Source organism: Callorhinus ursinus, unplaced genomic scaffold (genome assembly GCF_003265705.2).
Source record: "Callorhinus ursinus isolate GAN/ISIS: 27379988/994484 unplaced genomic scaffold, GSC_fseal_2.0 scaffold14, whole genome shotgun sequence".
In the NCBI taxonomy this organism is placed as follows: Eukaryota; Metazoa; Chordata; class Mammalia; order Carnivora; family Otariidae; genus Callorhinus; species Callorhinus ursinus.
The window spans coordinates 18,254,713-18,326,801 of NW_027397076.1; the positions used below are offsets into that span (position 1 = coordinate 18,254,713).

Sequence of the window (72,089 nt, forward strand, 5' to 3'; positions counted from 1 at the left end):
GGTATTTGGATGACTTATGTGCGTGTACAATGCAGGGTTTATGGACTCCCTTGAAAAAGGGTCTGGGAAAACCCGTGGTGGAGTGTTGATGGTGCCATCCTCATTACCCAGCTCCTTGCCATCTGAATGTCTGGCTTTTCCAAACCATTATGTTGTGCCTACCAGCCCTCCCACCTGAATTGTCTGCATGTTAAACTGGAGAGAGTGCCATGTGTCAGTTCGCCCCTCAGCATGCTTCCCAAAAGCCCTTTCAAGGCCCTCTTACTGGCAGGGCAGAACACGTGTATTATTGCTCCAGGCATGTGAACTTGCACTACATGCATCCAGATGGTACCCAACTGAAATCAATTTAGATATGGCTTGATTATATTTCGGTGATGCAAGAACTTTCTTTCCAAGAATCTACAGAACTTGGTAGGTATTCTAGGGAAATAATTATCATAATAATTAAGTGAGGCTCATTTGGAGCTGAGAGAACCAGCTTCAGTTCTCAAAATGATTTACAGACTTGCCCTATGACATTAGGAAAGTTATTTGTCCCTATCTGAGTCTCATGTCCTCATCTGTGAAATCTGTGTGTGCAGGGCAGTGTGGGAAGAGGGAGCAAAGAAAGCCAAGTGTCAGTTACTAGGCACCTAAAATGTGCCAAGTACTAAGTTAGGAGCTTTTTGGTCCTCACTGCAATTAATCATCAAACAAGCTTTTGTGGGAGAATCACTTATTCCTGTATACATTCCTTCAACAAATTTTTATTATGGGCCTCCTTTGTACTAGCCGTTGTATTAGGTGGAGGGTATAAGATAGTAAATGCACAAAACTGTTCCCCTTACCATACATGATCACCATTTCAGAGATGAAGACACCTGAAGCTTAGGGAGATGAGCTACACTGGCATTTTGTGGGTAGAGACTCCAGAAATGTCCTTCTGGCTTCAAAACACAGGGCCCTTTCCTCTACAGCCAACCTATGTTTCTCAACCTTTTTTTTTTATATGATAATGAGAACCTCCTTTCCCCCACAGAAGCTTTCTAGACCTTTTTTCCTAATTGTTTCCCCCACTGCCACGAAATTTTATACTAGATTTGTCTGATTGGTTTGAGCCTTGGAAAACTTAGACTGTAATGTCTAAGAAATGTTCTCCCCGTTGAGCATGATATTCCCCCTGTTGAGAATAAATGTGGTATAGAGCATTCACCACATTCTTTGTATCTTTATAGGCAACAACTCTTTTCCAGGCCCTATGACTGTTGGAGTTAAAAAAAGGAAGTATGAGATGAAACGTGGTCCCTACTCTAAAAGAAAGGATGATTATAATCTGGCTCACACCATCAGGTTTACAAGGCTCCTAGCCACAAGATCCCATGATTCCAATTCTTGACATGGTTCTAGGATCACTAGACAGAAATTACAAAGAGAAAATGAACTACCCCAATCTAGCAAATAAGAAAAGCTTCCCTCGTTATAAGTTACTGAACAACTGTGTGGTGACCACTGGGTGCCACATCTCACAAAGCAGGGTAGATTCCTTTTTATCTTGGAAATCTAAGGGAAGGGATCTGTTAGCAACCACTTCAAATGGGTTTCCATTGCCTCCTCTCTGTATCTTTTATATCCTCACTACCACCTAGAAGGCCTTGTTGAAATTCATTTGGCTCACAAATGGGCTCATCATAAATAATATAAACCCCTCTCATATCACTCACCTACTCCACATTAATGCCACTGAATGGGCACCATTAGGGGCTCTTCTTTTATTCAGAAGAAAGGATTTTGATGAATCCATTGCTTACAGACAGAAGGAAAAAAAAGCAATTCAAAACCACAATTTGAAATTAAACCATCTGTGGTCTGAACAAGCATGAGTGTCAGTTCTTTTATGCGTTTCCAACGTTGCCACAATTAATATTTTAAAAGGAGCTTCACCAGTGAAATATTTAACAACAGAAATCTTAATATTCTTTTCCCGGTAGCCACATTCCATTGCTCAGCAAAGCAGAGGGAGCCCCTTCAGAGTGGCAATGGCCCTGCCAGAGGGAAATGGGTATATGACTTCAGGGGCTTATACTTGAGCCTCTGCAAAGCCCTTCTGCCTTCACCTCTCAGGATGATGCCCAGGATGCTGAGGAAACAGCTCTCTTTTCTGCCCCTCTACCAGGCTTATGCCTAGCACCCTAGGGGATAACCACAGTTATTTATAGATAATCCCCTCTTGGAAAGGTTAGATTTTATGATGTGTTTATGACCCTCTCTGACCAAATAAGTTCACTTGGATCAAATTCTCTGGGGGGTAGTTTTAAACAGATTCAATTCGTTTCTGAAGCTCTATGCCTCGTGAAGGCAGGAAAGGCTGGGCTGTGTGGCCAGAACCAAAAGCCGAAGAGAAGTTGACATTTTAAGGTCCATGTTTGTTCTTCCTGGCTCCTCTTTCCCTGGTTAAAGAGCTTTACCTATCTCCAGCTACAGCTTTTCATTCATGCGGAAAGATCGTGAGACAGGATTTCTTAGACACTGGTCACCTACCACATCTTTACTGGCCAGAGAGAAAGTTCAGTGTCACAAATCAGCTTATGAACATGTACTGGGGATGGGTGTGGGGTCCTGGCTGGCCAGTCCCAGGCTAAGTCAAAAAGCAGCCTTTGGCACTGACTGACCCCATGCTTTGTTCAGAAATGTCACACCCATGACTTCACCCCTCACTTCCGAGTTTCTCTCTCCCGTCCTACCTTTCACGCAAGCTCCAGGGCCACATTTTCAGCTCATGGCTCAACATTTTGGAAGCAACAGACTCTTTATATCTAACACTAAACCCTCAAATTCTTACCCCACAAAACAAATCTGCACATTTCTATTCCTACAAATGGCAACATCATCTCTCCAGTCACCTCAGCTCAAGAACTTGGAGTGCTCTTTGATTCCCTTTTCCAGCCTTCCTACCTCCTGCTCAGCTAACAGTTTTGCTTCTCTCCCTTTCCCTTTACACTCACTGGCCATAGTATCTCCTCTGCATTGTATCAGGAAAGCAGTCGAAGACCTTCACCTATGCCTTTGATGCAGTCCCTGTTGCATCTCCTCCAGGGCTGAGGCCATCCGCTACTCTCATCTCTCTAGATTAATAGGGTTTAGTAATAAGTCTCTACAGCACCCTGACCTTGTCATTTACTGTCAGAGCTCTTTCATCTTCCTGAAAATTAGAAATAATATCTTCCTCACTAGGGTGTGGTGAGAATAGTTCAAAATAACCAATCCAAAGTGTCTGATTCATTGAAAGCACTTAAATTCATGCATTCAACAAAATCCTTATGAGTTTCCAAACACTCAGCTAGGCACTAGGAATAATATCAATAACATGTATTCACCCTTACTACAAGCCAGCCACTGTTCTAAGTGCTTTTTACACATTAACTCATTTAATAATTACAACAAATAGTTACAATCATTGTTGATTATACAAGCAGTGACAATTATTATTTCCAGATGAGGATACCAAGGTATGGAGAGAGTAAGGTCAAATAAAAGACAAACCCAGACAGGTCTTAACCACTGCACAGACTTTCTCTAAGAATGTCTCAATATCTAGCGTCTCATGCTCTATAGACAAGAAAATAACTACAGCACAGTATAATAAGTGCTTAGGGACACCTGGATGGCTCAGTTGGTTGAACTTCTGACTCTTGATTTTGGCTCAGGTCATGATCTCAGTGTCGTGGGATCAAGCCCCACATTGGTCTCCAGGCTCCACACTCAGCAGGGAGTCTGCTTCTCTCCTTCTCTCTCTCTCTCCCTTCCCCCCCCAACCCTGCTCATGCTCTCTCTGTCTCTAAAATAAATAAATATATCTTAAAAAAAGAAAAGTGCTTAGACTCAGGGAGTCCTGGGGTATGATAGGAACATAAAGGAAGGACAAATATTTATGGAGAGGGTCAGCAAAGCTAAGCTTTGAAAGACAAATGTTCGTTTCCTTTCCTTTCTTGGTCTCTTCCCTCTTCAATGATTCTAATCTCATTGCCAGAGTAATCAAAGTACAGCTCTGGTATTATCATTCTACTGCTTAAAGTGCTCAGATTTTCATTGCCTGTCCAATAAAGTCCAAGCCCCTGAACTTGGCATTCCTATCTTTTCCCCACCTGGTGTCCAGATCCCTATTGTACTCCTGCATCTTCTTTCTCCAGAAGGCCCTTCATCCTATCCATCCCTGTGTCTAACACCTCTCTATTCTTCAAAACTATTGCTGTTAATTTAAACTTCCACTAAATTTTCCTCTAAACATCATCCCTCTCTCCCTTGAAATTCCAAGACTTCATTACATTCAACCTTGTATTAAAGATTTTAATATACATATATAAATACACATTAATATAAAATATACATATATATTTATATACATATACATGTCTCTTCTACTGGATATGAAGTTCCTTGGGAACAATGCTTCTTTTGTATCTTTATGCAGGACACGATGCTAAAACTGTGCTAAATGGAGATCCAGAAAGTAGGAATCTTCAGAGTCCTCTATCACTGACATCTCTACCCTTCCCTCCATCCCAGTCACCCCAAATCCTATCCTTACTTCCTGCTAAACATCTCTGGCTTCACCCACTCCTCTTCATTCCCACCACCCCAGCTTTAAGTCAAGCCATCATCTTCTATTACCTGAACTCTTGCACTACTTAAACTGACAACTTTAACAAATCAAAATCACATTGAGATACCACCTTACACCAATTAGAATGGCAAAAGTTGACAAGGCAAGAAACAACAAATGTTGGAGAGGTTGTGGAGAAAGGGGAACCCTCTCACACTGTTGGTGGGAATGCAAGTTGGTACAGCTACTTTGGAAAACAGTGTGGAGCTTCCTCAAAAAGTTAAAAATAGAGCTACCCTATGACCCAGCAATTGCACTACTGGGTATTTACCCCAAAGACACAGATGTAGTGAAAAGAAGGGCCATATGCACCCCAGTGTTCATAGCAGCAATGTCCGCAATAGCCAAACTGTGGAAAGAGCCGACATGCCCTTCAACAGATGAATGGATAAAGAAGATGTGGTCCATATATACAGTGGAATATTACTCAGCCATCAGAAAGGATGAATACCCAACTTTTGCATCCACATGGATGGGACTGGAGGAGATTATGCTCAGTGAAATAAGTCAAGCAGAGAAAGTCAATTATCATATGGTTTCACTTATTTGTGGAACATAAGTAACAGCATGGAGGACATTAAGAGAAGGAAGGGGAAAATGAAGGAGGGGAAATCAGAGGGAAAGATGAACCATGAGAGACTATGGACTCTGAGAAACAAACTGAGGGTTTTAGAAGGGAGAAGGGTAGGGGGATGGATTAGCCCAGTGATGGGTATTAAGGAGGGCATGTATTGCATGGAGCATTGGGTGTTATTCGAAAACAATGAATCATGGAATGCTACATCGAAAACTAATGATGTACTGTACGGGGACTAACATAACATAATAAAATTAAATTAAATTTTTAAAAAAACGGCCCGATAGTAGATTTTTCTGGCTTTGTGGGCCATACAGTCTGTATTGCTACTACTCACCTCTGCCCAGGTAGCATGAAACCATAGACAACACACAACCAAATAGGTGTGGCTATGTTCCAATAAAATTTTATAAAAACAGATAGCTGCTAGGCCAAATTTAACTCCTGGTTGAAATAGATACCTAATTTTTTCCAGCACTTACATTCAAATCCATCATCTAGGTAGAGTTAAAATGATGTTTCTAACTATAAATCTGTCATGTTCCCCAAAGACCCATAATGAACTGACCTTTGCCTTTATTACAAACCTCATTTCCTTCTGTGTCCTTCCCTATTATTTATCTGACAATCCCTACTCATCTTCCAAAACCTAACTCAGCTCAATTCTTCTAGATGGTCTTCCCTATCCACCACCACCAAAGCTAGGTATAGACTCTTCTCTATCTCTGTACTTAGCATGAGCTCCCTCAGATGTGAAAGTATCACAAACTGAAATTACCAAATTTGTTTGGTAACATGGTAGACTCACCTACTTGACAGGGAGCTCAAAGAGCAGGATTGTCTCACCTTTATATCCTCCCTTTTCTGGTACATATAAGCACCCAACAAACATTCTCTGCTTGTACAATGAATTTTCAACTGAGAGATGCAGCCACTTCCCAAGACCCAAAGATATGTTTGTCTCAGTGTTAGATAACATCAGGCCAAGAAGTCAGGGAGTGGCAGAGTATAAAAGGCAGACACCAATGCTTCTGTTCAGGAAGTAGAGAGCAGTTCTTTGTGGAATACTCAGAACAGTGTGAGGCAATAATTGCTTTTTCATTAACTTTCAAAAAGATCAGAAAATCTCATGTCTTGCCAAGTGGCCTTGTAGATATTTCCTCATCCAGATTACCCAGCAAAACCAAGTTGTGAGTAGGCACGAAGAAAGATGAACTCGAATGGGGTGGCAAGTCAGTCACGTTTGTTGGTGCTGAGTTTATAAGAAAAAGAGAAGAGGGAAGTCAAGGAAAGGACAATGAGTTAATCCGAGATAAAATAGAATGGAGGAAAGTACTGTGTTCCTATCTAAAGGCTGTGACTTTTGTGGCACACGTCCATAAAAGGGCAAGATAAAGGCAATGAGAATTACAAGAGGCCCTAGCAGTTCTTCTCTTCTATGCACGGTATACACAGTAATTGCATTCAGTCTCTCTCTGTCTCTCTCTCTCTCTCTTTGTTTCTCTCTCTTTCTCATGTGTATGTGTGTGTTTATGATGGACCAGGTGCATAGGTGAATAAGAGCATGATAGCATGACCTTGGGAGAGAGAGCAAATCTCTTTCTGTATAAGATGGATCCATCGCAAACTGGTCATAGATATTCCTTTTTCCTTTGAGCAGTGCCTCTAAAGAGAAAAAATTATATACAACGCAGGGGAAGAACACCCACAGTGAAAACCATCAGAAACAACTTGCAAACCACCAGTATATCCACGGAGATAGGTTCATTAGAAGGCTCCTATTCATAGAAGTTATATCCTTGAACTCTTTTCTAAGTTATGAATTCTATGTTATCTCCAGGCATCTAAATGTCAAGACTTAAAATCTAACTCCAACACTGCTCTTAAATTTCAGAAGAAAAAAAAGAGAAATAAAAAGTCATGTCTATCTTTGGGTATGAATTTTTTTCTCTACAAGTTGTTTGCTTTGTAGAGTATGAGATGTCCATGTTTTGCAGCGCCTTCTCTCCACACAGTGAAGGGAAGCTCAGCAGCTTTCTCATCAATTGACTAGGACAGGGAACTATATGGAGAATTCAAGCACAAAAACAAAAACAAAAAACTTACTCAACAGGCCTGAAATACCCAGACTAACTTTCTATAGCGGTGAAATTACTTCGATGACTCTTTAATCTCTCATCTAAATGCTACGAAAATAGAACCATGTCACCATTTTATCCAGCTATAAAGGGGAGCTCACTCAATTTAAATAAGCAACACGTGTTTCTTAATCTTCACTGCATGTCTGGGAATATGGTCCAAACGCCAGGTAACTGACATGGGAAGAACCATTGCTCATGAGCCATCTTTACAGTGAGATTCAGCCAGAAGAAATGTAAATCTAGAATGCACTCTGTGAGGATTATTGCAGAGTTGAAGAAACAAGCTTTATATGAAAAAAGTGAAGAGAAGATACCAGTACGCAGATCATATAATCATCCACTAATGGTACTGTGACTAGGAGAAGATCAGGAATTAGAGCTGATTGTTTTCTTCTGGCCTCATTAATCTATTTTTAGGAAACCTCAGGTTAATTTACATTAGCTTCACTATGCCTCTGTTTGCTCGTCTATAAAGTGAAACAATTTCTCTACCTAATTCATGGGTTTGAGGAGATAATCAAATCATAAATATGTGTGAAAGTGCTTTGAAACCTATGAGATATCATACAGGTGATGCAAATATATGAATCACTGTTGTTTTCACTTATACATTATGGAGAAGAAATGAACATAAATGAGAAAATTCAGGTGTCGTACAGGCCTTTAACTAAACTCAGTGATCTCAGGAATAAGCCTCCTGTATATTTAGATGGGCAAGTGTCAGTATAAGGATGCAACTCATTTATCCATTACATAAGATAGAGAATAGGTGACTTCTTTTTTTTTTAAGATTTTATTTATTTATTTGATATAGAGGGAGAGTGCAGGAGCAGGGGAGCATAGGCAGAGGGAGAAGCAGGCTCCCCACTGAGCAGGGAGTCCAACACGGGGCTCTATCCCGGGACCCTAGAATCATGACCTGAGCTGAAGGCATACCCTTAATCAACTGAGCCACCCAGGCGCCCCGAGAATAGGTGACTTCTGGGTTCTTTTTCCAACTTTGAGATTGTGGTAGGATTCCAAATATCAAATATCAATCTTATTCCCATTGGGTGGCTCCTCTTGTAAGAGTGATTTTATGAATGTGAGAAGTTGCCTTATAATTATACCCTTCACTTCCTAGATTAGCAGGAATAGGGATGGGGGAACCAACATTATTGAAGTTTAATTGACCATTACATTCTCTGTAATATTCTATACTCTTAACTACCACCTCTAGGTTGAAATTCTGAGCTCCGTTGGCTTCCATCTCACCACCTTTTCCTGGTTTTCTTCCTAATTTGGAGGCACTCCTTTTCAGTCTCCTTTTCTGGCTCTTTTTCCATAAATCCTCCTTAGATATTGGCATTCCCCAAAACTCTGTTTGGCCTTCTTCCTTCACACCCTAAAGTTGTCATTGAGTGATTTTGACTATGCATATGTGATGAATATAACCAATAGGGTGATAACTGATGAATTTTTAACCACCAGGTAAATCATCTCAGCCTTGTTCTTCTACCTGCCTATAAAACACTTCCATACTGTCTAAGTCTCCTCATATCTGTCATTCCCTAAATTTGTACTTTTTTTAAGATTCTTATTTTAAGCAATCTCTTAAATCTTACCCAACATCAGGCTTAAACCTACAACCCTGAGATCAAGAATCGCATGCTCTACCCACTGAGCTAGCCAGGCACCCCTGGCATTCCCTAAATTTGAAAGCTTTACCTCCCACTGTGGCCTCCATGTACCCTAAGATTCAGATAGACATCACATGTTAGTGAGAAAGGCCTGAATATTAGCTCCAGACTAACCCAGATTTAAATCCTAGCTCCACTGTTCCCTGGCTCTGTAAAAACAGCAAACTCACCCAGCCTATATGAGCTTCCTGTTCCTAACCTATGAAATATTTGTTGTGAGAATCAACTTAGGCCATATATATTAACCTTACTCAGCATCTAACACAACTTAGTTACTTAATAAATACCAGTTCCTTTCTTTTTCTCTTCAGAAATGTTCCATTACTTAAATTTTCTTAAAGATGCCAGGATTTTTTTCCACATAGCTGTGTTGTTGCACATACTTGTTCCTTTTGCCTCGAATGCCCTCTCTTTACCACCCAGTCTTCATGCCTGCCAGGCAAACGATTACACAATTCTTAAGAATGTAGTTTTCTGGACATATTTCCTTGATAAGACCACATTATAGTCAGAGCCAGGTACTTCTACTTCCAGGCCCTGGAAGCATTTTATTTCTATGTCTATTACTTTATATCATAAATGGTTATTTATATCTGTCTCCCCCACGAAGATGTGAGCTCATTGAGAGTTCCAAGTACTCAAAATCAAGCAATTGTATATCATAATTCCAAAGAGTGGTTTGCATAACTGTAAACCGCAGAGATAATACAGGCTATATAAATAAATATTGCATTAGTCAAGCCACATTTGGTAGACATAGCATTTAGATGGTACCATACATTTATTCGGTTTTCATATTAGGTACTGGAAACACAAAGATAGCCTAGGTCGTCTGCCCACCCTCTGGTGTGTCGAGAGTAAAATCTTATATGTGCAAAGCTTTACATTTTAAATTAAAATGGACTTTTTCTTTTTTATTTGTTTTTTGCAAAATGTTGTGTAAATGTTGTACAAATTTTAAGTTTCTCTTTAGATCAACTATGTTCATCACCAGGAAGAAAGACTTGTACTATCCATACATGTCAGAACATTTTTAGCAACAAGTGCTTGAAAGTCAGTAAGAAAACTTACTGGCTTGAGTAAATGGATGTCCAGTAAAGAGTAGACTTTACAGTAGGTTAATCAAACAAGCCATCATGTCATCAAGGACCTAGATTCTTTTCTTCTCCCCAGGCTCCTGATTGCAAGAAAATTGCTAATGATAAACAAGACTACATGCTCTCTTTTTTCACATGAAGAGGAAAATAAAGCGTCAGTCCTGGAACAAAAGTCCTTCCTCAATCTGATTGTTCAAAGGAGCTCACAAGCTCAACACTGAACCAATAACTGGCTCCAGAGGAAAGTCGCGAAATGATTGGCTTAGCTCTGGGTTCTTAAAGCAGTCATTAGCAGAGGGAGTGGGATTCCACGCTTGCATGGAGAGAGAAAATCAGAGTCCACCTTGGAGCTGAATTTTAATGGCACTAATGCTACTTAATGGGAGAGGGTGGAAAATTGGAAAATCAAAGGCAATATCCATGTACTATACTATATAATTAAGTTAGGAGAGAAGGGAAGAGAAAGTGATGGTGAATCTTTAGCATACACAGAGGCCCAGGAAAGACTACTCTGTTTAATAGCTTATTGCTAGTTATTTATTACAGAGGAAATGGAAATATATTTATAAGTTCACTTGATTAATTTTTTTAAATTTTTATTTATTTATTTGCAGAGAGAAAGAGACAGAAGCTGGCAGAGGGAGAGGAAGAAGCAGGCTCCCCACTGGAGCAGAGAGCCCAATGCAAGGCTTGATCCCAGAACCCTAGGATCATGACCCGAGCAGAAGGCAGACACTTAACCATCTGAGCCACCCAGGCACCCCTCACTTGATTAATTTGCTCAGTGTTTCTTCCTTCCAATAAAATACATTTTCAGAGTATGTGGAGTTTTTCCTTTTTCTTTTTTTAACTAAAATCTACTTTGAGTGTGCCTCGGTGGTTCAGTCGGTTAAGCATCTGCCTTCAGCTCACCTCATGATCCCAGAGTCCCGGGATCAAGTCCCTCATTGGGCTCCCTGCTCTGCAGGGAGCCTGTTTCTCCCTCTGCCTCTCTCTCTCTCTCTCTCTCTCTCATGAATAAATAAATAAAATCTTTACAGAATAAAAGATAAAAATAAATAAAATCTACTTTGAGTGTCCAACATCATTTTGGCTCCAGAGTTATCTCTTTATTAGTTATGTCAAATGTCTGGATTAGTAATCTTAAGTTTAAAAGTAAATATCACAATGTCCCACCCAGCTGTGATAGCTTATTCACTGGCAGCACTTTTTCAAAAACTTTAAAAAGAGTTTGTCTATTTAGTGAGAGAAGTGTTCTCTTTCTTTCTCATCCTTCTCCAATATCAATAAATTTGAAAATTTTTTGAATGTGATTAATTGATTGCCTTATTTTCCAAGAACATGGCTAGTGAGAAGGAAAACTGTACCCTTGGAGAAATTAAATAAATTAAATTAAAGAATCAAGAAAATGAAAATTTACCCCTGATGTGGATAACTAGCCTTTCCCCTACCCAAACCCAAACCCAACCACCACCAATAAAGCACACATGTGTGCCTACACACACACACACACACACACACATATTCACACCCATGAATCCTCTAGGAATGAGGAGAGAATAAGGTATTGATTCTCCAATGTCAAATCATGGCATTTTGCTGGGTGTATGAGTATGCGATTGTTCATTGGCAGAAGAAGAGGCGTGAATCATCAAGGTCAGTTTGAACCACCCAATTGGAGGTGTGCGTTCCACGGCTGAAGTTCTAAGTTACAGGGTTGGGGAGTTAGAATAAGAAAGGGATCAAATATCTCCATAGTTCCTCATTTCTATTAAGTGCCTTTGGAAAATCATTGCTATGAAATACAGGCTGTGACCCCCACAAAGCCCTCGTGTAAATGACCTAGAGTTTATTTTTTAACTTTCATTCTCCCTACGACTGCTTAATTGTTATCAATTATCAGTTCTCACTGTTCCTCTGGAACAATCCTTTTGTTTCTAAAAAAGAACATTTACCAATAACAAGATCAAGGGGTGCCAGGTTTCAGGTTCCCAGCTGGGTGTTATCACTCACTCATTCCATTTTCTGCTATTTATGTTCTAGCCGTGACCCAGGCTAGTAGAGCAGGGCAGGGGGTCATCTTAGCTTTCTCACATCATGCCTGTGAAAGAGGCAGCCTAGACTTAGTCATGAGATTCGTCCTGTAGGAATCTAGACAGGCTGCTACTGCTATAGAAGGAGCACAGAGCTGTGGGTTTCAGAAGAGGATTCCAGCCTGGAGACGGTGCGAAGCTTTCTGCTCCGTTAGAGAGAAGCAACATTTTCTCCCGCTGTAACTATCAGACCAGCTCAGAGAGACTTTGCTGCTCATCTCCAGTGTGCAGACTCCTTAATCATAGAATTGAATGTCCCCACAGAGGCAATACCAGGCTAAGGAAATCTACCAATATGTGTCAGAAGACATCACCTTACCTTAGTGCACAGCCTGGTATCTCACAGAAGCCATATAGGATATATCCTGCAGGGGTCTTTTGTGATGTGTTGAATGAGCTAATCTAGGTGAAGCCCTAGAACAAAGTGCCCCATACAGTGATTATTATATATAATTATAATTATTATGACATGAGGCAGCCTGGTGTTGTAGTAGTGTGTTCTGGACAGCAAGAGATCTAGGTTTGTGTCCTGACCCGAATACATTCTACTCATGCAATATTGGAGAATTAACTAAGCTCTCTGAACCTCAACCTCCTGACCTAGAAAACAGGAATAATTTAACCTCTCCTGCAGGTTTTTCAAGGGATGACAGGATCAAAGAAACAGAGGTTTTAGGAGCCTTTAATGAGCCATGAAGTGTGGTATAAATCTTAATGATTGTAGACTGCAAGTACATGAGGGCAGTGACCTTGTTTAGAATCCACTTAAGTGCCCTTTGTCAGAATAGGCAACTTCACAATATCTGCTATGTGGGTCGTAGTTTCTTTAGCAGCATCACCATCATGGCCACCATTGTCCCCTCTCCCTGAAATTCGCTCTTCCTTCTCTAATTTTGTTTTCATTCATTTAATCAAGGCTGGTACTTGGCTGATAATGTCAGTAAGGGTTATGCTCATTGGTATATAATAACTACTCATGCTTTTATTTACTTGAATACTTGTTTTATATTTACTACTAGAATGTTCTATCAGTAATGCCACAGTGACACAGTATAACTTTTCAAAACAACATCCCATATATTATCTTACTTAATCCTCACTACAACTCTGTGAAGTAGGTATTTTTATTATTACCCTTACTTTAGAGGTGAGGAACTGATGTAATAAAACTAAGAGCAAAATGGGTCCTGTTTGCCTGAAAAAGAAAAAAAAGCAGAAATCAATTCACAGGATAGCATCGTGCTTAAAAGCACACACTGTAAAACCAGACTGCCTAAATTCAAATTCTAGCGCTGCCACGCACCTCTGTGTGACCACAGGCAACTTATTTCAACTCTCTGGCGGCTCAGTTTCCTAATCTATAAAATGGATGGAATAAAAGTTGGTTAATAAGATTAATTAAGTGAAAATATGCAAAATATTTAGAAGAGCTATGATTTTCTAAATGAATATTAGCTATTATCATAATTTAATTTGACAGCGCCCTGGGCAGCATAAACCCAGTCTACTTTTCCAGAACGCCGTCCTCTTTGCCTTTGCACACATCCTACCCAGCAGCCACCGTCATCCACAGCCGACCTAACACGATGCATAACGTGTTGTAGATGCTTGACAAATACCTGTTGAAAAATAAATAAAGGAAAAAAGGGAGGCTGGCAGGAAGGGAGAAAGGAAAGAAAGGAGGAAGGGTGGGAAGTAGGAAAGGGTGGGGAGGGAGGGAGAAAGAAGACTTAAGCCATTCCATCTTTCTCCATTTAAATGCCTCACCCCCTTCATCAAAGCCATTACTGAATTTTCATTTTCCTCAAGGAGTATAAAGTATAATGAACTTTTGTAGAGTCATAAAACCACATCCTTTTTTTTTTTTTTTTTGTACCTGGTTTGGTGTGCCTTTTCCAAATTACTTCTGTTTATCTCTATATTGTCACTATAAAGACTTTTTACCCCCATCATAAACCCCCTTTGAGTATTTTACAAGATATTTTGATACATATTGCAACATGGTTGAGATGCCACTGAATTAGCTTAATTTCCATTTTTCGTATATATGCATAAACAGAATTGGTATCACTCAAAGCATTTTCAGAAGTCTCCAAGCCTTGAAAAGAATGGTATTCCTGTTTCCCTGCATGAGGTTAGGGTCCTTATGCTGTCCAGTGCTGAAAAACAAGGAAGAAAGGATAAAAAATCTCAAACACTGTAATTTACCTACTCTTTCCTATGTTTTTAGAATTTGTATCTCTTGAAAAACTAATTTTAATTAGATCCTTTAAGAAAACATTTCTAAATTTTTAATCATTATTTAGCCTTCCTTAGTATAACCTTTGCTCTTTATATAATATTTGATACATAGAATGTCAATAACTTATAAGCAAAAAATTCTATTAGATCTTTTAAAATGAGTGAATCTTCAATATTTTTGAAGTTCTTTTAACAGCATGTTTATATTTTTAATTTGTGTTGTTTCTGAATAAACTACCTAAAAGAAAAATTTTAATAACTATTTGAATTTTTAAATATTTGGATTAGGTATTTCAATGAAAACTTGTGTTACCATACTATTTCCATAGGATCTCAGACCCAAACCCTGATTTGGTGTTTGTCTCTTTTTAAGTCGGATATTACATGTTCTCGGGAAGAAAATGTCTCCACGGGTGAAATAAAGGGAGGCATTCCAATGTTTTATTCATTTCTTCTCCTGTAAGTGAGATGACATTTGTTTCTAGTTTCATACCTGAAACAGATACAAATTAAAGGAATTTGTACACAATACTCAAAAGGACATCACAGAAATTAGTTGAAAGAAATCAGAATCATGTTTTTTTTTAAATATCTTCTTTGCCCAGTATGCCTTTTACTGTCACTCAGAAAAGTAAGCATTCTTTGCCGATTTATATTTAAGGTTTACATTATAGTCAGTATGCTTCCATTATTCCTAATTCTAATATATCTTATTTTATCATTGCTACTTTTCATATCTCTAATAAACCAAAACACAGAACTGAGGTCTAACTACCACATCACAAACATGAGATTTATGTCTCTAGTAGAATTTATTAAAGAAAAAAAAAAGCTTTTCTTTTTCTCTACTGTCTATGATTTTCTTCATTCCTAAACGAACATTTCAATATTAGAGCCTCCCAACATTTTGTGTGTAGCTATTTTCTAAAAGGTGAGATATATAATCTTATAAAGAGATGTTCTACTTATTCAAAGTGCTTATTTTAAATGTCCTCTAGGTTGAGGTGGCCTTTTTCTCAGGTATCCTACAGAGAAATAAAATAAAATGTAACAGTGTTCCTATGGCAGAAGAGAAAACTCTTCATTTTTGCTAGAGTTAAAACTGTGAGTATAAAATAATGACTGTATGCTGACTGGACATTCCATTGCTCTCTCAGTAAGGTTGTGGATTAACTCTTTTTCATAGTTACTTGGTTTATTGGCTAGTAACACAGTCATAAAATCCCTTGGCAAGGAACTGATTTTCTTCTTTTAAAATTTAGTCAAGAATCTATGGTTTAAAGCGGAAGAAGAAGAAGGAGAAGAAGACGGAGAAGAAAAGGAAGAAAGTCACTTCCTGGAGGCCTGCCTGGTTAAACAGGTTAAGCAGTATATTTTTTGCAAGGTTAACCAGAGTGTGAAGGTAACGAAGTATCATGGCTCACATGACATGGTGAATAGAGGAAAGCTCTTCTTGCTCAGACTTCCTCCCCCAAGTTTTAGGCATTATCTGCAGGACAAATCATCTCAGCTCAACCAGTTCGGAGCCTAAGGGTTGGTCAGAGCCATATATGAGGTGAGAGGTTTAAGTGAGATTTGTCTAAAAAGTCAAATAGATTAAAATTCAACATAGTTTTTGTTTTAAAGACTCTTTCTCCTTCCTAGAAATATATCAACCCCCTAAATAATATAGTGAAAGGATTACTGTAAGAGACTCACAAAGATCATGCCACACATGAAAATCAATTGAAGACTAGAGAGTTTCAGTTAATTACCAACTTTACAGACAAAGTAAGTGGCTTCTGGAAGACAAGAGAGCTGAAATTTCAGCTCTTCATGACTAGGTTCCAGTCTCCCATATACTACTAACATAGACAATCTGTGTAAAGGCTCATTTGTCTCATTCTTGTGAGTTTTACATCTATAAAAGAGGAAGCCATGCTCCCTCTTCCAGGACTCTCTCAAGATACATGATAGTGCTCCTTTTGTGTCCCCAGTTTACAGGTAAACAAGCACCTTCTATAGCCCTTTGGGTGTCTAATTGTCATGAAGTGCTCTCTCTGGGGTGTTGCTAGAGTTTGTCTTCATGAAGTAGCAAAATGATTCATAGGAACCTTCTAGAAACAGGTCAGCCAAGGTGTCTCGTGTTATGTTGGGGCAACTGGACCCTCTAGTAGGTCTCCAAGATAGGGCACTGGGATGGTTTTTTTAAATCTGATTGCTCTAGGGCATTCATGAGAGGATCCTCAATGCAGCCCTATTCCTGGGTCAGTGGCCCTAACACTTCTGGAACCACGGCAATTTCAGAATTAACTTAGGGATGGGTCTCAAGTATAAGAATTGTCCCAGTTCCTCAGCTTTGCTCATTTGTATTCCTTTCTCTCCCCAACTCTCCCACCCTCAAAACAAACAAACAAACAAAAACCCACTTTCATTTCCCCTCAGCATCTGGCTCTTTCTTTCTTTCTTTCTTTCTTTCTTTCTTTCTTTCTTTCTTTCTTTCTTTCTTTCTTTCTTTCTTTCTTTCTTTCTTTCTTATTTCTTTTTACTCTAATACAAAAGAGCTCATGTTATTTATTTTCCCCAATATTAGAACTTAAAGGTCCTACAGGATGCACCCAGGGACTAGAAAATCAGAACCATACATTCCTTAGAAAAGCAAAGAGGCATATCTGTCATTCCTTCCTGGCCAATAACTCCCTTTTCATCTACCTCCTATGCTGCCAGATATTTAGGAAGACTTCTTGCTACATCAATAAAAACAAAACTCTAGTTATGTTCTCAGCAGTTCATTTCAAGTTAAGTCTTTGATAAGAAGCACATGAGAGTGAATGAGTCCTGCATCTGAAGAGAATCAAAATCCCCTGTTCTGTCAAAGAGGATGGGCAGGAAACAATTAAAAAAGAAAGAGGAAGAATGGAGTAAGGAGGGAAAGGGAAGCAAAAGAGAGAAGAGAGGGGTAGAAAATAAGATGCGAGGAAAAGAAAAGAGAAGGGAAAGGGGGAAATTTGGAATGAGAAGGAGTCTCAAGGGAGAGAAGAAAGAGAAAGGAAGTAAGAAAAATAAAATTTTAATCATATGGGATAGAATACCTTAAAAGGCAATGCTTCAAGTTTCCAGACAGCTTTACAGTGGTGATATGATAGACAAGCCTTGTCATAAAACAGTAAAATAACACCGGAAGGTCAAAATAATAAAAGAGTGCCCTTGGTGAAGCACATGACAAGCCCCAAGCACTATGAGCTGTAAATGGGTACATTAAACTTGGCAACCCTAATGATGTAGTATGTTATTGCACACCCAAGACTGTTCTAGCAGTGATGTTTTGTTGAAACCCTGCCAGGTGACTTTTGAACTCAGAACCTCTTTAACCCAGTTCCTTATTCATTAAATAATATGCCCTCTTGCAAGTAGTCTGTGTGTACCTGGTACCAGGACATTGCCTCTGCCTCTTGGGCTTTGTAAAAGTCTTGGATGCCTGCATAGGTTCCTACCAGATAAGAAAACAAAATGGACTCACTGAACTTACAGTTTGAATAAGGCAACAAATCAAGCTCACTTAAGTAAAATCTTGCCCACAGGAAATTAAACCATCATTTTTAGGGTGATGATCATAAACGTTGATTTTCCTAGTAGGATTGACTACGGACTCACTAGTTCCCTAATGGGAAATCATGAATGCTCCAAACCAGCAGAAACCTATGTGACCAGCCACTTCAGTTTGCCCAGGACTGAGACATTTCCTGAAATTGGGACCTTCAGAACTAAAAGAGGGAAAGTCTTAGGCAAACCAAGAGGAGTGGGTTACTCTTAAAGACCTCCCACCACTCATCATCCCCCTACTCACCTTCCTCAGACTCAGCTTGAAGATTTCCTTGGCAGTTCTCTAGAATTGAGCTTCTACTTTGTTTTATATACATCTGTTTCTGTAACCTGCCCCTCCACTGAGTCCATGAGCTGAAACTGTGTCTCATTCATTTTTTTAAGTCCCTGAAGCCTGCTACATTGTATGGCCCTTAGAGGAGCTTGCTGAACTGAGCCATCTGAGCAATAGTTGATTTCTCTGCTGAATATCAACCCCATAGGGACTGTTCTATCTTCAGGGAAGAACTGTATTTTCTACATTGTGTATGCACCACCCGGCTACCTAAGTGGAACTTACCTTGAACAGGAATAGAAGCCCTTTAAAAGCTTTACCTCCCACTGTAAACTGTGTGGTTTTCTGAACGTATTCACAGTGGCTAAAAGCACAGGTCAAGAATCAGACTGCTCTGATTCAAGCCCAGACTCCACAATTTACTAGCTCTGGAGCCATAAACAAACTTCTTTATGCATCACTTTCCTCACCTATATCTCTCATAAGTGGGAAGACTAAATAAGACACATGTATGTGGCAGGCCTAGCTCTTAGCTGCCTGGTAAGAACCTAACACATGGTAGTTCACACTACTCTACTTGAGATTTTCTTCCTAAGCACCAAGAGAGCAAAGATGAGAATAATTAGAAAACCGTATGTATCATAATAACTCCTTAGCTCTTTTTAAACCCCAAAGCCCTCCGATCATGGATTTTTTAATTTTTTTATACCAAAAGTGCATCCTTATAATTACGATATTCTGCTGGTGCCTATAATGAACATAAGACTATAATCTACAGCAACAATCACCAAAAACTGTACTACGTCCATGGTGGGAGAATATCTTCATCTCTCCATCTCTCCCTTTTTATTACTTAAACTTCCCATTACGTGAGCCATTTACTCAATTTTCGCTGAACTTTTCACAAACCAGAAAGTCACTGGACTTGGACCAACTCCTGTAAAATTTTACTGCTCTCTGAGTTATTGCATAATGATTCCTAAGATTTAACGTTTTACTTTTCTTCTAAAATAAGGGATTTGCTTAAAGGAAGAAATCTCATTATAAGTACTAACGATCCTAAAGCCACTGCTTTATTACTCTTCTGAGAACTGATAAATTTATCTGAACAAAGTTTAAAGTCATCAGTAAAGCACAGGTTATTGGTATAATACCACCTTTTCTCTTCCTCTTCTTCCTCTTTCTTCTTTTATCTAATTACATATTTAATGTTTACATACCCGAAGAATGAATGGGTTTTTTTTTCAGCTTTATTGAGGTATAATTGATACATATAACCATAAGGTTTTTAAAATGATTTGATATATATACATTGTGAAAGAATTCCCCCCATTGAGTTGATTAACACATCGATCACCTCACATATTTGATTCCCTTACTAGTGATTGCTCTGTTCAGATTTTTCTGTTTATTCAAGATTCAGTCTTGGTAGGTTGTATGTTTCCAGGAATTTACCCATTTCTTCTAGGTTGTCCAATTTGTTGGCATATACTCATAGTAGTATCATATGATCCTTTGTGTCTGTGTGCTATCAGTCTCCTCTTGGTGTCTCCTCTTTCATTTATAATTTCATTTATTTGAGTGTTCTCTTTTTTTTTTTCTTGGTAAATCTAGCTAAAGTTTTGTTGATTTTGTTTATCTTTTAAAAAAACAGCTCTTAGATTCATTGGTTCTTCCATTGTCTTTTGAGTTTCTATTTCATTTCTTTCCACTCTGATCTTTGTTATTTCTTTTCTTCTATTAACTTTCAACTTAGTTTCTCCATCTTAGATTCTTCTTAGATTCTCAGAATTCTTCTTAGATTCTCGGAAGAATCTGAGAGTTCCATGAGGTGTAAAACTGGGTAATTTATTTGTGATCTTTTTCCTTTCTTAATGTAGGAGGTTAATGCTACAAACTTCCCTCTAAGAACTGCTTTTGCTGTATCCCATAAATTTTGTATGTTGTGCTTTCATTTTCGTTCATGTCAAGATTTTGTATTTCTCTTTTGGTTTCTTCTTTGGCCCATTGGTTGTTCAGGAACATGTTGTTTAATTTCCACATATTTGTGAATTTTCCAGTTTTGTTTTTGTAATTGATTTCTAGGTTCATGCCACTGTCATCAGAAAAGATGCTTGATATGATTTCAGTTTTCTTAAATTTATGAAGACTTGTTTTGTGGTCTGACATATGATCTACATTGCAAAATGTTTCATGAGCACTTGGGAAGAATGCTTATTCAAATGCTATTGGATAGAATGTTCTGTATGTGTCTGTTAGTTAGGTTCATCTGGTCTAACATATAGTTTAAGCTCAGTGTTTTTTATTGTGGTGAGAGTGTTGTCTCAGCCTTTCCTACCCATTTCAATGTGGGTGTGTTCTCATTTACCTAATGTGTAGTAGACATTCAGCTCGTTTTTGGATTTCTTTTAGAGGTAATTGTTTCATCTATAGCTGTACCTTTGGTGTGTTGATGGAGGATAAGAGCTTCATATATTGCCATCTTGGTTGACTATTGGCATTTTTCTAACTGTTCATATAAAGGCAAATATTAGAATAAAAAGATAAGTCTTCCTAAATGCCAAAAAATACACTTAAAAATAGAAGAAGCAAATAAAGTAGCTCACATAGGGAAAGACATATTCTTATATGAAAAAGGTAAGGTGGGAAAAATTGTATAGTGCATACAACTATTTGTTTTAAAAGAAGGAAAATACAAAAGGGAGGAATGTGAATATATGTATATATATATATATGTATATATATTATCTTATATCAAAAAAGAAACAGAAGAATGGGGAAGGTTCAGGAACAGAAAGTAAACTTCTTTAAAACCTTCTTGTTTAGGATATTTGACTTGGAACCATGTGAATAGTTTTTATTAATTACAAAACAATTTTCTAAGCCATTTCAAAAATGAAACATAAAGTAAATGTAATTCTTTATCCAGTTATTGGCAAAACCACACAGAGAATACTATTTTGAGTGACTTTAAAACATAATCATTTGGCTGATATCCCTAGTGAGATATACCTTAGGACAAAAAAAATTTGCAAAACGAAATGTTTAATAGTTTCAGGTGATCATATTACGGTGGTAGTATTGGTATCACTAATCTAAGACAGTTATATCAATATTGTGGAATAAAACAAATGAAAAAATATGTAGTATTTCTAATTCAATCATTCCTGATGACCTTGAGCACCAGGATTCTCAGCATAAAAGAAAGAAATTACAGATATAAGAGAATGAATTCAATTTTTAAAAAAAAAACCAGTGTTCCTAAATTTGAACTGGGAGAATCAGTGGAACTCACAATGTATTTTTCCTTTTCAAAAATATATATTTCTTAGAATATATATAATGTGTGTATACACATGTACACACACACACAGACACACATATTAGTATTCCTAGATCCAGATTATGGTCTCTAAGTACCATTCTCAAAGGACTCAAAGGACTGGAGCAGGAAACAAGTTTCCTTGCTATATACTAAATAACAAGGAAACTATCACAGACTACAAGGGTCATATCAGCAGGCCTCGAGAGCCAACATGAAGAGGCTTCTGCTTCTCTTCACAAAAAAAGGGGGGATAATTTGAGCATTAATAATTATACAAACTGCAAGAACTTTAATAACAAATATTTTAAATCCATGAAGATTTAATAATTCTAATAAAAAATTTTAACTTGGTCACCATTGGTAAATTAAGGCAAAAATTCAAGCTTTTCCTATGTGAACTGAACTATCAGTGTGGTAAATAAAAAGAAGTTTTGCTTTATGAAAATACTTCAGCAAATATGTAAAGAAGAAATCATAAAATTAGAATACCACAATTTTGCAAGTTGTAATGAATTAACGGTTCATTAATTGAGCATCAGTGGCTCCTGACATCACAAAAAGAGAGTTAACTCAATATTTTGTGCCTCCTGATGAAAAAGCACAACATTGCTTATGAAGTAGTCATGTCAAAAAAGTAAGATCTAACCTGAATTGGATCAAGCCTGTGTGTGCAACTAGCAACTTGCAAAACTACGAAAGATGGAGAAATCCATTAGTTGACACTGTCAGGATGCAATCAGCACAACCCATAGTGTGAGAAACCTTACAGGACAAAAAGGCCAGTTTCTTCTACAAATAAACCAGAAGGGGAAAAGAAATGGAAAGACATGTCAACCAATTACATTGTGAAGACCTGACTTGGATCCTGATTAAAAAAAAAAAAAAATGAACAGTCAAAAATTATGACAGATAAGACAATGGAAATTTAAATACTTTTTGGATATGGATATTTTATGATATTAAAGAATTACTGCTAATTCTTTAACAATGGTATTATAGTTATAATAAAAACAAAAAGATTCCTTATCTTTTAGAAATACATACTTAATATTTATTAATGAAATCACGTGATCTTCAGGACTTGCTTCAAAATAAATGGAATGGGGAAATAGGAGTATAGATAAAAATTTACTGTTCATGAGTAGTTAATTATTGACTCTAGATGATTGGTACATGGGAGTTTATTATACAATTCTCCCAACTTTTATAGAAGTTTGAAATTTTCCACAATAAAAAGTTATTTTAAATAGCAGTACACATGCGCGCGCGCACGCACACACACACACACACACACACACACACACACACATAACCTAGGCACATATCTCAACTTCTCATGTCTAAATGGTAGAAAAAGCCTGAAAATATGACCTAGCATAAAATTACATCTAGAACATTATCCACTCTTCCTAAAAACATAGATATTTGCAGTGATCTCTGTCAAATGGTGAAATATTATCAGTCCACAAAAGAAAGGGCAATAGAAAAGAATGCTTTTATAGTTAGTCTCTGTGAATTCCAGAAAAATTACTGTGTACACTATTATCTGTGCCAAAGGAGCCCATCTCATCTTTTTGGGAACAATATGGTAGTGGAAAGACAATTTAGCAAAGAACTCAAGAATTTACATGGTGGGTCCTTCCTACTTGTATCTTCTTAAAGGATGTGGATTATTCTCCTGCCTCCTTTAGCCTGGAGCTTCCATGACTTAAATTTTCTTGAGAAAACTCTAGCAGTTTATTTTTTCACAGCTGTGGAGGGCTCCTTCAATAATGGAGCTGGTATCAGCATGTTTTCCATGCCATATGAATGAAGGGAACTTAAGGGCAGTGGGTGGTGTTCAAGCCAGGCCAGATGGGTACTCTCAGGAAGCCTTAGTGTTTCCCCTGCCAGTTTGCCACAAACTGGAGGACAGTGATGCACAAAATGCCCCAAGATGGAGCCGCAAGCAGGAAGTCCAGCAGTGTCACCCAGTCTGCCCCTATCAGACAAGTATGCTGAGAGCCTAGAAGTCCTTTCCTAAGGTCCCAAAATGCATGTGTTCATCCTTATAAAGTATTTATATGAGAACAATACATTTTCTTAATATTGGTTCTATTTCCAAAGTTTCATTTAAATGCCAACAATAATACTTTTGAGGAAGCATAAAACCCTGTTTTGTGTAGGGTTTACAGACCAGAAGAACACAGAACATTTGGAATGTCCTGTAATTGACTTTTATAACATACAGTCTCAATAAAACACTGCCAGGATTTCATTGTTAGTAGTAGTATTTCAAGGCTTTCTTTCTTTCTTTTTTTCTTCCTTCCTTCCTTCCTTTCCTTCTTTTTCTTTCTTTCTCTTTCTTTCTTTCTTTCTTTCTTTCTTTCTTTCTTTCTTTCTTTCTTTCTTTCTTTCTTTTCTTTTTCTTTTTCTTCCTTCCTTCCTTCCTTTCCTTTTTCTTTCTTCCTTCCTTTCTTTCTTTCTTCCTCTTCTTCATCATCATAATTACTGTTCACTTAGCACTAATTATGTTAGGTCAGCATATGGTGTTCCTGGGGAAATATATTCTTGCATATTATTTCCATGTCCACTTCCTTTGAGGAGAAAAAAAAGCACAATGGACTATAAATAAATGAGAATAAAATTATAAGTATTACCTTCAATCTTCCCAAAGTAAATTTTTCTCAAGCTCCAGTACCCTACTGCTTACAAATTACTTGGAACCTAGTACATCTCACTGTCTTGTGATTACTGTTCCCCTGTTTGTCACTTATTTCCATAATTCTATAACTCAGTAAGGGCAGGGACAAGGTCTATATAACCTACCTTTGTAGATTCAGCACCCAGCACATAGCAGGGGCTCAATTCATATTTGTCAAATGAATGAGTAAAAAATGAATGAGTCAATGAGCAAATATAACTCACACTGAGGACATGGTGCCAAGATATGGTATCAAATCATTCCACCAGAAATAGTTCATACATTGTCTCATTTAATTCTCACAAAATTCCTGCAAGAAAGATATTATTCCCATTTGATATATAAGGAAATTGGGGCTCAATTGGGACTGACTCAAGGTCACATGGTGAGGAAATGGAGGTAGAGTTAGGAGTCCAATCTAGACCTGATGGATTCCAGAACTGTTAATCTTTCTGATTCCCCAGCCTCCTGCTTCTGAGTGTTATACAATCTCCTAACAGGCAGGAAAAAAGAACCTGGTGGAAAGATCCTGCCTTTACCTATAGGGAAAGGTGACCTCAGGATCACATATAAGAGTAAGGGCACTGCCCCACTCAAGCAGAGCAGCTGACTCTCAGCCATCTCTAGTCTAATATAAGGAAAAAGTTAAAATATGCTCACATTCACACACATTTGCCTTTGTATGGCTTTGGGCTGCGTTTTTTGTTTTGTTTTAAACATATCTTTTTCTCTCTCTTTTTAGTCATATTTCTGAAATAACAGAACGTTGTGTTCTGTATCAAATCTCACAGCTGCACATAAAAGAGTGCATCTCAGAGTCTCCTATTTAAAAAGATATGGAAATGCAAGATTCTCGTGAGTCCAAATATTTCTTTATTATGTTTTCAGGTTGAAAGAAACAGTTTGTTCATCGTTTTCTTTTCCTAGGGCTGTTAAACACGGTAACTCTGTCCCTTCTTACCTTCGTAGCTTTTTTGGAGTTTCAAATTTCCATGTGGAGCCAACCTCAGGATTGCCTTCCTTCATATGATACATACAGTTAGGTTCAGTTCTGTTCTTTTTCTGGGACAGAAAAAGAAAGAATAGGTATTTCCCATGCATTCAGCACCTTCATGGGAGTACAGAAAAGGAAAGGGATGATGATGGTCTAGCCCTTTATTAGTGAGGTGCTGCTTTTGTTAAGCTACTTGCTTTTATTTTTTTACTAATTATTAATGCTTTCCAGATGTTTTTGCCTGTGGAATATTCTTTGGACTGTGAAGGCAAATATGATGTCATAATATTACTGAGTTGATCATACTCATCAACAAGTAAATTAGTTGGTATCTACAGGCAAAATAACCAAACAGGTGCCCTGAAGGATTAAAAATAATCCTCTATTCAAAAATTAAATTTAAAAACCAAATACCCATTTGTTCTCAAGTACATGAATTTCATTAAAGTTCAAATTGGAAAATGTCTATTCACAGATAAAGTCAATGCCACAAAATGCTATTTTCAATCACGGTGAGGTATATTTTCAGAAGGTTTTTTTAGAATCAGGTGGATGTTTGTTCCTGATTGAGGAATGAGGAAATGGTTTCCGTGAATACCAACAAATGAACTGTTCCTTTTCTTCATATCTTAATGAGTCAGAGAGTCTCATAATTTTACATTAGCTATTAAATACCTTTTGAGGTCTATTTTAAAGCAATTGCACAGTTAATGACAGGAGTACTAATAATATGTTACCAAAAAATGTCCCTCTTCTCTTTAACAAATTATCAGCACCACCTGATAATTATATTATTTACCAATTATTAAACTTGTACAGCTATCAAAGAACGCTTTTGCTGTCTATGTGCTCTATCATTGTTTCTCTTTCTTTCATAACTTTCTTTAAAGCTCTAGCCCTCCATGAGGCATTTTATCAGAACATAAGAAAATCACTCAACTGCACAGCATAATTATTTTTTAATACAGCAAAAACTTAATGATCTTTATTTGTCTGTCAGCTTCTTTGTACTAGAACTATATTTTGTCTCTGTTTTGCAAGTACTTTGCCAGGCACACAGGGGAGTTGAAGAGATAGTAGTTGATGGTAATTATGATGCATCCTGTGCTTGTTCACAAGGGACATTTGCTAAAGATTAAAAATAAATTCACAACTAATTGACTACCAGCCATAAGCTATACTGCTGGGATACTAAACCACCAACTGGAAAGAAAATGACTGAGCAGATCTTGCCAAGGATGAACCCAAAGATTTAATAAAAATTCTCTATTGCCTACAACATAGCTAATCAAATGAATGGCAACTTCAGTATTTCTGTATTTCTCCAAAAGGCCCACCTTAGGATATGAACATTTAGTTGCAAATGTTGAAGCTCATCCCACAAAGTTGTCCTTTCAAGCCATCAATAAACAAGTATTTATTTAACACCAACTATGTGCCTTGTGCTTATAGACTCTGGGATATAACCATAAATAAGATGCCCATAATTCTTTCCTTTGTGGTGTTCACCTTAGCAAGGAAGGAAATAGTAAGAGACTTTAAGTAGTGACACAGAAAAATGAGGAAAAGAGTAACAATGTATTGCAGTGTCAGAGACACCTCAGTTCCTTTTTTTCTATTTGTCATACCTACCTCAAGTTGTAGGCAGGAATCTTTATTCTTCTATACCTTGTGCATGAAAGATGATTCAGGAACTCTTAGTGATTATCTTTCTCAAGGAAACATGATTCACAATGGTATAAGAACAATCAACTTTACTAACAAGTGATGTGGATGAGCAATAGAGAAGCATTGAGAAGTTAAGACTGGCTGTAAGGATTTAAAAAAATTAAATGTAAAATTCCTGGAAATAGTTGGTTCTTAATAGATGTTAGTCATAGAACAGTGTCTTAAAAACCTGTGCATACGTGATCAAAAGCAAAATACTAAAGGAGAATCAAGGATGCAGCTTTTAACCACATATTAATATATACTTCACTACTATCATTGTCACTATCAATATTAAAACATTGCACTGAGCCATTTCATAATTGTGTTTTTATGTTTCCTCTGACATCTCTCAGTTCAACCACTGGGGAAGCCCCTGTCTTCCTGTCTGCCTTGTTTTGGTTTTGTTTCATGTACCTTTCCTGGCAACCGGGTCCATTTAGTTGACTAGTTACCATAGAAGCCTGCTTGCTCTGAAGGGTAGTAAGTGTTCTAGGGAAATCAGCAAACTACAGGAAAGGAAAGACTGAAAAACTCTTGCCCAGATTGTGAGTCAACAGGTAAATTTGATTCACTTTATTCCACATTACTTCTAGGTGGGGTCTAATCTGGGGTACAAATGGCAGCTTAAAGGTTTTATTGCTTCAATATAGGTGTTCTATCAAACCATTTTTATCTCTATTTGCATGGTTATAACAGATTAAATAAGCAAGTCTCTTGATTTTACCACTCTATTTTATTTGATGAGTAACTTTCTTTTATTGCTTCATAAATAAACTTCACAGAATTTTTAGCTTTAGTTCCTATTGCATGGGGAGTGAAGGGGAATTATAAAAGTGTGTTTGATGGTGATAATTGTAAATGACATTTAGAAAAAGACTAAAAACATAGACTTGCTCGATAATGGGCATAGAAAGGGAGAAAGATATTGAACATCTGCATTCATGAGACTTTCAAGTTAAGTCTATGGAAAGAAAAAAAAGTTATTCAGAAATACACAATTGAGGGCTGAGCTTAAGCCAACATGGATTTCAGTTGAGCAAATTGTTTCATTCATTTGTAGAGATGGGAAACTAACATATACTTTGTCAAGCATATATTCTTTCCCAATGACCTTTGAAGTAATATTTTTGTTATTCCCATTTTTTAAAAGAGGAAATTAAAGTTCAAAGAGAAAGACAGAGGTGCTTTTATACAAGGACCCTACATCCTTTAAGAACAAAAACACAGTAATTTTATTATTTCAGTTGAGTATATGAAGCAAGTTAAGATTTAGATAGTTCCTAGCATCTTAGAAAAAGTATAACTTTTTTTTTAATTTTATTTTATTATGTTATGTTAGTCACCATACAATACATCATTAGTTTTTGATGTAGTGATCCAGGATTCATTGTTTGCATATAACACCCAGTGCTCCATTCAGTACGTGCCCTCTTTAATACCCATCACTGGGCTAAACCATCCCCCCACCCCCCCCTCTAAAACCCTCAGTTGTTTCTCAGAGTTCATAGTCTCCCATGGTTCACCTCTCCCTCCAATTTACCCCCCTTCATGAAAAAGTATAACTTTTAAAAACACAAAGAAGGGGCACCCAGGTGGCTCAGTCGGTTAAGCGCCCGACTTGATTTCGATTTCGGCTCAGGTCATGATCTCAGGGTCATGAGATCAAGCCCCTCGTTGGGCTCCACACTGGGCATGAAGCCTGCTTGAAATTGCCTCTCCTCTCTCCCTCTGCCCCTCCCCCCTCTTAAAAATATAATAAAAATTTAAAAAATAAAAGCACAAAGAAGACAATGGTGACATCCATTGTGCCATAAAAGCAGAGTTACACGGGGACAAGAGCACAAAAAACAGGAGCTTTTGTTCTGTTGTTTGTTGAAAAGGAAGCACTATAGCATTGGCAAAAACAGCCCTGCACTTTCATTCAATGGAAAGAAATCAGAAAGTCCTCTGGAACAAGTTTGGGCTTAGTGGAAAATCATGTCCTGGTGCAAAAGTAATAGCCGTTGTAGATAAATAACCATTTATAGCTTTTTATCTTGGTTAAACTGTTATCTTCCAGTCTGTAAAAGATAATTTGGGTTTGTTGCAGAGCTTTTTAAAGAAAACACTCTGCCTCTCATGAAATCCATCTCCCCAAGCTTTGCTCAAGAGTTTGAAGGCATTCTGTGAATATCTTGGAAATAACATCTCTGCAAAGCCCAGTGATAACCCTGAGTAACATCTCCCTCTGTTGAATTATATTTTCCTTGCCTAAATAGCAGGTGGGGCTCGAAAGCAAGAGGATGTCCCTGCAGAGAATTTCTGGGCTTTTCATCCCTGAAATCTAAGATATGCTTTAGGAAATGGTAGAAGTTCAGCACCCAAATCAATTTAACACTTAATGGGAAAAGTACAGAACCATTGGAACAAAACATCTGATAAAGCCCTAGATTACAGATTTGCCACGTGGTGAAGAGGCCTCAAGACAGGTGAGCTGAAAAACACATATTGAAACCCTTCTCCAAGGTTCCTAAAATTCAAGTTTACTCCATTCCTAACTATTTCTTCCTCAAGAGAAGAATTTTAAGGGTTTACCCACTCTTGGGCTTTGCTACCGGAAAGTTGAAACAAAAAATTAACATTACATATAGGAAAACTGTATGATTCTATTTCTTAATTGTGTTAAAATACACATAACACAAAACTTACTATAATTTTAAGTGTGCAGCTCATTGGCATTGTGTATATTCACATTGTTGTGCAACCATCTCCACCTTCTGTCTCCAGAACTCTTTTCATCTTAAAAAACTGAAACTCAGTATCCACTAAATAATAACTCACCATGACCCACCTCTCCCCAGCCTCTGGAAACCACCATTCTACTTTTTATCATTTTTTTCCCTTCTCTTTTTTCCTCATGCCCCACCCCTTGGTAACCACCATTTTCTTTGCTATCACTGTAAGTTCAAAAAATTTTTTTAACATATACCACCTATAAATGTGTAGAGAGCAAGATGGAGTCACTCATGTCAAGCAGTGACATAAGCAGCCAAGGGCATCACAGCTAAGACCAGATATTGCCAAAACCAGCACAGGTTGACAACACCCAGAACTGATAACTAGCAGAAGCAGAGGAGGTCTGCACAGGCTCAAGACTGATTAAATCCCTTTAAAAAGGAAGGATTTCTGCAGCAAACTGTCAGTGTCTAGACACTGATCATTTCATGTCTGACCACATCAAAAAGGCAACTACCATTGCCCCTGAAGGCTCTGCCCATTGATCTCTGAGCAGAACAGAGATTCTCCATGGCTTGAACATAATAAGCGGCACGTGCCACGAGATGCCCTGGACTAGACTGGGAGCTCAGCTCAACCGTGCACTCATAGACTGACTTTAAGTTCGGTTCCTGAACTTCCTACCCTTTGTTGTATCTTGTTTCTTGTATGACTTTTTATTATACTTTGCCTCGTGTGATGCGTAAGAAGCCAAGTTAAACATGTAGCAAAAGGTCGTTGAGTTTGGAATCCTGAACCTGCTTCATAATTACGTTAATCTTGCTGTATGATTGAATAAAGCTGACATGAGAAGAGGTCAGGAGCCTGCTTATTAACCCCTTCTCTACCACAAATCACCCCGAACACCTTGAGTAAGTCATTTCTCATCTGGGCCTTCCTTCCTTCATCTGTAGAGTACGGGGGCTGAGCTGGAAGATTTCTAAAGTCCCTTCCAGCTTGAAGATTCTGTGATAATACAGAGCTGTTCCCAGGTGCCTGGCAAAACTCCTAGTTTCTGTCTCTGTTGTTTCCCATGTACATTTAAATTATGGGTCCCTCAAGTAAATTTCAATAAAAGGGCTCCTTACCCAGGGTTAATTGCAAGTTTTAAAAGGGGAAGGGGAGAACCCACAAAAGAGTTGTTGAAAACCCAGAAGTTGCTACCAGGATTAGAATCAGCACTTTTGTCTTACCAAAATTCCTCTCTGAAGTCACACAGGCCAATCCGCTTAATAAAAGAGGCAGGTTTAGCTGGAGTCATCACACCCAGCCTAACAATGGTGGGAACTTCAAGACATTATGAAGCTGCTGTCATGTGAAATTGCACTTTCACATCTTATCCAATATTACAAGCATCGCCTACTAGGGGGCAAAACCAGAAATGATCGACTTTTAACCAGGAAAAAAAAGGTGTTTATTGACATCCAAGAAGATTCCAATGCTTGCCCTTGATATTCCCTAGGCTCAGGACCATGGGAAGAGCTTCATAGGCCACAGACCCTCTTATTCTGGACATCATGTTCCACATTCTATCAAACATTAATGTGAGTCCACATCTTATCCTAAATATAATATTTTTCTTTAAACAGCAAAAAAAAATACCATTTTTTGAAATTCTTTCATTTTGAGGTTTCTCTCTTATTTTGTAGTCTATAATTTTTTTTTTCAGATCTTAGATATTTCCACTGGCTTCTAAAATGTTTTATTGCCTCTGGTGCCCAAAGAATTAAAATCTCCATGATTAGCCCCATGTTCAAAATTCTTCTGAAAATGCACCAGATCATCAGAACTGGGTCACAGAGTAAAGACACAATGTGTGATGCCTCTTCCAGATAGCCCACTGGCCAGCTACATCCCCTGAACCCAGACCGTACTTGGAGTCTCCAGAGCCAATTCAGGCTGGGTTTGTAGTTAAGGTCAGGACCCCTAATCTCCTGGTTAACCAAATCAGGAGAAGAAACAGAAGTAAATGAAAGTTTCCCTTCAGAATATCAGTTTGAGAACCATTCCAATATGGCCCTAAGAGGACTTCATACCTTCCTAGAAGTTGGTTCTTCCTGCCGCATTATAGGCTGACCTTTGAAATGGAGCTTTGTTCACATGCCATGGCTGTATTGAAATAGTGCTCAGGTTCCAAGGATGGGAGTTTTCAAGGATAGCAACCTGATACCTGGGAAGGCAGAAACTTTGTACTGCATTTAGTATTGGAAAAATAGCCTGCCAGAACAGACATCCTCTGTATTCTGACACCTGATATCTAATCTAGAAAACATTCTAATTGTTCTCATTTTTTCCATAACAAAATACAAGCTGTTGCCTGAAGAGGAAAAAAAAAATTGCAGATAATCCTGATTACAGGGTCTAGGATCCATTTAGGACAGTAGCTCCCATTCAGCATTGTCCTGGACAGCAAGAATGCATTTCGCTAAAGCTCTCCTTGAAGGTTTCCAAACAAAATCACCTTGAACCTTCATGAAATGGACTGTCAGTCGACCCAATGATAATTGACACAGTAAACCTATTCAAGAATATGCAGTTTAGAATCATATATATGAAAAATTTCCTCTTAAAATGTCTTTGACCTCTGGAAAATGCTTCCCCCTTTCCAGTTATTCCCTGCCCAAGGCTTGTTAGCACCCAAAGATGCCTTAGTGCTTAGAAACCTTCCAAGGTAAATGGATCCTTTTCCCCTAAACCAGAACTAGAACACATGCCAGACAGTGGTACAATATAGATAAACTCCATATTTTCCTGGAATACCTGAAACACACGATCTCCATCCTAAAGAGAGGATCCCTCTATGAAATGACTTTGGGTGATAGCCATATTCAATTCCTACTGATAAATCTGTCTTCTTTCTTTATCCAGGATGAATAGCAAATGGCAGAGGGGGGTGAGGATATTGGGAAATGCCTTTGCCAGCCCACACAGCTCTTCTCTTCTTCTAAGAAGAGTATTCACTGCATTTGTAAAAGAAACTAGGGGCGCCTGGGTGGCTCAGTCGTTAAGTGTCTGCCTTCGGCTCAGGTCATGATCCCAGGATCCCGAGATCGAGCCCTGCATCGGGCTCGCTGCTCCGCGAGAAGCCTGCTTCTCCCTCTCCCACTCCCCCTGCTTGTGTTCCCTCTCTTGCTGTGTCTCTCTCTGTCAAACAAATAAATAAAATCTTAAAAAAAAAAGAAAGAAACTAAACAAATTTCTGTTATTTGTATTTCTTCTGCCTACTCTTGAGATGAAAGTCATAGCACATATATCCATTTCTATATTTCAGAAGTGTGCTGCCTGGCCTTTTCCTGAGTTCTGTATTAGTCTATAGGAGAAAATGATAGATGTTTCTTCTTGTTCTTCTTGTTCTTTGTTCTTCTTCTTCTTCCTCCTCCTCCTCCTCCTTCTTCTTACTTTTTTTTGGGGGGGGTGTTTTCTTTTACCATCTTACACCATATGGTCCTGCTGACCTTACTGGACTTGGGTCTGTCTGGCAAACATGATTCCCAGATGTTTCCCATCCTTCTAGCCCTGGTCAGGCGCAGAATGGAGTCTAAGATGGCATGACATTTGGCTTCAAGGGAATTAGCAACTCCGTTCCGGAGCAGGATGAATGCTGGCAGCCCGGGATGGCCCCTAAAAGTTCCCGCCCGCGGCCCAATATATTCCTACGTGGCCCAGACCTGTGGACCCATTCCGGGGAGCCAGGAAGCCAAACCAGAACCATACGCATGCGCAGTTCACACTCCTCGCTCCTGCGAGCGCACTCAGGTTTTCGGGAATGCTGGGCCAGTGTGAACAGGGGCCCAAGGCCCAGCGCAGCAGGCCATGTTCCTGGGGCCAGAGATTCCCCTGCTGCACTTCTGATGCAGGGTGGGGAGGGTTGTTTGAGCCAGATTCCTATGGCCCTGTGCTGGGAAGATACACAGGGCCTTAGTGGGGGGTCGGGTCTCCAGGTGCTTCTCATCAGCAGCCTTCTGGCACTGCTAAGAAATTTCTGTAATTTAGAGGTGACTGGTCCAACTTCCCTTCTTCCTAGGGATGGGTTGTTTCTGGTTTTGTGTTTTTCAATTGGTAGCGAGTACAGATAAAATAGTACCTCTCATCCCTGGTTTAATGGGAAAGAGAGAGCCGTCTGCATATCCGGTAAGTTATTTCTTAAATCTTTCTACTTCTCCAGTCCGTGTAGGCCTGGCTGACTATGTGATATATTAGCTGCACCACCTCTTTTCTACTAATTGAACATTGGATTAGACAGAATTTCTGGTGAAAGCAAAACCTTGTGGTCAGGGTATTATGGTTTTCAAGTAGGATATGACAAAAAACAGGTAAGAATATTCTCCAAGGAGAGGCCTATGTTGGAAGGTAATTGAGTTAGGTGACTTATTAGGATTTTTATTGAATTTTAAGAACTTGCTGATTGGTTTTGCCCTTAGAAAGGGTGCATCCACTGTCCTTTGAAAGCATATTACGTAGTCTGCAACTGTATCCTCCATGATTAACATTTTTGAAAGAGTTTAATTTTTAAATGGACTGGGGATCTTACCACTGGGACTGTTTCTAAAGCCTGTTAGGTATTTCATAACCTCACCATTATGAAAATTTTAGCTATTTGCTCTGGCTTCTGGTTAGAACTATGGATAGAACCCCCTCATTTAATAAATACTTTTTCTCACTAATTCAGACATTCAGGGTCCAAGTTATGAAATGACTAACTACACTGCTATTTAGTGGCAAGCGATTTTAACTTCAAGAGTTCCTTTCATCACATGGTGATATTGGCTTAGTAATTTGTATTAATTTGGTTAAATCTTTGGAAGAATCCTAAATGTCTTTTAGTGAAGCTATTCCTTTAATCCCTTAAAGAGGTATTTGACACCCCTGAAATTAATCACCATTCATCCATTCCACAGATATTATTGAACCAATGCTATACATAAGAGATTCTATGTGGCTAAGGCAGAGAGAGATACAAAGTACAAAAGATACGGTCTCACCCTAAAGAAAGTTATGGTCTGACAGGGAAGGTATTCTGTCTTTGCAATTCTCAGAGCTTCATTTGCCCCGTTACAACCTCAGAGGCTTTATCTACCTCTTACTTCCACCTCTATAGAGCACTCTTGGGCATTTTGCTTCCGCTAAGATTTTGCTTTATCCTCAAAGATAGCTCAGGTGATTGACCAGTAGAGGGTGGTTTTCTTACCTCTGGAACCAAGTAGGCTTGGTTCTATGTCTATACAGACATTTTAGAATTAAACCCAATGACCTCAGATTTATGCTGTTTTATGATCTTGGCAAAGTCTCCTAGGCAAATTTAAGATTTTCCAAATTATGAAGTTGATAGATGTTACTAGGAAAAAAAAAAGATTCTATGACTAAATAATTTTGGGGAGTGCTATATATAAGACATTCTGCTCTTGTTGATTATCACTGTTCATATTAAATGTTATCAGATGTCCAACAATAAAGAAATTTGGTTAACTTTGTTGAATCCAGCACTTTCCAAACTTATTTGAATACAGAGCCCTTTTTCAATAATGATTATTAACATTTCATGGGAAACTAATGTACCTTGGAGCATAATTTGGGAAGTACAGTTCTATACCAGGCATTGGCAAACCTTTTATGTAAAAGGCCATATCATGACTATTTTAGGCTTTATGGTCCAGATAGCCTCTGTCACAAATACTCAGTTCTGCAGTTGTAGCAGGAAGGCATCCATAGATATTACATAAACAAATGGGTGTGGCTATGTATTCCAATACAGCTTTACTTACAAAATAAGCAGTGGGCTGGATTTAGCCCAATGGCCCTCGTTTGCCAACTCATGGTCTATATTTTCCACTAAAACTTTTCAAAAGAGCTATAGCTCCATCCAGAAAGGTTCCAAAGTCCTCTCACTGCATGTAATATTCAAAAACAATCAATCCATTCTGAACTTTTATTTGTAAAGTATCTTTTTAGTCTGAAACTAACGTCAACCTCAATAAATGGCTACTCTTTCCATCAGAGGTTTTAAGCATTTGCCAAAAGACAGGAATGATACTGACTAAAGAACAGTGGTTATCACTGGATGTGGGACTGCAAGGGATTTTTGTTTTCTTTGTTGTACTTTTCTGTAAAATTTTTGTCATCAGAAACAAAAACAGCAGAAGATATTTTTTTAAATAATCCTTCTGTAGTGCAATATTTTCAAAGTCCTCTTGTCTTAATAATGCCACATCTTATTTTCATGGCACCTGGTAATTCCCCAGTGCCTTTAGGCTTTTTATTTCATATCCCCCCTCCTACTTTCCCAAATACAGGTTCAGCAGAACCTCAGCTTTCCTTGGTCTCTTTTGCATGTTTTCCACTCTCTTTCATAATTTAAATTTTCACCTCCTTATGGCTGTTTCCTAAATGTATGTTTCTAGATCTGATTCATCTCTTATCAGAATCTCCTTGGAATTTATTAAATATGCCAACCTTTGAATCCACCTGAGACTAAGGTATACTTTATACCTTAGCCAGGGGACAGAGGCAGGATCCTAGGAGAACTTATTATAAATGCTTCTCAAGGTATTTTCTCTGAGTAGATTCCTGGTATTTCTTAAATCTTTCCTTTTGGTATGAGGAATGGGAGGTAGAGGCAGCAACAATTATACATAATAGTATTAGTTAATAAAAAAATAATGCTATGGACAGGAGCAACCTAAATATATGTCCAAACCCAAATATTCTATTGCCCTAATGACATTTCGAAAGTATTTCCTGCCATTTGAGCCATTTTCTACTAGTTGCTTCTCTACTTAACATTTAACATTCATAGTAGTTGTACCTCTAGTCAGCATTTATTATTAAACATCCACCATGCACAGGACACTTTATAAACATTATATAAATTGGTTCTAATCCTTGTATTAAACATGTAAAGTGGGAATTATTATCTCAGTCGTAAGGATGAGGAAACAGGCTCATAGAGTTTGAGCTATTTTCCCCAAGGTCACAGATTCAAGAAGTGCCAGAAATGGGATTTGCATTCAGTCCTCTTCATCTGCAAAGCCTCTCTACTCCTGCACACTGTCTTTTAGCTCAGTAAAAAACAGTCATACTGTTAGGCAAGGCTAAAGTGATGAATCATGGTGACAGAGAAGGGAAACTAGTGAGAGGAACATGGGAGTAACAAAGTAAACAAGAAGGGAGGAAGAAAAAGCATAGAACTTATAAACCCCTTAGTTATAAAGATATCTGCTAGATTATAAATTCTATCAAGGAAGGGTCTAATTCTTTTATTTCTTTATCTCTCACCCTGCTTAGGACCAGGGCTGGGAAAGAATGGATACTTAATGAGGACTTATGAACTGACCCTTTATTAATAAGTTGTTGATTAAGTATCACCATTAATCACTGCATATTCTTCCCCACCCTTAAGATAGAGTATAGCAGATGTCAGGGCAAGGTGTGGTAGGTTCAGGGAGGCTTATCAATAGAGGGCATTTTAAATACCTATAATCTCCTCATTAAACTCTCGGACCTAAGATAATATTTGAACAAGTGCTGATTGCCAATAAACCAAAGTCCTGTGTTTGACTTTCAAGGAATTGAGCTGATGAGAAACAAGTTGGATTTCTTTTTTTTTTTTTACAAGTTGGATTTCTATCAATGAACAGGTACTCATTCTTATATTCATAAATATTTATTAAGTACTTTCTATAAGCAAGGCAATGGGTAGGTACTATGCATGGAAACATCCAAATATCCAGATGTCTCTGACTGGAATAAATATGTCTTAAAATGTCATTTTGTTTACCTGAAATGTCCAAACAGAGAGCTTCTATGAAGAGGAAAAAGGCCATCTTGGTTAAACACTTCAAAAGAGCTTTGTAAAATACTCCCTTCCCTGCACTGATGATAGTGTGTCTGAATTCTGGTTCTTAGAAAGTTATTATGGTCCATCTGGGAGGGAAAGCCTCTTGCTCCTTCAGAAAATCTCAGTGAGGGCAGGAGACCTGTGTCCTGAGTGGATATATGTGCATTTATGTATATTGATATTTAGAGGATGTAGAACAACATGAGTCCCAGGAAAACTCAAAACTAAGAAGTCATATGAAAAAAAAGGAAGTTGTGAAACTTGGAGAAGTTGGTCAAAGCTCTATGTTAAGCTGGTGCCTATGAAGTGCTTAAACCAGAATATTCACACAGCTGTGGAATCAGAAGGAACTCCCCATATTCCCAGTTGTCAGTGGAAATCAGAATACCTTATACCTTAACCAGGGGACAGAGGCAGGATCCTAAAAGAAGATATCATAAATGCTTAGAGCTGAAAGATACTTTACAGGTAACTGATCCAGTAGTTCCTAAATCCTGTTGCCACCAAGAACACCTGAGAAGCTTTCTAAAAATTGGAAACCTAAGCCCCACATCATATACCTAGATTTGATTTCCCAGTGGGTAAGAACTGGAAATCTGCTCTATCAAGCCCCTAGTGACTCTAAAGATAAAATATGACAAATGATGACAAATGTCAAATAATGAGTATGTATTTTCCCATAAAATAGGGCTTTTCAGAAAGAAAAATCTCCAGTACAAATTGGAGAAGTAAACTCAGAGGAGAAGGGTATAACAGAATTTATAGCCTCAGAAATATATTCCTATTACATAGTCAAAAGTAACAACGTACAGGCTGAAACCATCAGATTAGAAGACCAAAGACCAGCATTCCTCTCTTTCCTGGGTATATGTGCTAGGAGAAGTCACATGACTACCAGCTAACTCCTTACATAAACATGGAAACACCATGCCTGAAACATAGGTGTTAAAGTCATCTACACCTTAATTTTCTCATCTATAAAACGGGAACACTCGGGCGCCTGGGTGGCTCAGTTTGTTGGGCGACTGCCTTCGGCTCAGGTCATGATCCTGGAGTCCCGGGATCGAGTCCCACATTGGGCTCCCTGCTCGGCAGGGAGTCTGCTTCTCCCTCTGATCCTCCCCCCGCTCATGTGCTCTCTCTATCTCATTCTCTCTCTCAAATAAATAAATAAATAAAATATTAAAAAAAAAAAAAACGGGAACACTCACATGGATCCCCTAAGAGTAATTTTCTCATTCCAAAAGTTGAATTAAAAGTTATTTCTCCTCTTAATGAGCCTTTACCATAGAAACACTGGTTCATCGAAAATATAATAAAAACAAGCAAGTTCGTCCCGCTCCTGCCTTTCAGAGACCCTGTGGGAAAGAAAGTGGAAGATATCTATTCAAAGAGAGGGTTTGCGGTACATTTTCTTGCCATTCCTGATTCAATTCATTGTACGTCAAAATGGGAGAAGAGTGAGTATTATGACTGGATTGTGTCCCCCACAAAGATATGTTGAAGTCCTAACTCCCGGTACCTGGGAATGTGACCTCATTTGGAAATAGGGTCCCTGATTTAATCAAGTTGAGGTCAGTAAAATGAGCCAAAGTCCTATATTCTGGGAGCCATTATAAGAAGAGAGAAATTTGGACACAGACTGGCACGGAGAGGAGACTATCACGTACAGACAGACCACCACGTGCTGACAGAAGCAGAGTGGCAGGCTGCAGCTGCAAACTTGGGACAACCAAGGCTTGATGGCTACCACCTGGGCTAGGTGCCGTAGCTGCACCACAAGGACCAGACTCTCCCCAGACTCTCTTGCAAGACAGCACGGCCCGGCTGACACATCCGTTTCAGACTTCTGGCCTCCAGAACTGGGAGACAATACATCTCTGTTGTTTTGAGGTTCCCTGCCTGTGGCACTTGGTGATAGCCACCCTAGAAAACGAATACAGTGAGTGAAGAGACCTCTAGTTCCTCAACAAAACCAAGTCTGTTCCTGTCCTATCAGAGGATGAGGACCTTCATCCACGAGTCTTGGCAGGCAGAGAGCGGTGGTACGGTTCAGGGCATGTCCTTCTGATGCCCAGAGAAACATCCACTGACCCTTCCCTGAGAGTAGTCCTGACACCTGGAGTGGCATCACGATGAGGGGGGCCAGGCATTCCAAAGACAGGCTGGCAGGGATAGAGCAACTCTCCAACCTACTGAAAGCAAAACCAAACCAAACACAGATTTACGAGCTGTGACACCCATTCGTTTCAAATTTGGTGTTAGCTTCTAAAACCCAAGGGCTGAAATCCCACCCAAGCCTCCTCAGTTAGCTTGTATGTAAGGCCTAGAACCCTCATACTGTGTGGGACAGTTTGGTGACTAAAAGTTCATTACAAAGTGGCATTTCCTTGGGAAACCAGGGCCTCACAGAGGAACTGATGACAGGACACCTTTCTAAGATACTGTTTCCTAACACCACTTGCAGAGGTGTTATGAAGATGAAAATACTAAAATAGTGTGTTTGTAAGCCAAAAGCCTTACCCCCAACATAGGTATGGCTGTTGCTGGTTCTTTACCAACACAGTTTTGCAAAATAAAAAAGGTTTATTATTCCCATTAGTTCACTGGTGGAAATTAAATAATAGGGCCAAGAAAAAAGGGAATGTATGTTCTCACTGTGAGATACGCAAATGGAGTATATGAAGAAATATCCCCATTAGCTTGCTGTCTGCCCAGAGAACCAGGCCTTTCGTCTGACATCCCCTACAGGTTAATTGAGGACGGCTGCTTGTTTAAAGAGTCTAGCAATTATTCTGAGGAACCGACTAGCCAAATCTATTCCATCTGATGATGAGTGAAAATGTAGAGCTTAACTCTTCTCTAAAGACAACAACAACAAAAAGGCACAATTTGAAGGTGGGAAAAAGGAAATCTGAATTATACCTAGTGGTTGCTGCTGACATTTAATACTATCAAGAAATACTAAATTATCTCCCATCCAAGCTGCCTTTTAAGTCATATATTACAAATAGGTGAGCTAGGCACTCAATACAATGCAATTTCTGTAGTAGCTGGGGAATTCAATGATTCTAAAATATTCTAAGCTTGTGGTCTATTTCACTGTCCCTGTAGAATCTTCTGATTAAGTGAGGAAGCCCAGGAATACAGTCATGAAAAGATTTTATTTTTAGTTGTTGCCTTTGGCAAAGTTCTCTGCCTAAATGGAGAGAATTTACTCTTTAAAAAAAAAAAAAACAACGGAGTTTTCTCTTCTGCTGCATAAAGAAATAAAAATAGCAAAGGCCTCATAAATTATCATTCCTCAGTGTCAGAATGTCTCGCTGTGGAGCTGATTGTTAGTTGAGGGCTGTTACAAAGTCACTCTGCAGGCAAGAGTCCTCTGCCTGTTTCCTAACACCAAAATGACAACTGGGAACAGATGAACAGGCCTTTGGGCAAAAACGTATTTTTTTTTTTTTCCCATGAACAGGCACAGGTTTCAGAGAAAACCAGAGATGACATAGACTTCCTCATCACTATCGTACACCTCCCTTCCACCAGCAAAATTCTCAATGTCAAAAAGTAGTCACACGCCTCTTGTACCATTCCTAAAAGATGTCAGAATCGAATGAGCTCCACATGTGTAGGCGCTGGGGCCTTTCTCCTCACTCGCCTGAGCCAACTTGACAGTGAGCCTGCTGAAAGAGGCTTTCTAATAGGTCAGGTCTGGTAATTTGGCCACAGTCATCCTACCTGCACAGTTTGATCTGATTGGCCTGAAGCAGGAGAAATTTAAGGAGGTCAATACACTGGATCTCTGCATCCCCACTGTTGCCTTCGTTCTAATCCCACTGGTTCCTTTGCATGCTAGACTGAATTCTGCCATTTCCCTCTCTATCCCACCAGGATATGATGAGATGTCACACCCCTTATTATATTACTTTACATGGAAAAGGGGACTTTCATGCAATTAAGTTTACTAATCAGCTGTCCTGAGAGAGGGAGATGTTCGAATGGTCCTATTCTGATCACACGAGCCCTTTCAAAGCAGAGAGTTTTATCCAGCTGGTACCAGAAGAAGGAGCCAGAGAGATTCAAGGGGTGAGAGGGACTTGATGCAAGGGAAGCTCTCCGTTCCTAAGCTGAAGGGCCACAGGCCAGGACCTGAGAGCAGCCCAGAAGAGCTAAAAGTGGTGCCCAGACAACAGCCAGCAAGGAAACCAGACCTCAGCCCTCCAACCACAAAGAACCGAAGCCTGCCAACAACCTGAATGAACCTGGAAGCATATTCTTGCCCAGAGCCTCCAAATAAGAGCCCAGCCTCATCAATCCCTTCATTTAGGTCTTGTGGGATCCTCAGCAGAGATCTCAGTGGGGCCCACCTGAACTTCTGACCAACAGAACTGGGAGCTAATAAGTGAGTGTTGTTGCAAGCTGCTAAATTTGTGGTAATTTGTTACCGCAGATTACACCATATACCAGTATACCCTGTGCTTGAGTCACTATCTTTGTGGCCTGTGGAGTAACCCAATTCCTCTGAGACTAGGGCCCTACCTTCCTCTTACCAGATCCTCCAGCCTTCTGACCAAAATTCCCAGCTACCAGGGTCCCGGCTACCTGCTTAAAAGATTCCCCTGGTCTTATGGGATTATGAGCCTGCCCGAATCCCTGTCCTCTGACGTACATATTCTGGGAGATGCCTGATCATTGGGTTCTCCTGCCTCTTCATATTAAATACCTGCCCACATCCAGTGCCTGTTATTCACATAAACTTAGGGAAAGAGTGTGGACTTTGAAAGCAGCCAGGATTTTGCATCTCAGTTCTGCCACTTACTAATTATAGGATATTGGAAAAGTCATTAAACCTCTAGGGCTTCATTTTTCATGTTGTAAAATAGAGATAATACCATTCACTTTGTAAGATTTTTAAGGATTAATCTTAATGTATGTAAAGTATATGGTAGCTAATCATTACTACTTCTTTTATCAATCCACACAACTAAATAGTTCATTCATTCTGCTGAAATGGAATTCCTCCCAGAGCATTCAGCTGGATTTGTCCCTCCAATTTTCTGCTTTGGTGGGTGAGGCTATTTCCAATTCCCCACCACTCCCAATTGCCATACCAAGTTAACCTCACCATAGCCCATTGCCCAATGCAATACACTTCTGTTCATTTGTTCATTCATTCATTCATCAGGAGGCTTCCATATCTCAGGCACTGTAAAAGGCACAGGGATATAATGTTAATCCAAAGAGATAAGCTTTCAGAGTTTACATTCTAGTGTGATCCTTTCATGTTAGAATCATTCCATAAGATGCATAAATTTATTGTAATTTTGAAGTTATCTAAAGACCAAGAGGCATGATAACATTACAAAAAAAAAAAAGGTATGAAATGTGACCAGCATTATTTTTGTGTCAGAGAACAACAGGCATTGTCTCTCACATTTGACAGCTAAGACTTAATATTTCTTTTGCAAGAGAAAAGGTAGTAACTCTTATGTGGTAATGAAATGTTCATGTTCTACTTCAGCGACTTAATGAAAAGAATCACATTATTTCAGAGATATGAGTGATTAATCCACCAAGAGAAAGCAGGCTGTGGCCAAGGCGGGGAGTACTAGAGAAGTATGTAAACAATCTGCTGGTTGGATCTTAGACCAGCTGCTGCCTCCTGATTGAAAAGAAAAAAAAAAAAAAAATCCTCTTAACCTCGCATTGGAAGCAAGCCCTGACTCTCCCTAGAGGCCATTTTGTAACCCAAAAGAGCTCATTCCGGAGAACCACTGAATTTATCTCAGTGGCAGTTTATCACAGTGAGTGTCAAGACTGAACAGCTTAACTGCCTGAAAAGCCTGTCTGTGTTGGACCCATCCAATGCCACGGTCTTGTAAGGGAGAGTCGTTCACTGAGTTGTTAGCCCAACATCATCAATATCACTGTCTATGGCTTGTGCTGCAAAGAAGTAAATAAAAAGCAAGGCTGGGAGGAAAACAGAGTCTTCTTTGAGTTGCCTCCTATTTACCAGTAATCCCACCAAGTGTTTTTTTGGATTGGCAAAACTGAGCTCTACATGTTTATATTGGTAACATTTTCCAGTAGGTTCTACCAAAAGGTATCTGAGCACCTTGTGTTGTGAAATTTAGAGAAATGAAAAACATTAAAACAAATAAGCCTTGTCTCCCAGTACAGGCTCCTGGAAAAGAAATTCTACCTTTCTAAGGGCATCAGCCTAAATGAGGCCTCAGTTCTTAAATTCCTTAATCAGTTGCCTTAGAAACCGAGAGAATGTGGTGAGCACCTCCAGGCAGCAAGGTAATACCATGATAGGTTTAATCACCTGTTCCTAGCCATACACTTGAGTGAAGGTGAAATTGTTATTATTCACTGTGACTGACGTTCTGAATTTTGCAGATCTTTTGGCACTTAAATAAAATCTCTCAGGAAGAAGAAGGAGGGGATGTTAGGTACACTGAGATTAGGAATCCTTGTTTAGCACTCACTGGTTTATCTCAGCTGGAAAGCACTCCAAGTGGAATTCAATCCTGTTCAGCAATTTATTGAGTTCCTACTATGTGCAAGTCACCTAGTGAAAAACAGTAGGAAATTATATTCACCCTCATGCCTGGAGAGCACCATGAATCTTACAAAATAAAATATGATATGCCCATAATCTAAATATTAAAATGGTGAGAGAAGAACGTTCTGTCATTTATTTACTTTTACCAGAGGAAGGCAAGCATTGGGTTTATAGGTAAACAGAACCATCACATTTTAAAATTAAATCTCTGAAACCTCCAAAACACTTATTCACAGATATATCACTCTAAGTGAAGATCAGAATTGTGGGTTCTGAAATCAGTCCCTAATTCCATCTGCCAAGCAGATTAGATTTAACTCTTAACTAGCATCACTAAATGAAGGTTTGGTAGTTGTCTAATTCTGTGTGCCCTCTATTCTAGGTTATTCCAACCCTATTTGTGTGAAGATAATGATGCCTTCTTCTATGAAGACATTTAATTCTGAGCTCTTAGAGTTATTTGTTGTTTGAGTTTGTTTGTTTCTCATGTTCTTGCTCAAAGTCCATTCTCTGTATATTGGATCTTTTTCTTTTCTTCTTCTTTCTAGTCACCCTTACCTTCTCCCTCTCTTCACCTCCCACCTGGAAAACAAATGTCAAGCATCTAGTTTCGTATTTCTCCATGCTCAGACCTCATACACACACATATGAGGGGAATCATTGTTTGTTTTACCAAAATGTTATCATACTATATGCAAGAATTACATCTTGATTTTCCTCACATAACAGTGCGAAATATCCTTTCGAATTAGGTTATTACAGGTCGAACTCACTCTTTTAGCAGATTTGCCATGCTTTTATTTTTTTAAGATTTTATTTATTTATTTGAGAGAGAGAGAAAGTGTGAGTGGGGCCAGGGGCAGAAGGAGAAGAGAGAGAATCTCCAGCAGACTCCGCACTATGCACAGAGATCATGACCTGAGCTGTAATCAAGAATCAGATGCTCAACTGACTGAGCCACCCAGGAGCCCCTCCATGTTTTTAATATACCACAATTTATTCACTCATTCTTCTACTAATGGTTACTCACTTTGTTTTTCAGCCTTGTGCCTCTACACACAGAGCTGCAAGACACTCCTGTGGACTAACACTTCTATTTCTATGCCACAGACTCACCGGGATGGAGCTGCTGAATCAAACAGTATGTACATTTTTATTTTTAAAAATATTGCCAGATTACTTCCCCAAAAAGTGTCCCACCAACCGTGCATGAGAATGTCCTTTTCCCCAAATTCCAACCTACAATAGGTATAATCTCCCTTTAAATTTTTGGCACTGACATGTAAAATGAGTTATTTTTATTTTAACTTGTATTTCTCTGATTCGCGCAAAAGTTGATTCTTGTCCATCCGGACTTGTTCCTCTATGAATTATGAATCCTTTGTCCATTTTCCATTGATGTGTTTGTCTTATGGTGATCAATGTGCAGACCCTCCTTTTGTGTCATAGATAATGGCACTTTAACTGTCATTTGTGTTTGTATTTTTTCCACTATTGATCTTTACATATTACCTCCTACATTTTCCTGTTGTGTGATTTACATGTTGTGATTCAGTCTATCTGGAATTTATATAGTGAAAGATGAGGGCTTAATTTTATTTTCTTCTGGGGGGAGAGCCAGTTTTACCAGCACCATTTATGAACTAAACTATCCTTTTCCCATTGAATTAAAATACAGTGTTCTTTTTTCCTACCCCTGATCGGTTTGTCAGTTCCCATACTAGTATCCCTCCAATTAGGATTGGGGTAGATTTATAGAAATTTTTATTGTCTGTTATGCTTAATCCTCCATCACTATTCTGGTTTTCTTTATATTTTTGACTATTCTAAATAGTCTTCAATATGAATTTTGAATCATCTTGTCAAATCCTCCCCTTAAAGTACTGTCTGGTTTTTAATTGGCATTGTACTGAATTTTATGTTAATTCTGAGAGCATGGATCCTTTTATATTAATTCTGAGGGCATGGATTTTTAACTCTTCTCATCTAAAAATATGGCATATTGATCCATTTGTTCAGAGAGTTTTATGTCTTTACATAAGAATTTATGAGTTTTGTTTTATTTTTTACCATGTAAAGTCCTTATCTTTCTTGATGAATTTTTTTCTTAAGCATTACGTAGTTTTTTGTCACTATAGTGAAGGTTTTCTAATTTTCATTTCTAGGTGATTATTGTTGATACACAGAAAAACTATTGTTTTTTTCATACCTATCTTATTTCATCAATTCTGAAATACATATTTTAACATCTTTGAAAGTGGAATATATCCTATAATAATGACATCTTAATTATAATTACATTTTTAATGGCATATCTTGAAACTATGGCATCTTAGGTCCTTTTAAATGTGATATACCATAAATAAATAGATAAGATATACCAATTAACTTTCCAATTTTTTTCTTCTGTTTCATATTAGTGGATTTTTTAAGGTTTTCTAATTACATAATCATATCTCCAAGAAAACATAATTTTATCTCTTCATTTCTAAATGTATACCAGTTATTTCATTTTCTTATTTGGGGGTATTGTGTTTTTATATATTGTGTTTTTATGTTATGGAATGGTTAGCATAAAGAATTTTAATTTCTTGCTATTGGTTTTTTATAGGTCTTCATCATAAGTAATTTCTTTTCCAATTTTATGTAGACTTTTTATTGGGACTGTCAGATAAGCATTTTATCTTTATTGGTAAATGTTGCAAACACAGGATAAAGGTGCATACACAAGTTGTATCTTTCCACAATGTCAGCTTTATTCAGGCATAAAGCAAGGTAATTACAAAGCAGATTCAGAATTCCAAACTTAGGGACATTGCAGTATGCCTTTAACTTGGTTTCATACCTGGCCCACGAAACAAAGTACAATACAAAGTCACCCAGCAAACAAGATACAGAAGAGGTAAGAAGTTAACAAACCAAAGGCAACATTAGTCCATGGGCGGGTGGTTGAGATGGGGACTCCATCTGGTCCGGGTCAGCTTCTGACACTTGCCGCTTATTAGGTTCAAGCAGTGAAGGGGTCTCTATAATGTTCAGAGATCAATTAGGCAGAACCTTCAGTGGATGTTGCCTTTCTCATGTGGACAGACGTGGAAGAGTCAGCATCTGGAGGATCTGACAATTTGCTGCAGAGGTCCCTGCTTTCTAAAGGAATTTAACCAGTCTTGGGCCTTTGCAGGCCTCTTCACATGGCCTTACTGATTATCAGTCCTTAGCGCTGTCACTCTGCTGGTTTTGGTGATATCTAGTCTTAGCTGCAATGACCTTGACTGCTTTCCTGATTATGGCACTTCTTGACATGAGTGACTCCATCTTGCTTTCTGTAGTAAAATCACGTGACTTTTCTCCTTCAACATATAAAATCGCACTAATAGTTTTCCTGATTTTGAATCATTCCTGCATTCCTGGAATTAATCCTACTTAGTGCATTATGGTGTGTATGTTTTGATATAATGCTGGGCTCCGTTTGATTATATTTTAATTTGAAAATTTTTGCTGCTATATTCATAAGAGGTGGGACTCTTGTGTTTTATCTGCACTGTGTTTAGTAAGTGTTAAGATTATGCTGGTTTTATGAAATGTGGAGAAAATCTACACGTTTTCCTGTGATATGGAATAGTTAAATACTTGAATGGATGATTTCTAAGGATTTGATGAAACTCAGCCACAAAGCCATCTGGTCCTGTTAACTTCTTCAGTGGATTATTTTTATTCACCTTTCCAGTATTTTCTATAGCATTTAGTATACTAGAGTAGTCCTCCTTTTTGATCAATTGCAGTGATTTACATTTGTTTTAACATCAATTTCCCCTGAGTTATCAAATGTGTTACCATAAAGTTTCATGAAGCTTTTTCTTAGATTCTTTTATCTTTTCCACATCTGTATTATGACTCATTTCTCTTTCTAATCCTTTATATTTTTCTTCTTTTTTTTCTTTAATGGGTTTATGAGAAATTTATCTGTTTTATTAATCTTTTCAAATAACCAGGTTCCAGGTTTATTTAACCTTTCTAGCTTTTTTGGTTTATTTTCTATTTCTTAAATTTTAGGTGTTATATTTATTAATATATTCTGGTTGATTTTGTGGATATTTTAATTTCTTAGGATGAGTACAAGGTACCTTCATTTTTAGCCATCCTTTAATAAAGATACCACTTACAGCTATGAATTTCATCTATGAATATAACTTCTGCTATGTTCCATAAATTTGTAGTCAATGTGTTCTCATTTTTGCTGCCTTGGAGATAGTTTGTGATTTCTGTTTTTATTTTTTTCTTTGATCTAAGAGTTAAAGAGGAATGTTTTTTAATGTCCAAATTCATTGTATAGTTATCAGAGAACATGGATTGTAAAATCTCCACTTTTGTTTTTAAAGTTTCTTTTTGACTAGACACATGATCAATTTTTGTAAATATTCCAGGGACATTTTTAAAAATTACATGATCTATTTGAAGGATATAAAATTCCATATTGGGCTATGAATAGATTTTATTGATTATATTATTCATTTCTTCTATGTTGTTACTTTTGTTTTCCCTACTTAATCTAATTTTGAATATGCATATTGAAATCTCCCACTTTTTAGCTTTATAGCTTTTGCTTTATATACTTAGTAGCTATGCTATTTGGTGCCTACATGTAAAAAAGAAAGATAACCAAATGAAATAATATTTCCTGGTTTTGGCGATTTCAAAGGAGGTCCTGGTCACTGTTTGACCACCATCCAGGGCTTCTGTTCACTCACAGAAAATATTCTACTGAGCACTATAAGTGAGTTCCACAACATGCCCTGTAATATAAATATCTGAACAATGTAAATTGTTTGACAAGAATCTCTTTATCTGCCCAATTATTTTACGATTACCTATGCACTGGGGAAGCAGTGAGTTTAATGCTTAAGACTATGGGCTCATGAGTCAGACTGACTGGTTTCTAAAATCTGGTTCTGTCACATAAATTACTTAAGTTTGTTCAGATCTGTTTTTATGCCTGATAAGTGGGACATAGTGCAGTGTACCTCACAGCGTTATTGGGACAATCCAATGATGGAATCCATGGGAAGTTTGGAGTCAGGCATGTAGCATACAGTCAATAACAATTACCTACTGATCTTATACTAAGTTCTTAAAGTGCCCCAAAGACCATGGGTATTGATATGCTTTGAAAAGTACATACAATTATACAAAGATAAATGAGTTATAGTATTATTAAAGCAGACAAGGGAAATGCAAATGCTTCAGAGATATAATTATGGTACATATGATTGAAGAAAATAAAATTACATGAAATAATATAAGAGCAATGCCAAAAATTAAGTGCAAGTCCTTCAAGGACAAGGGCTGCGCTCCTTTCCACAGCAATAGATCTATGATTTCAAGAACAGAGCTGGTCGCACTGTAGACAAAAGCAAAAAAAAAAATTTAATTTTCTGTGATTGGTACTGTTCTCAATAAATTCTTAATTAAATAGAATAAAAATTTTAATTTATTACCTCATACCTTTGTTACAAAAGGGACACTTGTAAAAGGTCTTGTAAAAATACTTTTTAAAATATCATTGGACTAATATCAGAAAGATTAATCGTTCAGAAGCTCAAAAAACAGTAAATCAAAAACCATGACACCTGACGAACTTTGAAAGACATTTAAAATTCTCTCCTCCATTTCCTCATATAAAGACTAGGCTTTTATTTTTAAAATATTAGGATGTTTCAATTTCCTTGGCACTTTGAAATCCCTATGAGTCAGTAATTTTTGCAGCATTATGTAAAGTGGTCTAAGGAGATTTTTTTAAAAAGTATTACATCTCCTGCTTTGAATGAGTTTAACTCTAGCTTCAGATTCCTGGCACACCCTTAAAAACTTTTATAAACCAACATATAAAGAGTGCAATCTAATATAATGCAAATTGAGTACCTGAGCACTGAGGGGAAGAAAATTGAAGAAGCTATTAGTGAGAGAGAAAATTCACTATTGGTCATCTGAACTCCCCAGCACTAGTAGTTCTGAAACTTTAGAATACTTAAAAATCAGCAGTGGAACTTGAAAAAATGCAAATTTCAGGTGTAGCTCCAGAGATTCTGATTCAATAGGCCTATGATGGGACCCAAGAATCAGGATTTTTTAAGACTCATAGTCAGAGGAAGGATGTAATGTCTCTTTTTCTTTCCCTGGAAAGTGAAACACAAAATAATGCTTCACATGCAAAAAGATAGTGCCCTTATTTCACCTGAATCTCCTCACCAGACAAATGGAGAAGGTAAAACAATCCATGAAGACTCTCCTAGCTCTATGAGGCATATATTCGTAAAAAGCCAGACCTTGTGCATCACACAAACATACTTAAAATGTATCAAATATCTGTACTGTATGGATTTTCTACCTCTTTTTATCATGGATAAGCCTTTATTTATACTATGGAAACATAATATTACTAACATCATTGATAACTGTGTCATTATCACAAATAGATTTAAAAAATCTACCCAACCAGAAAATATTTACAAACAATATGACATTAAAAGCCAATGTAATTAACACAGAGAAAGCACTTATAAATCAATAAGGAAAAGTAGTAATACTCTCAGGAAAAAAGTTGCGAAAAGAATATAAGACAGATTACAGTCCAAGAAATATCCTTGGCCCAAAAAACCTATGTAAAGCATTCAACTTCACAAATATTTAAAGAACAATTTAAAACAACAAGGATTTCAATTAGTGAAGAGTTTTTTAATGATAAGAACTCTATTAAAGTGTAATATATGAAAAATGGACACTCATACAGTTCTGGTGTTGATTTTTTTAATTTTTCTGAGAAACAGTTTGTAATACATATCAAGAACTTTTAAAAATTCAGACCATTTTAGTAGTTCTACCTAGGAAAAAAATGCTATAGAGAAATGCTAAGATATTCAAATAATTTATTTCTAAAAATATTTATTATAGGATGATTATAAGAGCAATAAGTTAAAAAAATCTACATATAAAAAATAGGAAGGCAGGGGCACCTGGGTGGCTCACTTGGTTAAACACCTGCCTTCGGCTTGGGTTATGATCACAGGGTCCTGGGATTGAGCCCCACATCATCCATGTCATCCATTGTCAGGCTCCCTTCTCAGCAGGGAGTCCGTATGCTTCTCCCTCCCCCTCTGCCCCTCTTCCCTGCTTGTGCTCTCAGTCTCTCAAATAAATAAATAAAATCCTTTAAAAAAAATAAGGCAATTGCATAAATTATGGTCTATTCACATTGTGGACATATAGCCATTAAAATTGTTTTTAAAGAACATTAAATAATATGAGAAAATGTCAATGTAAAATATTAAGCAGGGAAAGAAATGTTAAAATTACATATTTGGCAAATACCCCAATTGTTGTTTCTGCATATGTTTGTGTACGCATATAATTAGAAAAAATTGCAGCAAAGTCTTGAGTGTTGTTTCTGAGTAGTGGAATTATGGGTAATTTCAGTTTGTCTCATTATAATTTTCTATACTTTCTGGATATTCTACAATGTGTATGTATTCCTTTCATACTGAGAACTTAAAAAATGAATGCCATAGCATATCAAAGGTTAATAGGATGGAAATCTGTTCCTCAAATAAATTAGCCACTTTTATTTCCAACCACAGGCAGTTGAAAAGCAATTGTTCACATGTATATATAATTGAGAAAAGGACTAAATCAAGTAAAGTCCCTATGTCATTAATAGAAGTGAAGCAATCAGGGTGAAGACTTCTATGCACTGTCAATATTTACATGTTCAGGGAAACCTTAAGTCATAATTCTTTTTTTTTCAAGTCATAATTCTTTAAGACTAATTTGTCTCTCTTAAGAACTGTAGAAAAATTGGTATATGAAAAATTTGGAGGCCACCCAAAGAGAATTCAATTCTAGCTTGATTCACAAAATTGTCTTCTGTGGCCCAGATTGTCCTGAACAACCGCTAAAAGAGGTCTACCAGAACTCTCATCCTCCCTCAGAGGCTGGGAGAATATATATGCCCATAATTCTTAAAAGCCTCACTAGAAAATCAAGAATTTGATGGAGATTTAGAATCTAGAATCCAGGAAAGACAGGTCAAGATGTCACCGGTTTCTAAACCCAGCTCCACATCAGAATCGCCTGTGGAGCTTGTTAATTAAGATTCCTGATCCTATCCCCAGAGATTCAGAAGACTGAGGTAAACTTCAGGAATATGTATTTTAAACATATATCGCGCTTGATTCTAATGAAGTCCAAATACAGGACACATAATTTGAGAGCCACTGATCTCATACTAACAAGGCAGTTTAGCCCAAAGAGGGAAAGATCAATTACTTATTAACAAAGCAACTGGGCACCTGGCTATATATGACCTAAATAATAACAGAAAAGAAGAGTTACAAAGAGAAATGGTCTTTACTGAACATAAACAATCAGTTTGCTAGGATGACAGGGAAGGGCAATGGGAGGACGATTTTGTTGAGTAATACTCTGCTAAGTGCTTTAGGTAGGTAGGTATCTACCTATAAATTGGCTAGGGGTTTGTGTGGCTCTTAGAAAAATCCTGAATGTCAGAGTGTTTCCTCTAACTCAGATAACTCTGAACCCAGCTTGAAAACTAAATATGGTGAGACTTTTTATCAGTTCATATTTTTCCATTTTCTTTTTTAAAGATCAACTCACCAAAAATCTCCAAAAAGTATATTTTCTGTGTGATGTTACAGCTATTCATACAAAACAAACACTGACATTTTAACTCTTATCCTTAGATCATTTCATTAGCTAACATTCTAGAATGGGGAATCATCAAGAGAAGAAATCATAGAGTAATGTTATATGAACTTTTATATCTCTAAGCAAAGGATTCTCCCTTTTTACTAGGCACATACTATGTGCCAAGCACATTTAGTTAGTCTGCACAAACCCTGTTAAGTAGTCATTATTATTCCTCATTTTATAGATCAAGAAATAAAAAAGAATGAAAATCATATTAAATATTTTATTCAAGGCCAAGAAACCAGAAAGTGGCCAAGTGAGAATTTGAATCCAGGACTAACCTGTAAGTTCAGGTTCTTTCCACTTCCCCTAGAGCCTCCTTCATTACTAAAAATGTCTTTGTCAGTAGAGGATATTTGAATGAAAGGGCCAAAACGTAGATGTTACTCTAAATGCTAAGCTTATTCTGTACCTTATCAACAACCATAATTCTTGATTCACTATGTTCTTGTCCCAGAGAAGTAAAAAAACATATATATATTCTGCAGATTTTTAAGTTATTATTATATAATTTATGGGGAGACATTACAAATCTAAAATCACCTTGTTGGTATTTTAGTCCTTGAGTGACAATCCAAATTGTGCACTTGTTCTTTTTAAATGGCCACTGATTACAGGATTGAAAAGGCTTTGTTATATCAGAGTAGTCTAATTTTTTTGAAATTTCCCTGTGGGTCACTGTATTCTCACATATGGTAAAACCTTTTTCAGAGGGTTGTGCTGAAATCACAACAGAAGTTACAACAGGAGTCTTATATCACTTGCCAGTTTCTCTTTGAGAAAGAGCTACCTGGGAAATTTTCCTCTTGAAAATCAATCTGGTTTGGAAGGAGAAGAAAGCCAATGACACAGTGATTGTAACTAAGAAAGTATGAAATGGAGATAGTTCATATCTGTATTGTCTTATCAGACTATCACCTCAATGCGATTTAAAACATCATGTTCTAATTAAAATTTAGGCGAATAGCATGGGAACAATTGTATCATCAAGGAGACAAATTTCTAACACATAGAGTTATGATTTATAATTATTAGCTTTATTATCATCATCACTATATTCATAAAACATCTGAGTTCTAGAGCTTTCAAAAACATATTCCTTTGCAAAATCCAGGGTCATTTTGTATTAACACCAGATTCCATAGACTTTGAACTTATCCCCAATAGACTATTTTTACTGGAACTAAAGATAATAAGCTGCCTGAGTATACTGTGAAATATCCATAGATATTTATCCCCTGGGCCCTCCCAAGTTTTTCTCATTAGTCCTCAGTAGGTCCCTGTGAAGCAGAAGCAGAGGTGCTATCTTCCGTCATCACATGAAAAAAATAAAAAGCAAAGAACAAAAGATAGTGAGTTTGTCCAACTGAAGTCATATACTACCCCAGTACAGAGGAACTGAGGTCTTGACATATGAATACGATGAGAATTCATTCTAGATCTCAATGTGTAGAAAACAAGAGTATGGGAATGAGGTGGGGGAATAGGAATAAATGCAGATACCCCTTACCCTTCTCGCTGCCTTTCCTATTCCACATTCCCCGAAGGAGGAATGAGGGAATTCTAAAGAACCAAAGCAGAATGAGAACCTTCTCCCCCCTGGAGAAGGTTACATTTCCTGGCTTCTTGTCATGTTAAGCTAACAAAACAGGCTCTGTCTTTTGGTAAATGAGCATATAACCTTCAATTACCATTCAGATGTAATGACATTTCTAAGCCTAACTCAAGTGAGCTGCTAATAGGACTCAATTTCCCATCTTTAGCTGTTTTCTCTCTGTATTTCCATTCTTAGGAATGTATCCACTTGTATCCAATGCTTAAATTCGCATATCTACCTTAATCAGCACAAATATTGTATCTCCAGCACTAATTTTTTAGTCAAGCTTTAGTTCCATATTTATTTTTGGGAAATAGGATGCCAACAGGCAATTTCCACCAGAACATTTTGCTTTAATTCCAAGTGTTACAAAATCAAATGAAGGCACAATCCCTACCTGAATAAGCTTTCTTTATGTGCAGCTTCATTCTCTCCCACCATATTTTCCAAATGATTCAATAGTTTCAACCTTTGACTCATCTTCTAGTCTTTTCTCCACCCCAGCCCTAATAATCAGTTATCAAGTTCTGGCATTTTTTTTTCTTTTTATGGTCTTTAGTATTTATCTCTACCTTGTCATTCCTTCAAATCTAGGTCTTTATCTTCATATAGATTTGCAATTTCCATCAAATTTTCAGCAATAAACTCGATTTCACTAAACACTACAATAATCTCTCTGATACAACAAAGCTAAGTTAGTCTTTATAAAACCTCTACTTGGAATGCTTGACCTTCCATTATCTAGGTGCTACAACTTTCCAACACGGGCCTTAAACTCATGACCCTGAGATCAATACCTGAGCTGAAATCAAGAATTGGACGCTTAACTGACCAAGCCACCCATGTGCCCCTAGGTACTACAACTTTCTAGACTCAATTCCAATGTCAATATTCAGTGAAACTTTTCCTGATAACTTCTATACAGAATAGTTACATGCTTCTTTAAATGTCTACAACATGGACCATGTGAGTCTGATTATAGAATATCCTGTGTTATTTTTTGGCTTATTTTATAAGCTTACCTCCCCATGGATTACAAGCAGTTGAAGAACCTTAATAACAAGAAGTGCTTTTGTTTGTTTACTTATTTCTTTAGTAAAAGTCAGGGCACAAAACAGTTGCAGGCCTATATATTATGTTTGACATTGTCTTAATTATAATGATTTAAAATCTCTTTTAAATTCTAAGGGTCTTGAGGATTCTTTAACTTTATTCCTTATCATGAAATTTCATTGACTCTACATAAAGCTTGAGGTTATTTGATTAGAGAATCACATTGAGACAGTCACAAATTCTCCCCCCAATATGTCAGTCTTGTTCAGCTCTTTGTTTCCTTTTCCTCTGTTCCTGGCTAGATGTTTAGTTCATGTTTGAGAGAGAGAATGCTAATGGACATTGCAATTTTATCACCGCCTTTCTAAAAGCCAGAGAAAGTGGTGATAAGTAACTAGCATTTTTCTCACATTTGAAAGTGAGTATATAAAGTACATGAAGATATTTAAGAGAGTGCTCAGAGAAGAGTACTGCAAGGATAAGTGCTTAATACTCACGACTGACCCAAGAGAAAGGTTGGCTTGACGTATCTGATTGTCCTAGGCTGGGTTCCCAGCAGTAGTCCCTGAGACATGGATTTACATGCATGTGACATATTAAGGAAGGAGTCTAACAGAAACTGATAGGAAGTAGGACAAGCAGACCCAGAAGGCACAGTCAAATAGGGTATGATTTTAGGCAAAGTCTCAGACTCAGCCTGATCCTGGTAGGAGTTCTGTAGGTGATTTACTCATTTATCACTCAGTCATTGACTATAGCTTGCTCTCGTGCATCATCAGCTCCCAAGTCCTTCCAGCCCTCTGTGTACAGCAAAGCTGCCTGGTAGCCCAAGGGCAGCCTCCAGCAAGTACAGAGACTACCATGGGCCCAGAACTGGTAAGCAAGCTCCAGTGGATCTGGGTGGAGCAGACAGCACCTTTGGCAGGATGTTCCTACTTCTCTAAAGGAAATAATATATGTGCTCATTTGTTTCAAATATTGTGTGTGCATAGAAAAAAATGTTAAAGGGTATAACTAGAAGCATGGCTCTAATCGTAAGATATGGTCCACCCATCCCATTTATCATCCTCTATATCAAAAAACATTGCAACAAAAAATTTTAATTGCCCTTAGAAATATAACTTAAGGGCGCCTGGGTGGCTCAGCTGGTTAAGCTACTACTGCCTTCGGCTCAGGTCATGATCCTGGAGTCCCAGGACCGAGTCCCTCATCAGGCTCCCTGCTCCACAGGGAGTCTGCTTCTCCCTCTGACCGTTCCCCCTCTCATGTGCTCTCTCTCTCTCATTCTCTCTCTCAAAAAAATAAATAAAATCTTTAAAAAAAAAAGAAATGTAACTTAAAAGTACTTTAGAAATTCAAATGAAAAGTCGGATCACATTTGGTTATAAGGAATGCCTTGAGATGAAGAGCCTCATACTCCACCAACTGAGCCAGCCAGGTGCCCTGCTACCAGATTACTCTTAACAGATAGGTCTGACCAATTCTGTCATCCAGTGATATCCAAAACAGTCAAGGTATTCAGAATTCTAGCTGACCTTCCTGCTATCATTCTTTTGCCCATTTAACTTACACTATATGTAGCTACCAAATTACTTTTTTTTAAAGATTTACTTTTTAAGGTACTCTCTATACCCAATGTGGAACTCAAACTCAAAACCCTGAGATGAAGAGCCCCACATTAAAATTAGAATTCTGCTAGAATAATCCAGATAAAAGCAATGAAGGTGATAAATAATGGTAAAGAAAAAAAGCATTTATCCTGTCTTTTCTATATGAACTGTACTACTGATAACCAAATAGTAAGGGAGGACAACGGTGATTTTAAAAATTAGAAGATGTACAGGAATGACTGTGGAGATTAAAATTAGCATTAGTTTTTAGTGGTTGTGCTAAGCTAAGTGGTAGTGCTAAGCAGCAACCATTTAGATCAAAGGGCTGAAGGAAAGAACATGGTCAAAGATCACTGGGAAAGATAGGGACTGTTTTAGCGAGGCAACATTGAATTTGTAAGGAAATACTGAATTTTAAATACAGGTGGATATAAACATAAGGATATTTTAGCAGGCAGTGGAAATACATGCCTGGGACTTTTAAGAGGGTTAGAAATATAAACTTGAGCCGTCACCAGTCGGTGATGGTAGAAGCTAAAGGAGTAGAGAGAGAAAGAACAGAGTGGGATGAAAGGTAATGACCACATCTGGCAAGCAGTAGGATCCTGAGAGAGATAGAGGAGAGGTGGGGGGTTTAAGGAAGAAAAGTACCACCTACAGCAAGATAGAAGGTCAATCCTGGAAAATGTCAGGGAAGATGAAGACAAAATACTTTGTTGATTTTCACTGTTAGGAAACAGAGTTATCAAACAACCTTGTTTTCCATCAGTTTTCACAGTTTAGGAGTCAGAGTCCTAGAAGAAATCAAAAGTATTTTTTTAAGATTTTATTTATTTATTTGATACACACACAGAGAGAGAGAGAGAACAAGCAAGGGGAGCAGAAGAGGGAGAAGCAAGCTCCCCACTGAGCAGGAAGCCCAATGCAGGACTCGATCCCAGGACCTTGATATCATAACCTGAGCCGAAGGCAGATGCTTAAGTGACTGAGCCACCCAAGCGCCCCCAAAAGTATTTTTCATTCTATATAATTGGGAACTAAAATAACTCAAAAACGTGTTGTATTTTATCTGGCTTAATTTCCCCTAGAGAATATAATTCTGTTCTTATTCCATAGTTATTTAAATAACCCCCTTATCCTTAAAGACAAAATAAAAGATTCTTCAATCTTTAAACCACCCAGGAAAGGAATTAGACCTGTTCTCTTGAGTCACTAAAGATTTCATGGCCTTAAAATATAATACAGGATAAACCCAACATATAAAATGAGCAATCATGATTTGGGTCACGTGACCGAGCTGGAGTTGAATACACAACTCAGGTGAGCAATATAAGAAGATAGGTGAGGATTCAGAAGTTGTGCACCAATTAACAAGCCACGGTTAGGCACAGAAGGCAACCACCTTGAGAAAGAAGGAAGTTTCACAGATAGGAGCATACATGCTAAGTCTAGCACCTGAATGACATTCATGGCCTTGAGACTATGGCAACCTGGTCCTCTCACTTGATCTACTTCTAGCCCAAAGGCTTACTTACTTCCCTGCAGAGTCTTGACCCGAATTGTCCTAAATCTCTAGCCACTACAACTTCCAGGAGCCTTTAAATTTAAGTACTCAATTTATGAATCATCTTCAAATTACTAATATTTGTTCCCATTTCATGCTTTTCAGAGCATCTCATACCTTCATCCAAAATTCATGTTATGTATATATTTTTTTTCTTTTGGCACTTTAAAGACTGCTATTAACTATTTTCAGAAATCCAATTAAACCTTAAACCCCATATTCAAAGTTTAATTTTTTTTTCTTACTCTCACCATTAAATTGGTCCTTGGTATTAAAGTGACCCAGATTTTCATCATGAAATATATTTGTTATCCTGGCTATTTGCAGTTTGGGAAACCATTTTCACTGCTCAATGACTTGTATCATATAGGTGACATTTATATTATTTTAAGCACCTACACACATCCCTGTTAGAATTACAGTGATTAAAATAAATACACTTTCTAAATGTTTGAAGGAACTTAATAACATTGTTTCAGAAACAACTGTCCAAGCCACTAGACTGTGTTTATGCCACACGAGGTGGCTCCACTATACTTGAGAGTTGAATCACGCCACCCATTTAGCTGAGTTTTTGTACTCATGGAGTGATCATTGCAGATGATCAGTCACTTCATTCTAGTCACTTCACTCTAAGGTCGCTACATTCTCCTGGCCACTTAGTATCTTCAAGGAATCAGCACCAATAGCTTTACACAATTCGTTCCCTCCTTTTAAGGAGGACAGGGAGGAGAAATTAGATTTTCCCTGGTATTATTCTAAAATGAATAGAAAATTAATGCTGTGTAGATATGAGATTATGTATCAGAATAATGTATCAGAATAATAATAATCATAATATTATTCAAATTATTGTCTCCTTTGGTGAAGACCATTTATTAATTGTTTTACTGAGCACATTGATATATTACTGACTTATGTGCCGAACTTTTGTAATTTGAGGCCATTGAAAAGATGCTTTGTGGGAAATAAGGTAAGGAATAGAGTGGAGTATAGTATCAGGGTCTACTCAATAAGTTAAAACTTCAGTTGATCAATTTGTAGTAGTAAAGTGATTCAGAGCAAACAACAAATCTTTGCTAATTCTCTTCCCTTGCTCACTGATAGCCTTACACCCTCATCAATACATATTCTACTTTTTTTTAATCTTTTTTTTTTTTAGATTTTTTTCTTTTTATTTTTCGACAGAGAGAGAGAGAACGCAAGCAGGGGGAGTGCGAGAAGCAGGCTTCCCGCCAAGCAGGGAGCCCGACGTGGAATTCGATCCCAGGACCCTGGGATCATGACCTGAGCCGAAGGCAGATGCTCAACGCCCCAGATTCTACTCTTGTATATGTGACAAATTCAGGATAATTCAACCTAACTCTGCAAACATGGATGGAGCTTTTTGTGTCTATTCATTGTGCTTTGCACTATGGAAAGGCAGAGACAATTGGTATAACCTCTGCCCCTAAGTAGCTTCTAATCTTATAAAAGCAGATGGATAGTCAATTGTAAAAACAAGCAGAATAAAATAAATTTTAACACAGATATAGAAACAATATGCTGCCAAAAAAAGAAAAAGAAAAGAAATGGATATTTTAATTCTTAATGAGAGAAGGAATCAAAGGAGGCTGTTTAATCTTTGAGGATTACTTGCTTTCCTAGTAAGAATCAATAAGAATATTGATTTTTCTGTAAGTCACTGAAGATGACCAGAACAACTGAGATTTTATGTATTTCATCTGACATTTCACTGATCTCTGTATTCATTCATTTAACAAATAAATTTTGAGCATCTACTATGTGCCAAAGATGTCACTTAGAAAGGACATGAAAATAAATCCGATAAATATTAGAAATTTTGGAATAGGACAAGCCAAAGCAGAAAGGGAACAAAAGAATATCACAGCAGTACTCTTTCCTAGGGATGGGTGGTTAAATTAGGTTGGAGCCAAAGAGCTGAAGGATATTGGAGACTCAGTTTAAGGCTGCTTTCCCTTTGGTTGGCTACCAAAACTTCAAATTAGCAGAGCAGTGCACAAAATCAAGGGTACAAATGAGTAGAGGCTGCTTCCAGTGCATTGCTTGTTCCTTAAAAATTTCCCCTAAAATTCACTGTGCTTGGTGAGAAGAAATTGCAGGGTCAGAGGATCCAGACCCTAGGCTCTCAGATGTTCAGAGTTTTAAGCTGCAGAAGGGACTGTGTTGTCACCCATGAGTTCATCCATTTACCACACAAGAAATTCTATCTGGACCACAATCACATACCTCCTAACTGTATCATCACACCTACATCAGACTTGACCATGGCCTACAATAGAGGTCAAAAAAGGGCTGGTGGAACATCATAAATTGAGTATACATATTTATTGCCATCCCCACCCAAACCCATCTAGAATGACAGTAAAGAAATTTTTTAAGTAAAAAACAAAAACAAACAAAAAACCACACAGATAAGGAAAAAGGGAATGGAGACAATATTTGATAAGGCTTCTCAGCAAATTTTAGAAAACGAAGAGAGAATAGATAGGAGTTAGCTGACACTGCAGATCAAAGAAAAGTGGAAATAGAAATGCAGATGGGAGATAACAGCTTTGAAGAGTCCACGCCCCAGAAAAGCACAGGAAAAAAAGTGTCAGTTACCACACAGGAATCACTGAGCTGAGGTGAAGATGAGGCATTGTACTGAAAACAGGAGAATTTGGGGGAATTCCACATTGGGAATGATGATATTCCCTAACCCCCTTCCCTTGATCGCCTCCCACTTTGCTGGCAGCCAGGATTACGCCACCAGAATATCTTCTTTTGTCTTCAGAATATAAAAATGGAGTATTCTTTTCTAGGAAAAATAACTAGCTCAAGGGAAAAAACTTAAGGACACTGATATCAGGCAGATCCAATCCCCTACAGAGAAGCTCTTCATTCAACAAACACAACCCCCCAAACACATATCCACAAACACACAATCACAGAATCTTGAATCAACTTTTTATAGTATCTCATTCTAAGATAGGAATTTACATTCAAGGCACAACAGATATTCATGGAAAACCTCCAACATGGAACAGAGAAACCAAGCAGACAGGGGAAAAAAAAATGTATTTGAAGGAATAGATAATTTAGGGAACATGAGGTAAAACTAAAATAAACAGAAACAAAACTGTCCTTAATGTTTCCAGAGATATTCCATCCATAAATTAAGAACAAATGGATTTTTTAATGAAGCATTAAAGGAATTATAAATAGCTCTCAGAAATTAAAAATACATATATTTTAAATATTTTAAAGTTAATAGATGTTTAGAAGGAACATTGAAGAAATCGAGAAAATAAATACCAAAGAACAAGGAAATGGGACAATCGAGAAAATAAATATTAAAGAACAGGGAAATGGGAAAATATTAACAAAGATTAGGGTAGCAATTCAGGAAGTCTGGCATCCAAACAGTAGGAGTTTAAGAAAGCATGACTAGGGAAAATGGAAGGGAAGGAATTATGAAAGAAATCATAGAAGAAAATTCCTTACATCTAAAGGAAATGAGTTTCTTAACTGAAAAAAACCCACCATATCTCCAACAAAATAAATGAAAGAAGGCCCACACCAGGATATGTCACTGTGATATTTTGGATCACCAGGGATAACGACCTTAACAGCTGAGAGGGAGAGAGAGGAAAAGAGAGGGAGAGAGAGAAAGCGGGTTGAGGAGAAATCCAGTTATATACAAAGAATCAGAAATCCAAATGGCATCAAGCTTCTCAACTGTCTCTCTAAAAGGGAGAATACTTTGGAACAATGCCATCAAAGTTGTGAGGGGAAAAGATGTCCAACTTGGAATCCTATAGCTAGGCAGACTATTCATCAAGTATGAGGATAAAGATATATAAGAACACGGGGACTACATTCCAGGCAGAAGAAGAAGTAAGAGCAAACCCTGCAGCGTGACTCATCATCGTGGCTTGTTAATAGATTCAGTACCTGCAGAGGGAAGGCAGAGTCCTATCAGATGAGGCTTGTAGCCATGCCAAAGAATTGTTCATTTTCCTGCCCAGCTCAGGGCAGGTGCTGAGGACTTTGAGAAGTGACATAATCTGATTTCTATTTAGAAAGCCTGGTCTTGGTACCACTGGGGAGCCTGGGTAAGATTTGGGAAGTGTTGATGGCAGGGAAAAAGTGTATCTTTTTTTTTTTTAAGATTTTATTTATTTATTTGAGAGAGAGAGAATGAGAGATAGAGAGCACAAGAGGGAAGAGGGTCAGAGGAAGAAGCAAACTCCCCGCTGAGCGGGGAGCCCGATGTGGGACTCGATCCCGGGACTCCAGGATCATGACCTGAGCCGAAGGCAGTCGCTTAACCAACTGAGCCACCCAGGCACCCAGAGAAAAAGTGTATCTAAACAAGAGTTGGTATGGACCTAACGGAAGACAATAGCAGTGAGGAAGGCTTCCAGGCATTTATGGAGTTAAAATCACCATTAGGTGTCATTAAATGTGGATGTTCCATGAACATGTCTAGAATGATTCCCAGGTTTGTACCTTAGGTGACTAGATGACTGATAGTGTCTTTCCCTGGCAAAAGGGAAGGATCTGGAGAAAAGAAGAGTTTACTTCGAGACATACTAAGTTTCTATTATCCTATATGCCACTTTCTCTTTCACCCTTTTGCTTCTACACTTGTTCTATATTCTACTTGGAATTCCACCTAACCCCTGACGAAATTATACTAATAAAAAGAAACCTTACAACCTCAGCCAAGTTCACACTTTACATATTTTTGTGTTCCCTTCCAATTCCTGTCTACCTACATAATTTTACATAGTTATAGCCATAATAGAGATACGATTTTATACTCTGCTGCTTCCACTTAAAATATTTTTAAGTATGCTTCTCTGTTATTCTGTAATCTTTATAATTATTACTTTTATGGCTGCATAATATTAAATTGGGTAGTACTTATTTTACTTTTCATTTCCACTATTGTTCAACATTGAAGTAATTTCCAATTCTTTCACTATCTTGCTGAATAATGCTACAATGAGAATCTTTGTGCATATGTCTTTTTTACCCCTGCCATTTGTCTCTGTGGATATTAGGAAACGATGATTTTTTTTGTTAGCTCTGATGTAGTACTACCACTCAAAAATATAAGAAAGTTGTATGGCTGCATTTTGTTTTGCACAGACTTTGGAACAATTTTTCATGCCAAATCTATGTTCCTCCTGAGTTTTTCTCTGCTCATTGCCAGTGCCACCACATAATAAATGATGGCACTGCCTTCTCCTGGCCCAGGTCCTTACTCCAGGCTCCTCTGCCCATCTCTGCTACTATGTCCTGGTTAGACCTGCATCTTCCTTAGCCCCCTTAGGCCTTCAAACCAGTGACACAGCTGAACTGACTGCCTGGCTTTGGTTCTGGTGTTTACCATTGGGGGTAGGGGTGCATGCTGGTCTACTGATTACCTCTACTCTCAGTTGCATGCAGCTTGTCAGCAATCCTAATGTATGTCCATGGCCAGGATATCCTACCCAGCTAAAATCTAGCTACCTGGAACTATGTTTAAAAGGAGGAAGCAGACATAATGAGTAGAGTAAGACCAGTTCAGAATTTTAGTACAGTTGACCCTTGAGCAACACAGGGCTGAGGGGAACTGACCCCTCATGTAGTTAAAAATCCACATATAACTTTTGACTCCCCCAAAATTAACTAATAGCCTACTGTCAACCAGAAACCTGACCAATAATTATAGTTGATTAACACATATTCCATATGTTATAGGTATTATATACTCTATTCTTACAGTAAAGTAAGAGAAAAAAATGTTAAGAAAATCAGGAATAAAGGTGCTGCCTGGGTGGCTCAGTTGGTTAAGTGTATGCCTTTAGCTCAGGTCATGATCTCAGGGTCCTGGGATCGAGCCCCACATCGGGCTCCCTGCTCAGCAGGGTATCTGCTTCTCCCTCTGCCCTTCCTGTGCTCTCTCTGTCTCTCTCTCTCTCTCTCTGTCTCTGTCTCAAATAAATAAAATCTTAAAAAAAAAAAAGAAAAGAAAATCAGAAAGAGAAAATACATTTATAGGACTGCACTTCATTTATTGAAAAAAATCCATATATAAATGGACCTGAGCCGTTTAAACCCATGTTGTTCAAGGGTCAACGGTACTTCTTCTTTAAAACTGCCCCTCCTGCATTTCCCTCACTGCAGTGATTAAGAGCACTCAGGTTTGAGGTTATGTCCCCTTGGGCAAGTTTGCTGAGCCTCTGTGTACTTTTTTGTCATCTCTAAGATAGGGGTATATGTGTAAGTGCTTAGAACAGTGCCTGGCACATAGGAAGTCTTCATAAGGACTTACTCTCTTATAGTCTCCTCACAATACTGGGGAAATTAATATAATCAACAAGGCCCCCTAAAAAGGCATGAATTCCCTCAGAAAATAATAATAGCAAAACATGTAGAGCACTTGTGTGAGAGGCATTACCCTAAAGACTCTACACGCATTGTTTATTAACACTTCTCAACACTACCTGAGACAAGTGCCATGACCCCCACTTAAAGACGAGTGCAGTGAGGTCCAGAGAATATTAAGCATCTGTCTGAGATCTCATAGCGAGGTCCAGATACAGGGTTTCAGACCTAGAAATGTGGCTCCAAGGATGTACTGTTAGCCACTAGATATATGACCTCTCTGAATAAAGCAGCAGAAATTTAGTGGTTCATGAAGGAGGAGAGAGTGGCTAACAAATTACCTAATCTTTGGCAATGTGATTCCTCTGTTGCTGCTCCAAGGGAAAAAGTTGAGTTCCAGGGCACTAAAAACTATTTACAGCCTCTACCTCCCATTTTACTTAGTGCTTTGAACCTGAATCCAGATTGAATTCAACCCTTATGATTTTCTGTTGCCATTGTGAGTCAGTGGTTCTTTTAATCTATGTCTTATCCCCCAGCTGTAGTCTTTGTGACCATTCCTAACACTTCAGTGTCAGATCAAGGAATATGAGACTTCAGTAAATCCTTCAGAGTTGAGATTAATGAGAAGAAAAAAGTCGGATGTCCGTTGAATGATAATGTTCTGTAGTTCTGTTTTACATTTCAGGATGCAGAAATTTCTTTCTAAATAAAGAAAAAAAAAAAAACCTTGTTCTGTGCTCATTATGTAGATCAGAAACAGTAATGATGCATCCATATAGTTAGAAGATGAGTGCCCAGGAAAGAGCTCTTTGAATAAAAGAATTGATAGTAATATTCCCTATAGATATGAGTGTATTGCTGCTAGATCACCACTGGCAAAGGCTATGTTGTGAATTGTTTAACTTCTCATTGTGATAATGTGAAAATATAGGAAATGCTATCCTGGGTAGAGAACAAGATGTTCGAGATAAGTTTTGAAGGTCATGGCTACCTCTGAAGAGAGCATCTCAGAAGTTCAGGAATATATGTTAAAAGGGGAAGGAAAGAGGAGAGAGGATGAAGCTGGAAGAGTAAGAAGAGGCCAGATTATCAAAGGTTTGGAAAGCAATCCAATGTGCTAGACAATGTGAATATTTTTCTGTAGAAGATGGGAAATCACTAAATGATTTTATGCTGGAGTGACGAGCATTTAAAAAAATACATTTCTGGTTAAAAATGATCTTTCTGGTTTTTTGTGTAGGATGAAGAAGAAGGGAAAGAGTGAGATTGGATGCCAAAAGAGCGTAAGGGGATATTTGCAAATAGTACAATAGACCAGGGAGGTGATGCTACAAAGGAACCCAGGACTCAACCAGTAGCAGTGGAAATGGAAGGGAGAGAGATGAATGTGAGAAAGATCTGGAAGGTGGGAAGGTTGAGTTTCAGTGGCAGATTATATTTGGTCTTTAAGGAGTAGAAGAGTGTTTCTCCATTTTTAAATCCATGGTCTCTTTTTAATAAATGTGAAAACCTCACATTGCCCCTCCAACAAAATTAATATGTACCCCTCTAAGTGGAACATGGCTTAGCATAGCACACTTAAAATTCACTTCTCTTCAGTTTATCCCTACTGACAAGGAAATATTTTGTCAAACTTTACTTATATAGTTTGTATTATAAAAAAATAAGGTTTTTTATGGGGCACCTCGGTGGCTCAGTCAGTTGACACTCTGCCTTCTACTTGGGTCATGATCCCAGGGTCCTGGGATGGAGTCCCACATCAGGCTCCCTGCTCAGCGGGGAGCCTGATTCTCCCACTTCCTCTGCCTCTCTCCCCCTGCTTGTGCTCTCTCTCTCTCTCTGTCAAAAGAATTTAAAAAAAAAATCTTTAAAAAAATAAGGGTTTTTCCAAATATAAAATTATATTTTATCATAAAATAGAAATATTCAATCTACAGAATAATTTAGAGAGACTGATCTCCCACTGCCCCCACTAGAGTCAGGTGCTAGGATGGCTCCTGGCTTTACAGCTTGGGCAGAAAGGTCACTTACGGTCCTTAAATAAAATAGTGAATACAAGAAAAGAAGTTTAGGAAAGTAAATATTGAATTTAAAGTGAATCAATAAGATTCACTAAACTGAAGACCACTGGAGATCAGGGACCATTTCTTAGCTCTGAGTAATGTAGCCCAAAATTTAGAATGTGTGTTGATCTGATCTAAACGAAAATGCCTGTGGGACATCAGGAAGGAGACAGAGTAGGAGACGCAGAGTTTGGGTGTTAAGGCTGTGGAAAGAGATCTGAAGGGAGATACTACTTTGGGGTGATAATGGCAAAAGTAGAAGTGGTTTTCAAACTTTTGGTCATGAAGGATTATATGTGCATACAGTTTTGGGGAGGCTCATTAACTTCCTAAAGTCTTACTTGAATTGTTGAAGAGTTTGCAGAGCCCAGATCAAGACTCTCTATACCAATGATAGTTGAGTCTGGGCTTGGGTCTACTGACTCAAGGACAGGGTAAGAAGAGAACAAGGCTAAGAACAGAGCCTGGGGGAATGCTAACATTTAAGAGGTAGAGGGAAGGAGATAGTCTTCGAAAGAAGAATAAATAGAATAGTCATAGAAGTAGAAAGGAATGGGCACAAGCAGTATAATTAAATCAAGGAGATTCTTTCAAATTATGAGCTAAGGTCATAATGTAGAGAGACAAGGTTAGATGATGATTGGAAGACATCATTTGGATTAAGTGGACACTTGCTGTTTGTTGTCCAGTGTTTATTCTTCTGCCTTCTGGGATGAGAATTCTAAATTTCCTCTGAGAAATAAGTCTGCTGCTTTACCCATTCTTAGCCATATGAATTATGTGGAATTGACCCCGGCCCTTGGTTCCCAAGGACAGCATCTTCCTGCCACAGGGATGGGCACCTAAAGATGATCTAGGCAAACTTTAGGATTTTATTGACAATTCTGGGACATGGAGACTTGGGAAAGGAAAAAGAAAACAAATGACCTCAGGAGCTGCTGGTAGCCATCTGAAAACAGCCAAAAAGAAATCAGGTCATTGGTCACATTTATAGGGCACTGGATCAAGCCTTTCCTAAAACTAGTCTAGCTCTGAATGTTTTAATTTCATGAGCCTATTTAAAGCAGATCTGCTGATACTTTGAATATGAAGCATCCAAACTGATACAGCTCTTTGCAGAAGCTGTCTCAGTGTAATGATGGTGACAGAAATAAAATTGCTATGGGCTAATAAGTGACTGGGAGGAGATATAATGCTTCAGCAACCTGAACTACTTGCTTTAGTTCTGTAGCAGATTTATTATGGCCATTTAAAATACAATATAAGTGTTTTGGGTTTTGTTTTCTTTTAAATTCTTTTCCTTGTATGGGCTTTAGGAAACATCAAAGAACAGTGTATTCTCTTTTGGCTCCTTTTCTAGGACATAGATGATAGCTACAAATCTTGGAAGAAGGTTTAAGTGATTCTTCCCCTAATATATTAACATGCCTTGGTCAGCCAACATTTAATTTTATCCACCACTTTTCCTTCCCCTTTACATTAAGCTAATGCAGTGTAGCTCCTCAAAAAAGCAAACTTAGACATTCTTCTGGAAGCTCCCTACCCAAACCTCATCACCTGTTGCCTACACCATTGAAACTGCACACTGACATGCCTCTTTGTTTTCCTCCTTTCCCACTTTCCATCTAGTTTCTACACAGCAACCAGAATGATCTTTCTTCAAAATGTAAAGGAGATCATATTCAGAATCATCCACTTGCTTCCCACTATACTAGAATTAAATGTTTAATAGGGTTGCTTTAAGAATAAAATTAGATTAGATTTGTAAAGAGCTTAGAACAGTGCCTGGGACATGTGAGCACTGAGTAATTGTTAGCCACATGCTGTTTTCTCTGCCTGAAACAACCCTCTCCTACCATGTCTGCTTAGTAAGATGTTATCTGCCTTAAGAGTCAATTCAAATATCTCCTCCCGTTTTCTAAGCAAAGAGAAAGACTTTCTCCTCTGTATCCCCACACAATCTAGTTCATACCTTTGTGATAAAATTACTGAATTTTGTGTACAATTATTTATTTACTGGTCACCATCAGTAAACTCTGGGTAACTTGTTTATGCAGCACAGTGTCTGTCATTGTGTGGCCAACATGTTTTATGAACAAGTGAAATTATGTTCTTTGCTATTTCTTTGTCCACAGTTTATAATCCCAAACACTAGCAGATTATTTACTCCTCTTACACAGCACACTTTCCATCTTTCCTGAGACTGTTTGTTATAATGGATTACTGACAGTATATCTACCCTTTTTTATAGTTTCCAGCAACTAACCAGATCTAAAGGTGATCTTTACTTGTCAGCAATACCAATGTCACTTATTCTCTAGAGCCCCTCTTGTGCCAAAGAGACCTTAATATGATGTGGCAATTCTCTTGGAATTTGATAACTAGAAGGCAGTATGACAGAAGGAAAATGTTTCCACCAAGATTTGGGTAATTCATTTACTCTCTCTAAACTTGGTTTCTTCACTTATAAAGTCATTCTCAGAGTTGATGTGCGGTTCAAGTGGAATAACAGAGATGACTGCATATAAATGTCAAAGGATATATATTTTACATCAGCTGACTGAAACTTGACTATCTAGTACTGTACTGTCCAATATGGTAGCCACTCAACACGGTGTTGTTGAGCACTTAAAATGTGGCTAGTCCCAAATGAGATGTGCTGTATGTGTAAAATTCACACCAGATTTCAAAGACTTCGTATGAAAAGAGAATGCAAAATATCTCATTAATAATTTTTATGTTGAGAATATATTGAAGTGATAATATTTTGGATATCACGGATTAAACGAAATATATTGTTAAAATCATTTCACCTATTTCTTTTTACTGTTTTAATGTGGCTATTAGAAAATTTTAAATTACATATTTGGCTCATATATTTGTATTTCTACTGAACTAGAAAAGGCCTCCTAACTTCTTATGCGTCTAAAAACATGTTGCCATAGGCCTTGGTGCCGAAAGTAGCTTGCAAAAGGGTACTTCAGATGGCTTTTCCAACTCTTCTACTAAAGGGGTTAGAGGATTTGTACTATTACATACTTGTGGGTGCCAACATTACATTTTCAAGAAGGCTGGTGAAAAATACAGGTGGAGGTGATACTGTGAAAGTCAACTAAGCTAGTCAGCTCACCCGAGAACTATACCATGTCATTGGGTTCATTTGCTTATTAATCAAATGTCGTTATTTCCTTTCCTGGCTTCTGACAATTTCTATAATGTCTATGTCCTTGTAGGTTTAAAATTGTTTCTAATTCACAGTAGAAAAGTATCTTTGTGTTGCTCTAAATGCATAATTACTATCCCAAATGCTGATATGATAGTAACAAAAGTAAAGAAAAAATTCTTTCTTATTTTACCAGTACTTTGTTAAATGTCAGCTGACACAGACGTGTTTTCTGGTGGCTACTTTTGACATTGCTCCATGAGCTATCTGCCCTTCATACTCATAGCATACCTTCCAAAGAATTAACTAGTTTCTTTGTTAAAACTGAAATGGAAATCAAGCCACTTCTCCATTTTTCTGTTGGACACAGAAGTGAAAATAAGCTTCCTATCAAAGCAATGGAACAATGACCCAAAAGGGAGAAAATCAGTACTTCGGTGGGTTTGAGCAGTAGAGGGTAAAATGTAAGAACATACTGATGAAAGGTAGGGCTCATCAGCTGTCAATGGAACTCCACTAGAGAGGAATTATAATGTTTTAATTAAAATGTAAGCAGAGAAGGTTGACTGCAGAGGCACTGAGGGCATCTCGATGACCAAAGAAGGCATGCTGGTAATCATCACTGTCATCTTATTGTATCATTAACTGAGTAATTGAGAGAGAGAGAAGTAGCATGGTGGGAGAGGGGGTATGTTCTGGGTGTGTTTTGGTTGGTTTAGGTATATATGTATAAGTATCATTGTACCTGGACCATTTATCTCATTCATTCACTCAACAAATATTTATTAACAACCATTACGTGCCAGGGCAGTGTTCTAAGTCCAGGGAATACAGCAGAAAACAAAGCCTCTACTCCCAAGGACCTTACATTCTTGTGGAAATTCCTTGGAGACAGCTATGTACCCCATGTGTGTGCCCTAAATTTCTCTTATATCATTGTTCCAGTGGCCTGCATTTCCCACCTTCCTGTCAGCTCCATACCCACATTGGAGCCATATGAATTAACATATTATGCACAGAGAATCCATTTTTAGAATATGGGGAAGAGGGGGAAGGAGTTGAGGGAGACACAATTCTGGAATCCCCTTCAAACTGGCAAAGCCTTCAATGTTCCATAAATAACTCCTACTGAAAGAAGCCCTTGTTCTTTTTTATGGCTGATAAGAAAAGGTAGCCCTTGTTATAGCTGGGTATACAGCAATCCACCTTGTTCCTTATCTTTCTCCCTCCTCTCTGGTGTCGTCTCTTTGACAGGGGGTAACGAGTGAACACAGTACTAGAAGAGGCAGGATTGGACTGTGGCAATGTCTCAGGGTGGGAGGGCTTTTATATGTGAGACAAAGATCCATTCCAGGGAGTCAGGTTCTGATCCTTCCACAAACGAACTGCGTGACACGGGGCAAGTCACTAAACATCCCTGGACTTGGGCTGGTTTTCTCTTCTGTAAAGTGCAGATATTGGAGTAAAGAATCTCTAAGACTCCTCTGGTCTTAAGGCGTTATGCCTTTACATAATTTAGGTAGCACAAGAATAAGACAGAGAAATTAGAAACTAGAATAAAAGGCCAGGAAGGAATTTGTGGGCCATATTTAATATTCACCAATAGCAATGGAAGATCGGTAACATGAGAGAAAACTAGTGTGTCCTCTAAAAAGTGACTTGAATAAGGTCACCAGTGAACAGAGGAACAGAGCGTGTTTCCTA

The 72,089-nt window shown here is 38.0% G+C and overlaps 1 long non-coding RNA gene across 1 annotated transcript; it reads left to right on the top strand.

Annotated features, from left to right (window-relative positions):
- The first annotated feature begins 27,529 nt into the window (after positions 1-27,529).
- Positions 27,530-60,633, top strand: LOC141374093 (uncharacterized). Its single transcript, XR_012380662.1, has 3 exons — positions 27,530-27,595; positions 45,234-45,332; positions 59,964-60,633. It is a non-coding gene; the product is annotated as an uncharacterized lncRNA (long non-coding RNA).
- Positions 60,634-72,089: the final 11,456 nt, after the last annotated feature.